Below are 71,315 nucleotides of genomic sequence, written 5' to 3' on the forward strand. Positions count from 1 at the left end.
ATGATATTTGTAGCTATTTTTCACTGAAATTTTAGTGGCAGGATCTTCACTGGGAAATGGATAGAGGAAACTCATATAGTTCATTAAGGGACAGCAGACCCATAGTCACAGTCTGGCCCAAGGCTGGGCCGCTCAGGCTGCTGGGGAAGATCAGAAGCACCATACACTGCTGGCCTAGAAGACATCCAACTCTTTCCGGAAGTCCACACAATGGACTTGCAGTATGCAGAGGTTTCTATTCTCATTTTTAAGCCATTTTCTTAGGATTGTGTGGGTTTTTTTAAGTCCAGAGCCTTTGCACCTATCCTGGGACACTGAGCAGTGCTCTTTGGGTATGACAGGTGTATGAATGGGGGTCATAGGGAGAAACTTCACTAACATGGTTTTAAAGCACTGTAGTCACAGGTCCCTTGTTCACTAAAATAAGGGTAGCTGAAGTGGCCCTGAGGCATTTTTGCTTGGAGTTTGGAGGACAAACTCAATTTTGATCTGTTCAACCTAGCCATTGATTCCTAAGCTGTGCCCCCCCAGACTCTTGGGCATCCTACTACATAACAGCTATATATAGTGGATCCCACCAGGTACCAGGCATCATTTCAGCTCTTTGCTTTAAATTTTATTTTTGTACACCAAGATTTCCTTCTTTGTTTTTTCCCATATTTTTTAATGGTGCATTATAATTATACATCATTGTGGGATGCATTGCTACATATTCATACATGCTTTAGCTCTTCTTTAACTGAATCATCTTGAACAACTCAGTGACATGGTATGATTGTATGTTTTCCAAAAATGGCACAATGATACTTTTGGACTCATATTCCTCTGACATCTCACTACTGCCCACAAGAGCTGGGGCCTATTCCTCCTCCTCTTCAAATTGGTGGGACTTTGTAACTTTTTATGAGTGTATTATAGTTATACATTATAGTGGGTTTCATTTTGGACATAATCATACATACATGGAATATAATCTGCTCCATTTGAGTCCCCAGTACTTCCTCTTACCCTTCCCTTCTCACTTTCCCTGTTCCCTCCTTCTACTGATCTTCCATTTATTTATTCATTTATTTTTAAATTGGTGCTTTATATATAAACATAAAGGTGAATATCATCCCCATTATGAGGGGAGTTAATGGAGGCATGGTGAGGTTGGCGCTATCACTATCAAGGTAGTACTGTTCAACAAGACTGAAATCCAGGACCCCATGAGTCCTGCATACGACCTTGATTCTAGATGCTAGTATTTATCCCAGGTGAGCCTGAAGGAACCAACTCACTGAATCCTCCTCTGCCGTCCTTGAACTTCAAGGAGTCCTTAAAGGTAGAAATGAGGAGGTCCTCAGGAGAGGTAGGGTTAGGAATCAACCATTTGAAGTGAGTGAAAGGAGTGTTCACTTTGTAGCTTCCTGACCCAAGTTCTAGAAAACACAGTGCTCAGGATAAGGGCAACAGGCTAGGAGGGAGTCAGAGACCTGGTCCCATACCAATTAGGCAATCTTAAGCAAATTGTGAGCCTTGGTTTCTCTAGCTGTAAAGTGGACAATGTGTGACATTTGTTAGTAAGGGGGACAAGAAGGGACATGTTCAGTAGGGGGAACCAGTTGAACTAGGCATGGAAATGGAATTCACAGGAGTGTGGAGCACACATTCTTGAGGAGCCAAACCTGGGGAAGGAAGGGGGCCTTGTGGAGAGTAGGCGGGGGTGTGGAAAGGATTAGGAAGGGACCACTAAGGACTGGGTGTCTCAATTTGTGCCATAGGTAAGGTACTTCAGTCAGTGGAGGCTTACTCAGCATACTGAGGCTGTGAAATGAATCCAGACGTGTGTCTGCCTGCCTTGAGGTCCTGATGTTCTAGAATCCTGGGGTCCCTCTCCGGCAGCGGTACCCATCCTGATGATCAAAATCTCTGTTGGTAAACACTCGAGACTAAGCAAGCTGAGAACTTTGAGGGACACTTAGGGGATGCCCCTCACCACCACTTCTCCAGCATCCAGGGAACAGCGCTTCCCACAAGTCAGGCAGAACAAGAAGTGGAGGCTGGAGACGCCCAGGATGGTTGGAGAAGAGGATCTTTGCAAAAGAGATCCTCTTATCGCTTGTGAAAATAGCCCGTAATTTACCATGAAACATCAGAAAATGCAGCGAGTACAAACATTTAAATCACCCGTTTCCTACCACCTACAGATGATTGCTATTGACTTGTGATATCCTTTTCAGACCACTCTCTGAGTGTGGGCATTTATAAAAACAGCATCATTCTATGTATCCTGTTCTATAGCTTTTCTCTTCTTTTTCTCCTCCTCATAATCTCACTGGCAGGTACGCAGAGACTTTCCTATGTCAGCACAGCTCCATCCTGTTGTTTTTACCTTCTAGATGACTTTTAGCTTGATGTACATAATAAACACTCATGACCTGCCAACACTTTCCCGCTGTTATTAACCATGCTGGATGAGTAGACATCTGTATGCATGTCTCTGCATTTTTGTCCAGTTATTTTCTCACATTACTTCAGTGTGGGATGGGGGATGAATTGCTGTGTCAAAAAATATGAACGTGTTTAAGGCTTTTGATACATATGGTCAAATTTCTCCTTTTGAAAGAAAACTGTTTCAAAATTCATTCCTATCAGCAACATTTGAGAGCACTGGATCCCCCCAAGGCAGTTTCCTTTTTCATTTTCACCAGTCTGGTAGGTGAAAAATGACATTTCAGTTGTTTACAACTGACTTTCTCTGAGAAGAGGGCCTTACCCTTTCTTGTACACTCCCTCTCATTCTTTCTGCTAGTATTTATTGAGAATGCATCTGGGATGTGGTGGGCATTGGGAATGCTTCATTGGATAGTCCATTTGGTGCTCACTCCTTAGCTGGGTGTGTTTTGCTGCTCAACTTTACAGAATTAAAGAAAGTCAGAGCTGTAACAGAACTGAGAGGTTATCTGATACCCTCATTTTAAGAAAGGGAAACTGAGCCCCAGGGAGGCATGGGGACATTTGGTCACATAGGGCAACACATCTATGGTGGAATCATGACTCTGAAAGGCAGGGATTCTGGGGTTTCTACTTAATTTCATTTTTCCACTCATCTTAAGAGCACTGGTTGGTCAAGTTCAATTCCAAACTTATACACAACCTCTATGTGCTGTGACTCAGGGGTAACCCCAGTGGACACACAGTTGGTACTTGAGAACATATTTATGGAATGAATGTTGGTGTATGACAGACGAGAAAAAAAAAAAATAGTACATTCGGTAAAAATGTGCTCAGTATCCCAGGAAGAGTGGCAGACTTCCGTGGGGTGCCCTTCTGGGAAGAAATGCTTTTTTTTTTTTTTTTTTTCTGTTGAAAAAGAAAAATGAGTGGGCCCTTGGAATTGGTGGAGGTGGAGAGATGGAGCTGCCTGGGGCTTGTGACATGTTTGTTTGGAGCTGTCCAGTCCCTGGAATTTCCCTTAGGTTGCTTGGTCCTCCGGGAGATACATTGATAGAATCGGGCAGGGGCTGGTGTGAGAGGGGAGCTTTGTTTTCTCTGAGTGTTCCTGGATGAACCCAGCCCGACCTCTCCAGTAATTCCAGGGGACTGTTTCAAGTCACTGCTGTTATTCTCATTGTTGGGCTCACTCCCCTGCCTCGCTATTTCACCGAAGAGTTTGCAGCTTTTACCTCCAGAATGGTGTGAGTGCTGCTCAGGCCTCTCCTGACTCAGAAGGTGGTGCTGTCAATGCATTTTGGGTCTGGTTTCACTTCTGGTCGTTGTGGGACCTGGGACAGGTCACCATCCTTGGCATTTCAACCAGGGCACCACCCTCTTCAGGCTAACACCATTGTTACCTAGATACCTACAACAGTCTTCTAACTGACTTAACTGTTGCCACTTGTCACCTCCCCATCAGGGCCCCATGTTAACATGAACACGTTATCACAGTTCATGTCCCTCCTCCACTTCAAACTTCTCAAAACTTCTCCACAACTCTTAGGTGTTTTAGTCAGCCTTTTTTTTTTTTTTTTCCTTTCTGCAACCAAAGGACCGGACAAGAACAATTAAGGGATGAAAAGCTTATTTGTGGGCTCATGGTTTTGGAGATCTTAGTCCATAGATGGCTGACTCCATAGCTCTGGACCCCAGGTGAGGCAGAACATCTTGGCAGAAGTGAGTGATGGAGGAAAGTGGCTCAGGACATCACACCAGAAAGCAGAAGGAGAGAAGGAACTCTTATCTAACAATGACTAAAACCCCCAAAACATGCTCCCAATGACCTGCCGCCTCCAGCCTCACCCTACCTACCTATAGTTATGACCCAATTAATCCCTATCAGGTGATTAATGCACTGATTAGGTTAATGTTCTCATAAACCAATTATTTCACCTCTAAACTTTCTTGTACTGTCTCTCACACATGCTTTTGGGGAACACCTCATTTCTAAACCATAACAATGAGGGAACAAAGTTCCTTACTACTTCTGCCAGGTCTGTGTGGTCAGGTTCCTGTCCACTTCTCGAGGCTTGTCTTTTGCTTTCATCTAGCTACACTGATCTTCTTTAACCAGTTCTGTGCCCTTGGGCAAGTGTCTTCCCCTCTCTGAACCTCAGTTTCCTCATCTGTAAAATAGTCATTATAATCCCAGTCATTCTGCTGGTTATAAGGATAGCATCCATTTTAACTCACTCTCAACTCTTTCAGACCCTCCTTCTCTGAAAGGAATCACAAATTCCAAAGATCCTGATTCTCAATAAGCCTTTTCTTCAACAAGGATTAGCTGTTTTTATTCCAAATTCTGTTATTCCGAAGGAAGCTTTTCCTCTTGTATCATGTTAATGCCTTAACTTCAGCCGACAGCATCTCTATGCAGAGAATGCATTTATTTCAGCCAGTTCGCCAATAGGGGCTATATCATCACATCCATTGTCAATTGACAACATGTTTGTGGAATCTGAAGCCTCATGCTTTATCTCTATCATCTCTTTCTCTTAGGAAGAATGGCACAGTACCCGAGTAACATACTTTCTCACGAAGAGCCTTCCTTCAGCTCCATTGTCACAAAAATATTCCAGGAAGAAGCAGGGGTCTGACCCCAGCAGTTGATCTACTAAAGCATGTTTTTGGGTCATCCATCAGTCATTTTTCTCAACATATTTTTATTGATGGGCATATCTGATAGGAAAAGAGGTAAATATATAAAGAACTGACATGGGAATAAATCTATGCACTTATAACTGAACTGGGGAAACTGAGTATATTTATGTTATAAGTGGCATCCATGGCCACCTGCAGAGGATCAGAAATTGGCATGTTCTCATTGGGTCTGAATGGTCAGGAGGGACTTCACCCAGGACATGAAGATTCAATGTCCCCAGGGTGGCACCAATTAGATTTAAAAGAGTATCTTTTTTTTTTTTTTTTGGTCTGGAACAGTCACATTTCCCTCCTGTTCCCTGCCACCACCCACCACCCCACACACAATTTTGTCTAGCTGAATGGGAAAGACACATGAGCTTGAGCCAGGAGATTGAATGATCTGGAGGTTGATTGCATTTTCATGGGATCTTTCTGGGGTGAGATCATCATGAGAAAAAAAGATTCAATTGCTCAGTATTTTGCTGTTTGCGCAGTGCTCCCTGTGTGCATTAAGTCTTGTTTATTCATACAGCTGTGTTGAGGTCAGCACCACAGGGAAACTGAGTCTCAGAGACATTTAGTCACTCTGCTGCACAGGCAGAAGATAATAAAACCCGGATTCTGTGCTGCAAAAGTTCAGAGCTGTTTCCAATATGAAAGCACATTTTCCTCTCTTTCTCTACCCTCCAAGGAGCACAAGAATGAAGACACAGCCTAAGCAGGAGTTCAGAATGCTGCAGGCTCCAGGAAGAAGGTGAGAGTTAAGTGTAAGCAGCCTTCCTGACACAACACCACGTGCACGTCCCAGTTCAACCCACGTGACCATCATGATGTTCCTGCCTCTGGGTGGCAACAGCAAATGTAAGTAGGCTGGGGGACAAATTTTTCAGCAGCAAGATCATTGCTGCAATCATTCTCAGTCTTTAGCCAGAGATGTTATTGACCCCAAGCTGGGGGCCCAAGCAGAGACTGGGCATTTAGGGGAGGGTTAGGGTGGCATTCTGGACTTAGGAGAGTGGAGGTGTTTACGATTCATTTTCTACCCTGATTGCACAGTTAGGTCACCTGGGCTTGGATCTGTGTCTAAATAACTCTACCAAAACTGGAAAATTCCCGTGATGCTAAAACTCAGAACCCAGTTCCCAGAGGTAGGAGTGGGAATTGGACAGATAATTTCTGGGGCCTGATACCTTCCCCTTTGGGTCCCAGTTCTGCTCAGAACCACAATGGGGAATATTTATTTCTCCTTCTTTTTCTTCCTGCCTTCCATCCTTTGACATTTAATAAATACCTGTAAGATGCCTAGTCTACAGTGACCTAGACCTTTGAAAGTACAGGTATATAGAATACTGACTCTGCCTTCCGGATGTTTGCTACTCAGACAGATGGGACAGTGTGTAAAACTATTAATTGCCGAGACTCCCTCTGTGATGGCTCATGTGTCAACTTGACTAGGTTACGTTTTGTGGCCAAACATGATTCTGAATGTGTCTGTGAGTGCATTTTTGGATGAGATTAACATGTAAATCAGTGGACTTTGAGTAAAGCAAATTGTCAGCCATAATGAGGGTGGTCCCCATCCAATGAGTTAAAGACCTGAACAGAACAAGAGCTACCCTCTTTGGGCAAGAAGGAATACTGCCCTGGATGGCCTTCTGACTTGAATTGCAACATTGGCTCCCAGAGAGGAGCTGTCAGTCCACCTTGCATATTATTGGCATTCTAGCCTGCATAACACACTAGCAGAATTGATATTTAAACCTCTTTTTTTTTACACATCCTAGTGATTCTTTTTCTTTGGAGGACTCTAAGTCCTCCAATGTCACCACCCAGGTCCATGACTACAGCATCTCTTGTCTGGACCTCCAAGGGTCTTTGTGCCAGTATCTTCTTCCCCAGGTTCCTAATGGCTACCAGGATCTGCAAATGTTCTGCTTACAGTCCTTCCATGCACCCACCTTCCCTACCACTGTCTTCCAAACCTCCACTGTCCCTGCTCCATCATCTTCATGATGGTTCTCAGAACTTCTTCCTGATGAAACCAAAAGGAATGAAATAGACTGAGAAAGAACTAATGTTTTTCACCTTATCGTGTCACTCAATACTAAATTTGCATCTTGGATATCATCTGGGAATGTATTCTTTCTCACATTTGGGAGAACTGAATAAAATTCATTCTTCTTTGACATGGCCTTTGAGGCCCTTGTGCATCAATTAAGCATTTATTAAATGCTGGTGATAGGCACTGAACAGTTCATCCCAGCCACATGGGATTGCTAGTCCCCACCTCCTAAATGACACCTGGACCTCTCTCAGTTATGGTTTAGATAACTTTTAGTTATGGTTTGGGTTTTGTCTCCCAAAGACTCATGTGTTGTAAACTTGATCCCCAGAGCAGCAATGTTCAGAGGTGGGGCTTTTGGAAAGTGATTGGATCACAAAAGCTCTTACCTGATTGTGGATTTATATTCTATTTATAGCTGAATGGACTTCTGGGAGGTGGTGGTGATAAGACCGAAGGAGTGGGTCCTTGAGGTGTGCTTTTGGGGATTTTATCTTGTCCTTGGCCCCATTCCCCTCTTTCTCTGCTTCCTTTTCTCATGAGCTGAGCAGCTTTCCTTCACCACATCCTTCTGTCATGATGTTCTTCTGCCTCACTTCAAGCCCAAAGTAATGGAGCCAGTCAACCATGGACTGAAACCACTGAAACCATAAACCAAAATAAATCCTTCCTTCTCTAAATTGTTTACATCAGATATCTTGGTTATAGTGAGGAAAAACTGACTAATATACAGTCTCTGTCTCTTTTTTTTCTTTGCTTCCTGGAGGACTTGTTCTGACACCCTAAAATCCAGCTGCCTTCTTTGTGAAACTGTCCCCCAAGTGCTCTCCAGCACTTCATCTTCTCTCTATATTGGTATTTATCATTGCCCAAAATTGGTAAGTGCTTTTCTCCATGGCTAGAGCTCAAGGGGGTGGGGACATGTTTTATTTATTGTTAGGGGGTCTCAAAGGAGTTCCTCAGTATATAACTGCCTTTCTTTGCTACCTGGATTTTACTCACATTGAGAAATAAGAGGAACTGAGGATTTCGCTATCACTTTTTTTTAAAACAGATGAAGTCTAAATTAGAGAACTTGGCTTTTGCACAAGGCCATATGGTCCTTCTGAGTGAATTCAAATTAGATGATCTCACCAGCCACGCAAAGACCACTCAAGATCAGCTACAGGGGGTAGAAGAGCTGAGAAGTGGCTCAGTTAATTTGCTCCCTGAAGGCAGTTCTCTTTCAGGAGAAATAAGAGCAGGCTGGGTTCTGCAAGCCTGTTTTTTTCTTACTACACTACCAATCAGTGTTTCTTAGGGAGAATCCCTCTTATCCACCCACAGAATGAGTCAAAGGTGTTTCACCTGATAAAATTAATCTCTCAGATGGCATAAATCATAAAATTTTAGAAAATCAGAAAGATGGGACCTCAGACATTAGTTATCATGATCAACTCTCTTGTTTCACATATTGGGAAACTGAGGCCCAGGGAGAAGAAGGTACTTACTTAAGTTACTTAATTATCACCTGAACAATCTGTAACTTAAACCTGTGGTTGCATGACAGATACTATTGATAATTCTATGACACAATTCCCAAGGGCAAAAAAAGATAACTGTTGCTGCCCACTATTTGGCAATGTCACCAGAATTCCCAATCCCATTCTGGAATTAGGGCCCTGTAAGGCTCCGCTGTTAGGATAGCTTAGCACAGGACTTTAATTGTGGATTCAGGAAACCCAGTCCTTGGCTAACCCAATTCTTTCCACATAATTAAAAGCAGGAGAAGTGAAATGTCAAGAGGAAATATGCATTTAATCCACTTCAAAGAGCCCTGTTTATTTTTGAATTCTGCCCCCCCACCCCGGCCCTGCACCTTAATTCTCAGTCACTGTAAATTACTTCACAAAATGATTTTAGAATAGAAAAAGGCACAAGGAGGCAGAGAAGCAGTCTTTAATATTTCATCTTCCTTTGCCATCATTTAGGATATTCATTCATGGTAAGGAGAAGGAAATGGCTTTTGGTCCACAGATGAGCAGAATCACTTTTAATGAAGATAAGATTTTTTTTTTTTTTTTTTTTTTTTTTTTTTTTTTTTTATATTTCCACCTAAAACTATCTAAAGAATGAAGATCTCTCCTGGTGATGCTTGGAATAGAAGGCATTTCTAATTCCTTTTTAATGAGAATGCGAACAAAAGTATTCCAAAGCAAGGGTATGAGTTCCCTGGGAAAAAGAAGAAAGCGCTGAAATTAACCTCAGTTAGAGATATGTCAGTTAAATACTTTCGTAACTTCATCATTGTCTATTCGGGAAAACATTACTCTTCAATGAAAGGTTCAGGAGCTTCTAAACCAAGAAAGGAAGAAACCAGGGGGTTATTTACGAGTCCCGAGCCTCTAGAGGTTTTAAACTACTGCGAAATAAGCCGGTTCGTTACCACTCTTGGGACAAACAGCCCGCGAGCTAACCGAGCAAGCTAACCCGATCTTCTGGCGTCCTCGCGGCCGGCCTCCCACGCCCCCTTGCGGATTCATGTGGCAGCGCACCCCGGACCCTAGCTGCAGAAAAGTCGGCCACCCGCATTCAGCGCCGCATCCCGACGCTGTCCTCGCGCACAGCCTTGGCAGCACTCATCGATTGCCTTCTATTCTCATCCAATCACCAGCAAAGCTGCGGGCGAGGAGGGTATTCCAATCAGGGCTCCTGAGTCCCAGACCTCAGCTGGTGACAAACTGGGTGCCTTCAGCTGCCCTCCCAACCTGGTCCTGGAGCGCACTCGTCTTTGAGTCCACCAGCAGCGGTGCAACTTCCCCAGGGAGTCAACTTTAAGTCAACCTGAGGACTTGGTGCAGGTAGCTGGGTCCTGCTCACGAGCGGACGGGATGGCTAGGGCTAGTGGGGACATCTGGGTTGGAGAGGAGGTGGTGGGGTGCTTCACGCTTCTGGTTCCTGCAGGCGCACAGGTGTTCCACGAGGTATAAAGTGACAGCTTGGGACTAAGATGTGGAGCCCTTGTCTGTCGGGGGGCGGGGGGCAAGACGCTAGTCGGACTCTTGAACCTTCGAGGCTGCTGGGCTGGGGAGGATCTCCGGGGGAAGTGCCTCGGTCAGAGGTCTGGCTGACGGCGATTGGGCATCCTGGGAGATAGATTTTGAGGCAGGAGCTTCCCTGGGAGGGACTGCTGGACCAGAGTTCTACGCAAGCTGCCCTTATAGAAGTTCGGGCAGCGATGGCTGAGCGTCTTACCAACAGGAGATTGGAGGGGGATAGACCTGAGCAGGGGTATTCCAGGCCAGTGGCTGGTCGCTATCTCGGGGGGGGGGGGGGGGGGAAGTACCTGGAGTTAGGTTTAACAGGAGAGGGGCTGACTTGGGGGTCTCGCGGGAGGTGGCTGTGCTGAGGGTCCCCGGTGCGTAGTGGAACTGGGGAGATCGCTGGGGGAGGAGGCTGGATTGGATATCCCAGTCCCGGAGAGAGTGAGGAGAGTGGTTGATTAGGATCCTCCTCTCTCCACTAGTGGAAAAGGCTGACCCTTTTCAAGAAACGTGCACTGGGCTAGAGGATTCCCGCTCATTTGCAGTGGCTCCAAGGAGGTAACGTCAAACGGGGATTTCTGGGGTGGCGGCTGGGCAACCCTGCGGCTGGCAGTTGTGCCCCGAGTCCCAGGAAGCGAACGAATACTCCTTATTGCGCGTTGTAAAAGAAACGCGACAGTTCTCTCACCGCCCTGCTGGTTTGTTGCAGGGTCGGATCCAGCAGCTCAGGAGTGGAACCCTAGGCGCTTCTCCCAGTGCACTTGGACTGCGCTTCGGACCCCGCCCGGTAGCGCTACGCCTTAAAGGGCTCAAGGCCGGGCGCACCTTGGGGCCACGGTCATGGAGGGCGCTTTCTCAGCCAACTGGAGCGCCGAGGCGGTCAATGCGAGCGCCGCGCCTCCTGGGACCGAGGGCAACTGCACCTCCGGACCGCCGCGGCGTAACGAGGCCCTGGCACGCGTAGAAGTGGCGGTGCTGTGCCTCATTCTCTTCCTGGCGCTGAGCGGCAACGCGTGTGTGCTGCTGGCCCTGCGCACCACGCGCCACAAGCACTCACGCCTCTTTTTCTTCATGAAACACCTGAGTATCGCCGACCTGGTGGTAGCTGTGTTCCAGGTGCTGCCGCAGCTACTGTGGGATATCACCTTCCGCTTCTACGGGCCAGACCTGTTGTGCCGCCTGGTCAAGTACCTGCAGGTGGTGGGTATGTTCGCCTCCACTTACCTGCTGCTGCTCATGTCGCTTGACCGCTGCCTGGCCATCTGCCAGCCACTGCGCTCACTGCGCCGGCGTACGGACCGCCTGGCGGTGCTAGCCACGTGGCTCGGCTGCCTGGTGGCCAGCGCGCCGCAGGTGCACATTTTCTCGCTGCGAGAGGTAGCTGAAGGCGTCTTTGACTGCTGGGCGGTCTTCATCCAGCCCTGGGGCCCCAAGGCCTACGTCACATGGATCACACTCGCTGTCTACATCGTGCCAGTCATCGTACTCGCTGCCTGCTATGGCCTCATCAGCTTCAAGATCTGGCAGAACTTGCGACTCAAGACGGCGGCGGCAGCAGCTGCGGCCCAGGCCCAGGGACCCGAGGGTTCGGCGGCGGGTGGTGAGGGTCGCGCGGCCCTGGCGCGGGTCAGCAGTGTCAAGCTCATCTCCAAAGCCAAGATCCGCACGGTCAAGATGACCTTCATCATCGTGCTGGCCTTCATTGTATGCTGGACACCATTCTTCTTCGTGCAGATGTGGAGCGTCTGGGACACTAATGCACCCAAGGAAGGTAGTGCGGGGAGGAAACTTGGAGGAGGGAGCATGGCAGGGGCCAAGCCGTAGTGGTGCTACCTCCGCACTTCCAGGGTTTTGGGGCCTTCTGGGGGATAAGCCCGTTTGAGTCTCCAGCATCTCATGGCCAGTTGATTTTGACCAAGTAACATCCCTGAGCCTCTCCTTCACCTTCTGTGAAACTGAAATAATGATAGAAGTACCAATGCTGACAAGGCAAAAGGGTAGTGAAATGAGAAAAAGCACATAAAGTGCCAGAGCACAGGCCTGGGGTAGCCATGGCTGGTGGTTACTGAAGAGGAAACTAGGTTCAGGTGGCTGTCTTCCCCAGCCAGTGATGGAGATAGATTTCCAACCCGGGCCCAAGCTCATGCTCAAGCATCTTCTACTTTAAGTCCCAGATGGCCTTGAATCCATGAGGTTTGTGAGGACAGCCCCTGGAGGTGAGCAGTTGGTCCGGCCAAACTCCAGGAAGGTTGGGGTCCCCTGGGGAGGTGAGGACAACTTCTAGAACCCCTTGCCTAGTGGAAGTGATGCTTTGCCTGGTGAGGGAGAGAGGTGACTCCCTCAGGAGCACTGGGCAGGTGCAGGACTGGGGTCCCCAGAATGGATACTTACACTTAGGGGATAGGGAGGAGGATGCTCAGGTTGGACTGGGAGGCTGCATGACTTCTATATTGAAGGGTGGGCCAGCCTTGCACTTTGGAGGACTAGCAAGGTTACATGACTTGGCCTTTGCTTGTCGGAAGACCAAAAGGAAGTGGTTGAATGAGGCTTCTGGGGAAGAGAGCTTTGGGGAACAGAGAGCACCCTGGAGGCTCTGTGGCTAGTGCTGGGCAGCTGTCCCCAAAGCACAGCGCTCCAGAGAGCTTTACCCTCGCTGCCACAAGTTCAGTAGCTTTTTTGGAAAGAGCAGGAACCCTGGTCATTGGTGGCCAATGACATACACCTTCTTGTTTGACAGTAAGCCTGTAACTGGGATGATAATGCTTATAAGGGAAGACTTTCCACCCTGTCTATCCTCTAGCAGCACAATGTCCTGTTTCTGTATAAAATAATTGCTCCTCTTCATAGTCTCGTATATATCCAGCCTGTGAAGCTGAAAGCTCAGTGCCAGCTGCCTTCGTTCAGACTGATAACTTTGCTTTGTTCCCTTGCAGAAACCATAGACACCTGGCTCCTTAGGCAGCCCTCCCGGATAGTGGCCAGGACTCTGGTTATTCCAAATGTATTGGGTGCCTCTGGCATGGCATCTGGGCTGAAGATAGCTGTGAGGACACAGCAAAACTATGCCTGCATCCCTGATGCATCCCCTGGGGATGCCTTGAAGAGGCATCAGAAAGGGGGAGGCACTTGGCCCCTGTCACACAGCAAGTCGGAGGCAGAGCAGCAACTGGAGGTGGGGTTTCCTCACCAGGCTTCTTATGAAGGGCACCTGACTAGAGAGTTGGGATGCACAAAACCCAGTGGTGGGTATTTTTAAGTAAGTCGTCAGCACACCTGTTTCCTTGGCAGGATTCAAAGAGACCAGACCCAGGTCTTAAGGAACTCCAACTACTTCTCCCAACTACTGAGGGAGAAGGCTAGCACCCCTCAGAGCACATTCTGGGAGACCTGGGCTCTCGTTCTTCCTCCTGCCCTTACTAGCTTTGGGATGTTGGGTGAGGAATCCTTTTATTCCTCTGGTCTCTTACTGTCTTGCTTTTGGGATGAGAACATTTCAACATTCTGTTCATTGATTCTGCAGGTGCCCTGACTCTTGGGGTCAGGATTTGTGAATTTTCTCCCTCTTTATCCTCCTACCACCCTCCTCAAGTAGCTTTGTATTGTATGACTCCTTCTCATCTACTCATCTTTTTCTCTTTCTTTCCTCTGCAAAGAACTGGAGTATGTGGTCAACACACAGGTTGTAATCATGGAGTGAAGTTTCAATCTGTAAATGTACATCAGACTACTTATTGCTCTGTCTTAAAATGAGAGATAGCAGTAGAGAGAATGCAAAAGAATCTAAGTGTAGGCCAGAGACCTTTGGGCCACATGTAGTCTTAGGGTTTCCCTGTGGATGAGGCCCTCAGTAGAGAGCCACTAATCAAACTCAAGGGGCAGGGGAGAAGTGGACTTTTAGAATGTCCAATCCCATGTCCCTTTGCTCCTTTGCTTCTATCCTTATTCACAGGAAAAGGGCTTCTCTTGGCCCCCCTTGGCATTCTGTACTGGATGCCAAGAAGAGAAACAATGTGGAACAACCCTGGGGTGGGGGACTCATGATGTGCTGTAGTCAGAACACACCTGACCCCAGCATGTGGCCAGGGGCAGTCCAGATGTGAGAGATTCCTGGAGCATAGAGGTGAGGACTTGGGTTCTGGCCACCAGCCTCAACCTCAGGGCTGCAAGTGTCTGAGTGGATGTGGGCTCAGCCAGGAAGAAGTTGGTCTTGATTTAAATAATTGCAATATTGGGTGGACCATCATAAGTGATGGTGTTTGCAGCCACATGGACATGGCTCAAACAAGGCTATCAGCAAGCATTAAGGAAGGATTGAAAGAGAAGCTTGCTCAGGCTACTCAAGGGATTTTGACTGGGAAGTGGAATTAATACATAGGCTCCCTTTCCTCTCCAAGAGGAACAGAATTGACAAGAGATGCAAAAATAACCTGACTAGAGTCCCTTGCTTGGCTCTCCCCAGGGGATTTAGAATTAGAAGTTCAGGGATCCCACTGCTACAGTGGGACCTCATGCATGAAGACCTGGGGGAGAAGCATGGGGTCTGTGAGCAGGATGCTGTTGCTCTGCTCACCAGTATGTGCCCAGTGCCTGGAACAGAGCTGGACACCCATTGATGGTACAACCAAAGCTTGCTTGTCAAATGAGTGGGATGTGTGAGGAGTGGGTGTAGGAGATGGAACAGGAGTGGGTGTGAAGAGCTGGACTTGGGAGGGAGAGGAGCTTTCTAAGTAGTTATCTGGAACTCTCTTCCAGATGTAGAATTGCAACCCTGGGTGGAAGTGAGTGCTCTATCACAGCAGTCAACCAAACATCAAGCACACAGGACCAGAAGGAAGGTGGGAATGCATAGGAGGCCTGTTTTTAAGTGTTTCCCCATCCCTGTTTCTGTAGACCTGTGGTCCATCCAGCAGGCCTTTCTGCCTTTCCTTCCCATAGACACTGTGTCCATAGTATGGGGGGCAGGTGCCTTCGAGGAACATGCTCTTTGGATAATCCAGGCATGTGGAGAGCAGGTGGGTAGAATGGGCAGCAAGAGTTGGACAGCTTCATACCTGGCCATAAGGAGCTCTCCAGTGAGCCCTTTGAGTATAAATTACCATGAGATGGACCATTAACAGCCAAACTCTTGTCTGATTAAGCCAATTCTTGACTAAGGCTAATGTTTTCCCTTTAGAGTGTTCCTAGGTGACTTCCCTTTTTTCCCTCCAAAGGTTTGATTAATAACAGAAAAAAAAAAAAAAAAGAAACATTGGGTGAAGCTTTGCTACATATTTTTTCCCCATTTGATGGATGCATAAATATAGGCTAATACGGCCAAGATTAATCACAAAGTTCTCAGTACACCCATGGACCTCTGGGAGGGACCCCCCATTTTCTGCCAGGTTGGTGTCACTGTCACTCTGTCTTCCAAGGTGTATCTAGGTGGTGCAATGGCACTGGCCCTGGGTGGGGCTGGCCCTGCCCACAGCTCAGTTTTCTGAGGTTAAGTATCCAGCTTAGGTTGGGGGAGGGTGGATTGTGCTGTGGCATAGTACCTTGCACATAGTGGGTGCTCTGTAAGATGTCTGCTTTTTGAAAATGATAAATACATTTTAATAAGTATCAGGGTCTTGAGGGAAGCTGGTGCCATTGAGGGTGGGAGTTGTTTGAGCACGCAGTAGCATCTTAGCAAAGGCTCTACAGTGCGGTTGGGGGTGGTGGCCAGTCCTGTGACTCAGGAACACAAGGGTTAAAAGGTAAAGAGAAGGGAAAGGAATGTCTTGTCTGAGGGGGGTTTCCAGCTCTGAGTTTGTAAGTGCTCCTGGTTGGGCCCTTGGAGGAGGGGTGGGGGGCTGTGCAACCTGGTGATCTTCAGGGTCCTAGTACCTGTGCTCCTGGTCTCTGCTTGCACTTCCTTTTGTGCTAGGAGAGAGGGGGGTGCTGCTGTGTCCTGTCCTCTTGCTAGACACGTCTGTGTGCCATGGACCTCTGCCCTCCCTGGCCCGTGGCTCACACCTGAATGGCCACACTTACTCATTCCGTTTCTCTCCTCTTGACCTTGGTATCTGAATGTGAACTTAATTTTCCTAGAGGGAATTACATTTGAATCCAGTCACCCTGTAGCAGGCTGTGCCCTGTTGTCAAGCAGAAAAATTGTCCTTTTGCCTTTCCAACGTGCTAGTGGTTGCGGCTGCTTTATCAGGACTTCCTGTCTGCTAATTTCATGCTTCAATTCAATTCAGTCCTTTATTGAACTCTTCCTGTTTTCCAATCTCTACTAGCAGCCAGGGGCAGAGCCACAAATGGGACATAGTCCCCATCCAAGGAGTATAAACAAAAATAATGGCAATGTGATAGGATAATGCTGTACTTAATTTATCAAGTGGTGTGAATATTAGTTAATTCTCTCTCCCAGTGGAAGAAAAAAACCGGGAAGGTTTCAGGGAGGAAGTAACATTTGAAAAGGGTTTTGAAGGATAAGTAGAAGCTTGTTAGGCAAAGAAGCAGGTACATTCTCTTTTGAGACCCTTGGATGGTTACTATCTTATCTTCTCCTTATTCCATACTCCATACAATTTCAGTCAGTTGGAAAGATGTTTCTTTAGTTGCACACAAATCACTTGAGGAACTTGTTAAAATACTGATCTGATTCAGTAGGTCTGTAGTGGAGCCCTAAGAATGCATTTTTGGCAAGTATACAGGTGGTGCCTATGTGATGCCACGTAGCTGGCCCACTGAACTCACTTTGTGTAGCAGAGCTTTAATGTAATATCTCTTTGGCCAAAATCCATGGTTTGCCTATGCGTGACCTGTAGTGGATGTTCTTCAAAGGACTAGAATGGCCTTGTCATTTGCAAGAGACATCTGCCCTTTATTCTTCCAAAATGTGATTATTCTCCAGGCCCAGCCCAGTGAGTCCAACATGTCTACTAGATTTAACCTATGCCATAAAAGAAGCCCATTTGAAACTCTATAGCCCCCAAATTTGGCTCTTCACCCCAACCCTGCAGTTCCTGGGTTGGTAACACATCTGGAATTTTTAGAAAAAAATCACAGTTATAAAATTGTGTTTTTTCCAAAGAAGGTATCCTGTAATATATATTGGAACTTGATCTTTACACAAGCATACATTTCAAAGCCAGTTTTTAAAGGCTTTCTGTAGCCTGACTGCCAAAGGCTTACACAGTCCCTATAGGAATAAGGGACTGGACACCCAAACTCCCGATAGTCCAAGGGGAGGTCTTGCACCAAGTGATTCGTTTCCCTCGTGTCGGTCTCTTTTAAAGTTGACGAAGTTGACAGCTCAGCTGTCTGCCTTTGAACTGCATATGGAGCGTGTTAGTTGCCTCTGGAATGACATAGCCCAGAGAGATGGTGGCCAGCTGCCCGGCAGCTGCTCTGGGCTAATTTGGTCCTTCAGTGCTGGGGTGGAGGGAGTGCCGGGAAGTCCGAACAGGGGAGTTCTTGGGACATGAGTAAAGTCAGGCTGGTGAGGATGGAATGCCTGGTGCTTACCATCCTCCAGCAGCCCTCTGCCTCCCACCCTGCATGAATCACGGTGCTGAGCAGAAATCCAGAGTGGATTTCTCCTCTTCAGGGGACAAAACTGCCCAGCCAGTGACATTTGCTTTCGGTGCTTGGCCTTTTCTGCTCATTGGCAAGTAGGAGCCCCAGCTGAAGACCACTCTTACTTCCAGTCCTGCACCTGTATTCCCCTCTCCCAAAGGCTGCAACCCCCATTTGATATGGTTCTGGACATATACTCCCCTCTTGCCTACAGTCAGTCTGTGAATCCTTTGAGGCAGGGACTTGATGGAGCTGCAAAGGCCCTAAAGCCAGCTCAGTGCCTGGCATTAGAGGAACTGGAATGAAAGGTGGACAAATGTTTGATTTCTTCCTTTCCCCGACATTCCCTGAGCATGGGGCCAGCATCTCCAGGATAGACTGGGGGGATTGGTGCCTCCCATTCACCTTCTTTTCCCCACAAGGATCAGGGACCGCAGGTTAGCAGCTTGGGCATGTTGGTCACAGGGGAAGGTGTGAGTTTTATGGCAGAATGGGACAGACATGACTTTAGAACTGACTCTTACAGGGAAGACTCTGAAATTCTGCTTTTGCCCACAGTTGTAGCAATCCTGCCTTTGGGGTTTCTTAGGTCATTGGTAGCATGAGTTTTTCCAAAATGGATTATCTAGAGGTTTTTTTTTTTTTTGTTTTGTTTTGTTTTGTTTCGTTTTGGTCACATCATCCAGTCTCAGGGCTCTGAGTTTTTCTTTGTTGCTTTTAATTTCTTTTTTTGAGAAGTGCTAGAGAAAAAGGGGCTAAGGATAGTTTCTTTAATTGACCTGAGCAGAAGTCCCTGACCTTGGACTTTATAAATTACTGCAGTTGATGAAGTTGATTCTCTCTCTTAACCAGTAATTATCATCATCATCATCATCATCACTAGAATAAATGTCTTGCCATTCAGAAAGCCCTTTTACATGATCTTTTTAAAAAAATTTCCTTTTCAGTGTTCTTGTGTGACCTCCATTCTACTGATAAGGAAACTAATGCTGAAACAGTTGATGTGGCTCAGAGTGTAAAGAGGGGAAAGGGGGACTTAGGCACCAAGGGTTTGCATGGGATTCTGTGTTCAGGCTTCTCCTACCCACCTGCTCCTGTGAATGCCTCCTGTCCTCTCCCCAGGTAATCTATGGAAATCCATTTGATTGAGCAGTCATTGCATGGGGCAACTTCTGGCCAAAGTTAAGGCCTGGAGCAGGAGCAGAACACTGTTTACCTTGCCAACTAGCTCTCTGGCAGGTGGAGGGAGTGGGTGACTGGGGTCCTAAAGGGGTAGGGACACCACAGCATTTACTCCTGACCTGCTAGACACAACTCCCAGGTAGTGTCTAATTCACCTTTTCAATCAGTTCCCTGTGAGCACTACCCAGCAGGTGGGTGCATTTTGAAAGAAGACAATAAACTGCTAAAGATCTCAGCAGGGAAGAACACCAGGAGGGTGGCCTAGCCCTGGAACTTCAAGCTGGAAGGCAGTGAGCAGAAAGCAAAAAGAACTATTAAGACAGCAGCTTCTCTCAGCTGGAAAGTCCAGGCCCACCAGTGAGTTAAAGCTGATCTCAGCACTTCTCCCTCCAGTGACGCAGGACCTGTAAGCTGCAGGGCAAGATGGGATACTTTCAGTACCCCAATAAAGACAGCACGAGACACGGGCATTGTTATCTAATGCTAGTTCATTATTTGTTTCAGGAAACTGTCAACTTAATGGAGCCCAGACATTGTCCCTGTGCTCCCTGCAAATGGCCCATCTTTCATCCTGTCTAAACCTATCAGAAAATTCAGGTTAACTGAAAAGGGCAGATCCACCCTGAAGGTTTAGTTGGTGGTGGGGCCTTTTGAGCCAGCAAGTGAATCTTCATATAGACGGACCTTCTTAGTCAGGCAGTCTGGCTCAAGAGCCACAATGAACAGATACCCCCCTGTGGCAGTGATGTTTCCAGATGCACAGCCGGGGGGGTCCTGAGTTTTATGTGCCACCCAGGGCTGCTTCATAGCCTAAAACACACTCCAGCTGAGGGAGTAGAGTCTTCCCTTTGTGTCCTAGCTTGTTATTGATTGGAAAATTAGCCTATTTATTGAGTACTTACACATCGTTCTAATAGCAATGACTGTACCTTGACTCTGTTGTTTGTGGTTAAAAAGTGCCGGGAATCCTGAACCACACTTGATTTCTATTAGCTTTTCATTGCTGTGACCAAAACACCTGACAAACAATTTAGAGGAGGAAAAGTTTATTTTGAGTTATGGTTCCAGAGGTTCAGTCCATGGTTAACTGAGTCCATTGCTCTGGCCCAACATGATGCAGAAGGGTCTGATGGAGTGCAGCCAGGAAGAAGAGAGAGCATAGAGGGAGGGGTCCCCAGGGAGGATATACTCTTAGGGCTTACCTCCAGGGACCCACCTCCTCCAACCCTGCCCTACCTGCCTACAGTGACCACCCTGTCAGTCCATGCAGATGGACTGATTAGATTACAGCTCTCATAGTCATTTCACTTCTGAATATTCCTGCATTAACAGGAGCTTTGGGGGGGGGGGCACCTTTCGTCCAAACCATAACAGTATCCCATCTAAGTCAGTCTTGAAATAATTCTGTGAAGAAGCTTTTCATTATCCCCATTTCTCAGGTGGAGAAACTCAAGTCAAGAGAGGTTAAGATGACTTGCCCAAGATCACACAGCTACCAAGTGGTAAAACCAGGACTGATGGTTGCTCACTGGATTCAACATCTCCCTCAGCTAATTCTAAACCATCTTTCTAGTTTCTTCTTCCCCACCTCTTGTTCCCCTGAAAGTCCCAGAATGCTGCTAGACTGCCTCTTTCCTCCATCAAAGCAGCCTCTGTGGTCCCTCTTGTCTGTTCCCACATAGCTTTCTTGCTGGCCAGTGGTAGTGACTTCATATCCTACCCCCTTTGCATTCATGTCTTTGGATGATTAAGATCTTGCCAGTTTTAAAAATCCTAATGTGCCCTTAGCGTTGGTAACTTGATGTAAGTAGGTACACCTTAGAGGAGGCTGTTCATCCCCTTAGGAGCCTGTCCAGGCCAGGCCAGTCATTCATGTCTGTGGCCGCCAGGTGGGAGCAGAGATTCTGGCCTTGGACCAAACATCTCCCATCCAGGCTTTGCTGTTTGGAGATAGAAAGACTTGTGTAACTAGCTAGCAATTAATTATTTACTTTTTTTGTACTCTTGCTTTTCTTTTTAAAAATAGGATAGCCGGGTGTGGTGGCACATGCCTGCAATCCCAGTGACTTAGGAGACTAGGACAGGAGGATTGCCAGTTCAAGTTGCCTTGGCAACTTAGACCCTGTCTCAAAAATAAAAAAGGGCTCGGGATGTAGCTCAGTAGTAAAGGGTCCCTGGATTTAATATCTGGTACCAAAACATTTTAAAAGGATAAAAAATTAGAAGTTCCGAAAGTAAAGAGTGAGGCAAATAGCTTAAATAAGTGGACAAGGTTATAGGCTGAGGATCCCCTATCTGAAATGCTTAGGACCAGAAGTATTTCAGATTTTGTATATGTATTTGTATTTGCATGGGATGGGCTTTGGGATATATTTTAGTCAGCTTTTTTTGCCATTGTGAGACCAAAAGACCTGACAAGAACAGTTAGAGCAGGAAAAGTTCACTTGGCTCACTGAGGTCTTAGACCACACACAGCAGCTGACACTACAGCTCTGGGACCAGGATAAAGCAGAACATCATGGTGGAATGGCAGAGGAAAGCAGCTCAGGACATGGCAACAGGAAGCAGAGAGACACTCCAGACGAGGGACAAAATATAAATCCCAAAGGCATGCCCCCAGTGATCCACCTCTTCCATCCACACCCTTCCTCCTACAGTTGCCCCCCAGTTAATCCCTATCAGTGGATTAATACACTGAGTGGATTAAGGTTCTCCTAACCCAATCATTTCACCTCTAAACCTTTCATTATTTCAGACATCAGCTTTTAGGGGAAACCTCATGTCTAAACCATAATAGGGAAGAAACCCAAGTCTAAACATGAAGTTGATTTGTTTGATTTATACCTTAAATAGACAGAAGGCCATCTCATAGGAGAGTTTTAGTGCAGCTACATTTTGACTGTGATCTATTGCAAGAGGGCAGATGTGGAATCTTCTACTTGTGGCCTGTGTCAGGGCTCAGAAAGTTTCTGATTTTGGAGCATTTGGGATTTTTCTTTTCCTACTAGGTATGTGCAACCTGTATCATGTAATTGTATACAAAGTAAAATTTGGAGGCTTTCCTTCCACGTGTGAACTTCATTCCTATATTTCCTTCTGTCCCACTTCATACCTTTATTCTTCCTTCTGTGGCTGATGGTTTACTTTTTGATGCCTTTTAAAAACTTTGACTTTTACATGTTGATTTTGCTTCGTTTATTATTTTGAACACATTCTATTTCAAGCCTTGTGGGTGATTTTTTAAATTTAATTTTAAAACATTTTAGCAGACATTCTAAAGTTAATTTCATCTTCTAAATCATCCAAAACAAGAAGGTTTTTAAAAATTCTTTTATTAAAAGCAAAAATTCAATGACAGTGGGTTTTTTCCCTTTGGCCTTTCCTCTTTTCTGTTCTTTTTGTTCTGAAGATTAGATTCCCATCCTTTGCTTTCTAAAAATCCTCTTTTGCAACATGTTTGGTTTTAGTCCATTGTAGTATGCATTTAGGTGCACCAACTAATTAGTCCTTAAACTCAGGTGTATATCAGAACCACTCAGAGGGCTTGTTAAAACAAATTTTTCCAGAGGGTGAGCTGCTGCTGCATCGGAAGACCAACTTTGAGAACTACCCTCTTAGAATTGTCTTAGAAGGGACCCCTGCCCTTCTCCTTTTGGTGCTTGGAGACTTTGCAGACGAACAACTCTGTTTTCTTCGTCATTGGCTATGTCAACTCCAGCATCTCCAGTGAAGAATTCTTTCCTTGATATAGCCATTGAATTCTGGAATTACTTTCTGGAAGATTTTTGAGAAAAGACAGAAGACTGGTGGATTCCCCAGCCTTCTTGTGGTTGTCTTTACTCATAAGGATATGACTGTGAAAGGAATTCTTGCTTATGTTGTTATCTTGTTTTTTTTTTTTATTTTTTAGATGTTGATAGACCTTTATTTTATTCATTTTTTAAAAAAAATATGTGGTGCCGAGAATCGAACCCATTGCCTCACTTGTGCTAGGCAAGTGCTCTGCCACTGAGCCACAACCCCAGCCTGTTATCTTGTTTTTATCATGGGTTTCTGGCCTCATCTGTTGGCTGATGGCTACTGTTTATCAGATTTGAGACCATTGAAAGAAACTTATATGTTCTCGTCAGTTTTTTGTCACCATGATCAAAATATTGGACAAGAACAACTTAGAAGAGGAAATGTTTACTTAGGGTTCACAGTTTTAAAGGTTCAGTCCATGGTGGGCCAACTCCATTGCTCTGAGCCTGAGGTAAGGCAGGATATCATGGTGGAAGAGCATGGCAGAGGAGAGCTGCTCAGCTCATAACAGAGCTGGGGGAGAGAGAGAGACAGAGACAGACACCCAGACACACACCAGGGTCAAAATATAACCCCCAAAGGCAGTTTCACCCCCAAAACCAACTTCTTCCAGCTGCCTCCAGTTACTGCCCAGTTAATTCATTCATATAATTAACCCATCTAATGAATTAATCCACTGATAAGGTTACAGCTCTCATAATCTAATCATTTTATTTCTGAATGTTAACACAAGAGCTCTTGGGAGATACTTCATATCTAAATAATAATACCTAGATTTTTTTTCTCCTCTGTTTGAAAGCACCTAGGATTAAATGTTTTCCTTTCCCATTTCATTTATCTTTGTGTCCTCAGTGCTGAGCCCGGTGCCTGGCACACTGTCCTGATAGCAACCACCATTTATTGGGCACACTCTAATCCTGGCCACCTTCCAGGAGGCTTGGGTACTCTCATTATCCCCATTTAAAGATTAGGAAATCTTTAAAGCTTCTTGGGAGAACTAAAGTAATTAGTCACTTCTGGGATTAGAATGCAAACTAGGGTTGGCAGCTTCTAGACCCTGCTCTTTGACCTTCTAAGTAGTAGGGATTCAACACTTGCTGGGTGAGTGATAAAGGATCAGGTGGCTGCTATGTGTATAGCTCTTGCTGAGGGATGCATGCAGCAGGTAAACTTTGGATAAGAGAAAGGGGGAGACTCTTTGAGGGCTGGAATGAGCCTGGGGAGATTGGGAGACATTCCCAGAGCAAGGTTACAGAAGGAAGGCATTCATCACCTCCTCAGTCCCTGTCTTGTGATGTAGGTGGTGGTACCTGGAAAAGGCTGTTACTAGGAAACAGTGGTAAATCAGATGGTGTGGGAAGGCTCCCTTGGTGATGTCCTGTTTGCCTCTTCCCACCCCCACAGCCTCAGCCTTCATCATCGCCATGCTCCTGGCCAGCCTCAACAGCTGCTGCAACCCCTGGATCTACATGCTCTTCACGGGCCACCTCTTCCATGAACTGGTGCAGCGCTTCCTCTGTTGCTCCTCTAATCACCTGAAGGGTAGCCGCCCAGGAGAGACAAGTGTCAGCAAAAAGAGCAACTCGTCCACCTTCGTCTTGAGCCGACGCAGCTCCAGCCAGAGGAGCTGCTCCCAGCCGTCCACAGCGTGACCCACTGGTCTAGGCCAAAGCCACCTCCTGAGGCTGGGTTGTGCTGACGGTAGACGGGGGTAGACAGTCTACCCACTGGTGGCCCATGTACATGTATGTATAAGGTATCGATCAGCTTGTGTCCCTCCACACCTTGAGGTAGCTTGAGTGTGACTGACTTGGGGTGGGGAAGTGGTTTCTGTGGTGGAAGATGTTAGGGTGACTCATCCATCAGACAGTTCCCTCTGGGCTCCCACATGTTCTTCTGCTATCCTGATCCCAAAGCTATTCACTGCAGTGGGTGGTTGTTTTCTCCCCTGGACCTCTTCAGTATCTTTTTACTCCTTTATTATAGGATCTTGGGAAAGGAAGTAAGTATGGGATTGGAGACCAGCTGGATCAGGATACCCAGTGTTCTGGGCTTGGGATAAGAAGTGGAAATGGGACCTCAGCTGGGGAGGGTGGTGCTAACTTCCTCCTGACCTCAGAGAGAGTGCTTTTGCCTCTGAGTGACAAATCTTAACATCCTTGGGACCAGCTGTCAGAAGATAACCCTTGGAGGAGGAGGTCCTATCTAAGACCATCTGGCACAGGTAACAAATGAGCACTTGATGTGAAAATGTTTAAGAAGCTAATATTTAACAAGCATTTTGGAAAGAGAAATAAAAGGAATCCAGATTGGAAGGAAGAACTAGAGCTATTTGTGCATAACAGATTTTGAATATATAGAAAGTCCTAAGGAATTCACACACACACACACACACACACACACACACACACACACCCCTATGAGACTAATAAATGAGTTCACCAAAGTTGCAGGATAGAAGATCAATATATAAAGGTAAATTGCATTTCTTTATACTACCAATGAACAATACAAAAATTAAGAAATAATCCCTTTTATAATAGCATCATAAAGAATAAAATAGGAATAAATTTAACCCAAGAAATGCAAAACTTGTGCCTTGAAAACTATGAAATATCATTGAAAGAAATTAAAGTCTTCATTAATGAAGACACCTGCGTTCATGGATCAGAGACTTACTATTGTTAATACCTCAATACTATCCAAATTGTTGCACAGAGTTAATGCAATTTTTATCAAAATATTAACTGAATTCTTTGCAAAAATTGATGAGCTGCTCCTAAAATTCATAAGGCAATTCATGGAACCAAGAATAACCAAAAAAAAAAAAAAAAAAAAAAACCTCGAAAAAGAAAAGCAAAGTTGGTGGCTTCACACTTTTTGATTTCAGAAGTTACTCTAAAGCTATGGTAATCAAAATAGTGTGGAACTGAGTTATGGATAGACATTTAGAGCAATGGAATAGAATAAAAAGTACAGCTATGATCCCTTGTGTTTATGGTCAATTTACTTTTACCAAGAGTACTAAGATGATTCTGTAGGGAAATGATCATTTTTCAAACAAATGGTGCTGAATATGCACACATGGAAGAATGAAGTTGAACCCTTACTCATTCATACCATACCAAAAACCAACTCAAGATTTATCCAAGACCTAAATGGAAAGACTAAAACTATAAAACTCTTAGAAGAAAACAGGTATAAATCTTTGTGATCTTGGATTAGACAATTGTTGCTTTGATGTGACACCAAAGATACAAGCAAAGGACAAATAGATTAATTGGATTTCATCAAAATACAAAACTGTTTTGTAATTATCCAGAGAGTAAAAAGAGAACTATAGAATAGGAGAAAATATTTGCAAATCATATCTGATAAGGGATATGTATACAAAATACATAATGCTTAAAAATCAATAAACAGAAAAATCAGCCAATTTAAAAATAGGCAAAGATTTGGATAGCTATTTCTCCAAAGAAGGTATACAAGACACCAATAAGCAGATGAAATGATGCTCAACATTATTATTTATTAGGAGAATGCAAGTAAAAACCCCATTGAGATTCCACTTCTTTTTAGGATGGCTACATTCTAAAGACTGGACAATAACAAGGGTTGACAAGGATGTAGAGAAAGTGAAACCTTCATTAATTGCTAGTGGGAATGCAAGTGATGCAACCATGGTGGAGACCAGTTTGGCAGTTTCTTAAAAAGGTAAGCATAGAATGACTATCAGATTTAGAACTGCCACCTTTGGTTTAAACCTAAGAGAAATGAAAAGATATATATACACACCGAAACTTGTATACCAGAGTTGACCACAACATAATTTATTAATGTCCCAAAGAAGAACTACCCAATTGTCTACCAACTGATGAATGGATTAAAAAATGCATATCTATACATTGGAAAAGTATTCAGCTATGAAAAGAAAGTACCAATTCATACTACAGCATAGATGAACCTTAAAAAATGCTGAGTAAAAGAAACCAGATGCAAAAAGCCACACATTGTTTGATCCTATTTGTCTGAAATGTCCATATAAACTACAGAAATCTATAGAAATTGAATGTAGAATAATGATTTTCAGGGACTAGAAGCCACAAGAAATTGAGAGCATGTTGGGTTTATTTTTTGGGTGGTGAAAATAGTATGGAATTGGTAGTGATGGTGCGCAATTTTGAGGACATATTAAAAACCAACTTTTCGGGGATTTTTTTGTGTATCTGAACTGTACATGTAAAAGATACAAAATAAAAAATGTTCTGCAGTTGAATTCAGGGAAAGCCAGCATGATGGATGAATTGCTTGGAATTTCTTACCTCCTGGAGCTCTCGTTTCTTATGTGACTCACTATTTCCGAGTTTCTGCAAGAGAGGGTGTTGCCATTTTGGCCAACAGTAGCAGTGGCAATAACACTGTCACCTGGCTCTAATAAGGGCACAGGGGACACCTTGTAGCTGCAGATTGTCATGTTTTATTCAGAATAGCAATTCTCCATGGGCCTCAAAGGTTTTGCTTTTCTGATAAACATGTTCTCAAAAGTACACTCAGCCAGTGGATAGCACCTGACTATGTCTAAGAAATACCTTTAGTCATTAAATACAGGACACTATTGATCAGAGATTTTCTGTCTGGGATTGGTTAGCTTAGTGCACTCTGGGGCACCTTTGACTAACTAGACACATTTTTGAATTGACTCAGATACAGCAAGAGTACTTTCCCAAAGCCACAGTTCCATCTCTCTCTCTCTCTCTCTCTCTCTCTCTCTCACACACACACACACACACACACACACACACACACACACACACACACACACACACACAAATGAGCCAACATGGTCTTGATGTTCTGGGAGAGAAGAGGCACATGTTGAAATGCCAGTTTCAACATCTTATAATTTAGTACAAGATTTTCAGTATCAACTGGAGATGGAAGGCAATACCATCTGTGGATTCAGAACTTGCACCTTGGTGCTGTGACATGTGCCAACACCAGCCCATCCTTCCTCTTTGGGAAGCTACCAGGATGCTGGTTTGGGGTCTCTGTGCTGATGTCTTAGACCGTTGTGGTGCAAATGCAGTGGTAGTGGGGTCTGTGCCTCGCAGATACTCTGGTCTTACTGTTCCCTGAAAAGCTGCCATCCTTGGAGCCAACTGAGGTTACTGGGGACCAGGGTGGTAGTCACCTTCCTGGTACCCTGGAGTTGTGAGGGTATTGGGCATCAAACCCAGCTGGGATACTGTCATCATTTTGTTCGTGCAAAAGCCCTGCCTGGTACTCGGGTCTTGTAATGATACCAGAGTCTGTGTTTTATGGCACACAAGTGACATTTGATTTCAACAACAGCCCTGGATTTATACTCTCTCCTCCCAATCTCATCCCTGAGAATATTTTATTTGTCTCTTGGTCTTTCTCCAAGCAAAGTCTAGAAGAATGAGTGCAGAGGTCCAAAATGCTCCCTGGACTTTGGTTATCTGTGTCCTTTCCCAGACCCCCTGCCTGAAGTCTGCCCAGCGTCTGCCTCTTCCTATAGTTCCAAACCTGTTCACCATCTCATGCATGACTGGAGGTGCCAGTCAACTGGAGCTTGCTGGAGTGTTCCATAGTTCTGATCATCAAAAGTGAATGTGTGGGCCCTGAGCATTATTTCTTCAGTCCCTAAAAAAAAAATCTGCATAACATGATCTCCTTTTGGAAATGAGTCTATGTGTCACCATTTCAGAAAATGCAAGAGGACATAAATGCCTCTGATGGAGATCCTGGTTTCAGAATTCTTTACTTTTTCTTTCTTTTTTTTCTTTTTGTATTCAGTTGCAGTGAAATACCACTAAACACACAGTGTTAGTTTTGTCCCACTGTGGTGACCCATGTGTACTGTGCCAACTGATGAGTGATGTGGCCAATCATGATATGTCTGCTTTGTACAGGTGCACTTAATAAACATCTTTTTTTCATACATTGCTTTGCCTTTTTACTTTCTCAAAGAAGAGGACCATATCTATTGGTTTATAGATTCCATTTCTCCTTTAGGGCTTCACAGTTAGCTGTCTGATGATGGCAGGTGCATGGGATGCAGCCAGGGGCAGAAGGGAGTCCTGGTCCCATTCTCCAAAGTCCCAGAATTTTCTGTTGGAAAATGCTCTAAGACCCAGGGAAAAAACCCTCTTGTATGATATACCCAAACCCACCATACACCACAGTCTGACTCTGGAGGTAATTGGATTCTGTTTTGTTACCTAGAAGGGACCTTTTTAAAGGGGGATTTACAGGTCACCTGTAAATCATGGATGGATTTGCATTAAAATGCAGATTCTGGGGTCCTATTACTGAATCATTCTCTGAAGCTGGGGCCCTAGAACATGCAGTTTAGACACAAGATGCTGTTTAGTGCATATGGACCATAAAAGAGGGACTTCTCTGTCCTCCCACCTGGAGCCTTTTCTCATCATACCCGCAATGTTCTCTGCTGCAGCTTCTCAACAGGATTCCTGGAGGGGACGGAACTCCTCAGATGTACGTACACCTAACATGTGCATCCTTTCCCAGTTCTGTGAACCTCATGGATTGGAAAGCACCTGTCATTGTAGGCCTTAAAGAAAGAGTGGGCTGGAAAAATTGGAGCCATAGCCACAATGCAGTTATAGCAAATACCATTCTGTATTTAGAACCTCTGTCTAACCCAAGATTTCAGATCTGAAACTGGTGGCATAATGATTTTGAAAGGGAAGGTCCTTCAAGAAGGATATAACACCAGCCTTAATCCTTTTCAGCAAGAGGAGCTGGGGCTTGCAGAGTCCACTAGAGAATGTGGGTCAGTCCCAGGGTAGAGCACAGAGTAGTGGTCTTGGAACACAGTATTTACCCTGGCTGTGCACCTTTTAGGGAGTCTGCTGACCTCTCTGAGTTGCCATTTTCTCATCTTCAAAAGCAAGAATTGGATGGTAAAATGTTTGGGGGTAAAAGAGACATATATTGCAACTTATTTAAAAATGCATCAAGATGAGACTACAGATGGACAGAAGGTTGGATGGACAGATAAAGATGTGATAAAGCAAGGAAGTAGAAATTTCATTGTAGTGCCATGACAGCGGGTATACACGTGTCCACTGGAAACCCTTTCAACTGTTTCTGTGTTTTAAAATCACATTAGATGTTAGATTAAAAACACAAACAGGGTCAGAATTTTAGAGCTGAAATGAACAATAGAGATCATTTTTATGGATGATAACATTGAGGCCAGAGAAGGGGAACTAGGAACAGAGGCAGTACCAGAACCAAGTCCTCCTGTGTCCTGGCTCACTCTACCACACTGTTTCCCAAGGGTCCTTGGGCTTGTGGCCAGGCACCAATGAGGTAATGCCTCTGCCAAATCTTAAAGTGCTTTGGAACTTTAAGTTTATGAGAAATTATGTTGCATGAAAAAAAAGGGGGGGAGCTCAAATAGGATCTGGGGATAATGTGGCCTAAATGGATTTCTTTATTGCAAAACTTGTCAGAACCTTGAATGTGCTATTTAATGTCTACTGCAAGTCTCCAAGAGAAATATATGGCGTTTCTAAACAAATTTGGCTACAGAAACTAACCTCCCCTAACCTTTTGTCATTTTAATTTTTACATTTTTTTTTTTTTTGAGGACTAATTTCTGGATAGCATGCTTGGGAAAAGCAGTCCTCAGAATGGTAAGATTGTTGTCTGTCTGTGTGTGTGTGTGTGTGTGTGTGTGTGTACGCGCGCGCGGGCACGCGTGCGTGCATTTACTATTGTTGTTAGGGAGTGGGGAGAAGTGGGACATTTCAGTTCTGTTGCTTTTATCCCCACAGTGAGTCCACACAGACACACAGTGGACCTTATGCCATCTTCATATCTCTTAGAGATGAAGAGGTGTACATGCCATGTGGGAAGGCCAGGTATGCCAGGGCTTAGTCTCTGGTGAGCCAAAGGGGAAGTTCAGAGAGATTTTAGGCCTGACCCTGACCTGAGATGTAGCTACCCTGCCAGCCCAAGGGCCACTTTCCTCTATTGGCACCATTATCTGACTCAGGGACAATTGAAGTCATTCGTAAGTAATCTCCCAATGAACATGGCAGAGCAGTTGTCCAGCAAACAAGTAAAATCCAAAGAAAAACTACTTGACTCTGGTCCTTGAGAGGACCCACCAATGTTCCACCTTTGTGCTTCTCAGGGCAGTGACGTGTATTTCCAGGGCTGGTCAGGACACATCCCAACCTTCTGGACACAAAGCACAGCATTCCCCCAGTGCCGCTGAAACTCTTTATTGGAGCCATCCTCCCCACACCAACAGTCACTGCTTGCTTTCTCAGGCATGCTCAGACAGGTTGACCCTGGGTGGGAACTGATGCTGGTGTATGCTGTTACAGTACAAGTGAATGCAAAGACTTGCAGTAGCTGCCTCTTAGCAAACCATCCTCCCCAGGCCCAGTCATGGGAGCATCTTGGCGGGACTGGGGCAGGGTGAAGAGCCACTGGGCTTCTGCAGCTGGGCTCTCTTTTCTTTCTGGTTTCCCTACACTGTGTCCTCCCATCTTGGGAGGAAATTGAGCAGTCCCTAAAGAGAAAGAGTTCTCCAGCAGCTCCCATAGAGCAGCACCTGGGGGACCAGTCTGGCCTGACTCCCCCTGCCCCGCCAGCTCTGTTGCTCCACCTGGCTTTAGATTTCCTTCCGCAGCACCACCTTGATGTTGCTGCAGATCTGACCCAGGGCAGCGAAGAGTGGGTTGCAGAAGGTGCGGATACAGAGAGAGTAGATGTGGCTGATGCACTGGATTTCAATCAGGTAGCTCTTAATGCATGGCACCACCGCCCAGATGTGGCAGAAGGAGATACAGGCGAACAGGAAGCCCCAGAGCAGGGCCAGCGGGACGCCGAGCAGCGTGGACAGCAGGCGGTAACACCAGTACTTAGAGACAGTGAAGGTGGTGTAGCTCACCTTCCACACGCCATCGAAGCTATAGGTGCCCACAGGTTCTGCAATCACATCTTCAAAATCCACCTGCAGGGACAGGATGGGAGATCCTCAATGCACAGCATCCACCTACTTCTCAAGCTTTCACATGAGTGCCTCAGAATCCCCTGGGAGGGCTTGTCAAACCCAGAGGGCTGAACCCCATCCCCAGAAGATTCTGGCTGGGCCCCAGGCTCTGCATTTCTAACAAGCTCGCTGATGTCAGTGCTGCTGGTTCCCACCATGCTGACTCACCCTCTACTGCAACAGTGAGGTACAATGAAGAGCTTGTCCAACCTTCTCCTTTTATGAATGGATAAGCAGGCCCAGAGAAGTCCAGTGAGTGGCTCAAAGCCAACAGTAAGTTTGAGGCAGTGCTAGAGCTGTAGCACTCGTGCTGTAGTTTGGGTCTGGAATGTCCCCAAAGGCCTATGAGTTTAAGGTTTGGTCCCCAGAATGATGCGACTGGGAGATGTTGGAACCTTTAAGAGGTGGAGCCTAGTGAGAAGTCTTCAGGTCACTGGGGGCGTGCCCTTGAAGGGGACTGTGGGACCCTAGCCTCCTCCTCTCTCCTTTTATTCCTGGCTCTGAGGTGAGCACTTTTGCTCTACTGTGTGCTCCCGCCATGGTGTGCTGCCTTGCCACAGCACCAAAAGCAATGGGGCCAATCAATCATGGACTGTAACCTCCAAAACTATGGGCCAAAATAAACCTTTTTTCTTTATAAGTTGATTATCTCAGGTGTTTGTTACAGTGATTTAAAGCTCACTGCATAGCTCACAGATTCTATTATTTTAAGATCCCAAGGGAGTTGAACAGTCATATTCATCCTACAAGGATGTAGTGAGCACCTGTAGATAGAACGGTGAGCAAGCATAGGTTCCTACCCTCATGGAGCTTATGGTAGGCAGTTATAAGCACCAGAATAAGGGGAGAATAGGGATATGTACCTCCAAAGGAGCAATTAACTTAGACCAGGGGTTGAAAAAATTTAAAGAGGAAGAGACATCTAGCTGAAGCTGATATCTGAAGATGATCAGGTACAGAGGGGGTTATGTCCTAGAAAAGAGTATTTGGGTCTGATGGAGCAGAAACATCTAGGGCTAATGGGATAGACAGTGTTGGCTCTTGGGAGATGCAGGTGCTTCTGGAAGGCCAAGTGCAAGACCAGAAAGGAGGTTGGAGAGGGAAGGTTGGGTGCCTTTGGTGCTGTGACCCTTTGACGGCTATAGCCTGGGGTGGCTTGGTAGGATCTGGGTTTCAAGCAGTCCATTCTGGCTGCTGCTTTGGGGGCTTTGGTAAGGCTGGGAGTGAGGATGGTGCAGGGCCAGTTAGGACATGGTGGTCCCTGGTTTAAGGTAGTGGTAGTGAGTTAGAGGTACCTAGGTCTGGGAGCTACTATGGCCTGAGGTCCATTTCTGGGGCAAGATGTAATGGCTATAAAGGTGTCTGAAACAGAGTGTGGCTAACCTGGTCTGAAGAGCCTTATAGAGGAGGCTGAGTTCATTTTTCCTGTCCTAGTTCTGCAGTAACTGAAGGCCTTCCTCCCTGTCCCCCAGAAATGTGGGTACTTAGCAACTTCAGTTCATATATCCCACAGAGCAGGTGACTGAGGCCCCATGTGGGAAATGAAAAAAAAATCAGTGGCTATAAAAGAATGGTTACTTTCAGCCAAGCCATTCAGCTAGCCTTTCTGGGTCCCCGCTATGCATTAAGCATCATCGTAGCTGCTCACTCTCATGTGATATCATTTAGCATCACTGCATCCTCTCTGTCTTCTCTGTAAAGTGGAGATACATTTCAGTGTATCTCCAGGATGAAAGGATGGGAGGCTGTTAAATTCAGGAGACAATTGAAAAGCATTGAATGAACACCAAGGCTTGATGACTGGTGGACCCAGTGGTCTGACCAGTATGTCTTGCTAACTGGGAAACTGAAGAGCTGTTTGCTGTTGTGAGAAAATGTAGAAATATCTTTGCTATAACTTGGATCCTAAGTGTCCCCCAAAGACACACAGGGTGAAGACTTGGTCTCCAGGTTGGAACTCCTAGGAGATGGTAGAAACTTCAGGAGGTGGGGCCCAGTGGGAGGAAGTTAGGTCATTGGTGGTTGTATCCTGGAAGGGGATATTGGAATGCTAGCCACTCCTCTTCCTCTGTCTCTTTGCTTCTGGGTCACCATGAGGTGAACAGGCCTCCTTTGCCATGTGCTCCTGCCATGATGTACTATGTTTCCAAAGACCCAAATCTATAGGGCCAAAAGACTACGGACCGAAACCTCTGAAACCATGAGTCAAAATGAACCTTTCCCCCTTTTAAGTTGATTAGTTCAGGTTTTTATCACAGTGACAAAAAGCTGAGTAACACAGTCTCAGACCTGTCTGAGATATTTCCTGTCTAATAAAAGTGGGTTGAATAAAATCACAGACTAATTAAACTAATGGGAGGGGCCTGCATGGGCAGCTGAGACCAGAGCTCAAATTTCAGTCTTCCAGGGCTTTCCTTTCCCACTCTGGCTGTGGGGAGATGATCTTTCCTCGATGTGCAGTTATTATTACAATTAACTTTTCATTATAAAAAAGCCACATCACATAAAATGAAGGGAATAGGAAAAAATGAACAAAAAGAAGAGTCTCTGATTTATATTTCTCTAATACTAAAAATACTGCTTTGCTGCATTTCTTTCTAAAATAATACTTTTTGGGAAAGGGAGTGAATACAACTGTGATGCTCAGGGAATCGTGGATCCTGTTTCTCATATGACTTTTAGTTCTGAGCTCTTGCCGCACATCTCGGATCCATGGATCCCTTATACATCCTGACTGGGGACTGCTGAGGATGAGGTCCTACTCAGGGGAGTATATTAATGGGGCAGCAAAATTTGCATGGTGAGATTCTAGGCTGCAGGTTGAAGAATCAGCAGGACCACAGGATTCCCTCCCTGTATAATCTTAGCCCCTGGTTGTTTTGATGGAGATGACTTAACCTCTTAGATGACCCCATGGATGGGAGAAGAGAAGAATAGGGCCTAATCTTCTTGGAACTATGAAACGTGTTCCTGAAGGGCTTTGAGGTTGTGATGGATGGGTGAGAACATGGGAGAACTGTGGGTTTGGGAGCAGAGAGCGAAAAGACAAGTGCTAGATATTTGAATAAGAGGTCCCAGGTTGGTTGGGAACATCTCATGGCTTTGGAGACTGGATGGAAAGATATGGCATCATATTTTGTTTGTTTTACAGTGCTGGGGATAGAACCCAGAGCCTTGCACACATTAGTGAAGTGCTTTATTACAGAATTATAACCCCAGTCCAGGGCTGGAATCTTCTACATCTGGTTTACGTGGGACAAAAAATATAGACTTGCTATTTCTTTAAAAAAAAATTGTTATAGATGGACACAACACCCTTATTTTATTTATTTATTTTTATGTGGGACTGAGGATTGAACCCAGTGCCTCACATGTGCCAGGCAAGTGCTCTACCACTGATCCCCATCCCCAGCCCTGAGACTTGCTATTTCTTGAGGGAGCTTCCAAATTGGAGAGACTGGGGAGGGTAACCCTGGAAGTCCCTTTCAAACTTGTCCTGGGTATACATCTGCCTGCTTATTGAGGATTCAGTCTAACCCCAAGGCTGACCGAGAGGCTCTGATCTCTGCAACCTACCCCATCCCCATATTGGCTGATGCCTCTTGGACTGGCTTCTTGGACTGGCTTCTAGAGATGCTATGTTGCCTCAGAAACTTTATAGCAAAGATAGGCATTTGGACAGAAGCTTGCCTCTGCCTTCATCTCCTTGGTTACCCCTCCTTCCTGTCTTCCCCTGCTCAGCACCTGGTGGCCTATCCAGCTTTCTAGTGATTGTCTTTAAAACAGAACCTCCCTGCTCTCAGATTAACCAGTCCTGCCTCCTTGACTTCAGGTGGGCAGTCAGGCCCAGGTCCTGGCCTGCACTCACACGACCAGACAGAATCTAGGCATCCTGACTCTAATTCACTGTCTCAGCAAAGACTGACCCCAAAGTAGATTCTGTCTGTGCTGTGGTTATCAGGGAGTGTGACTGTCCCTTCTGAAGTCTGGCCCTTAGCATGCAGACAGACTGGATTTGACCTTGAGCAAGTCACTGAGCTATTCTATGCTTTGTTTTCCTAGCTTTGTCTTATGGAAGTTGTCAGAGGATTAAATGAATTAAGGCAACACTTAATTAAATTAAATAAGTTAAGGTACTCAGAACAACACTGGCACAGAATACCTGATTAAGAACTCTTAGCTGTTGTTACAGTTTTTGAATCTTAAATGTGCCCAAAGGCCCAGGTGTTAAAGATATATTCCCCAGGGTGGCATTATTGTGAGGTGGTGGAGCCTTTAAGAGGTGTGACCTGGTAGGAGGTCTTTAGGTCATTGGGGGTGTGTCCTTGAAAAGAATAGTGGAGCCCTTCCCTTCCTCCTTCTCTCCTTCACTCCCCTGCCATGAAGTAAATGGTTTGCTCCAGTGTGCACTTCCCCTATGATATGCTACCTTGTCACAGGCCCAAAGCAACAGGGCCAACCAAACATTGCCTGGAACCTGCGTAACTGAGCCAAAATGAAACTTTGCTCTTTGTAAGTTAATGGTCTCAGGTATTTATTCTAGTAACAAAGCTGATGAACATAACTGTTGGTGGTTGTTCTAGAGTACTTTCCTCTATAGGAAACTGGAGTCCAAATTGGGTTTGCATCCAGTGCAGATGCCAATCAGATGAGTGACTTTGGAGTTTCACTTAATCTCTTGGAGCTTCATTTTCTCATCTATAAAATGGAGTTGCCATTTCTTACTATGAAGAATAGAGAAAATTTTTCTTTCATCTATTCATCCTTCCATCTATACTATATATTCATTTATCCATCCATTACTTTTATCTATTTGTCCATCATCCATCCATCTGCCTACCCATCTTTCCATCCATCCATCCATCCATCCATCCATCCATCCATCCATCCATCCATCCATCCATCCATCCATCCTTCTACCTACCTATTAATTTATCCGTTTATCTACTTGTCCTTCAGTCTTTCTTTCCTCTCAACCAATCAACCAACCAACCAACCAACCAACCAACCAACCAACCAACCAACCAACCATCCATTCATACATTTATTCATGGAATATACAATTTGTTTCACCATACCACCTCTTGGGCAGTGCTTAGCATAGTACCTGGCATATAGTAAGTACTCACTGATGGTGTTTGTTCAAATTCTCTGAAGTTTCTATGAAAATGTATCTCAAAAATTCTGTTGACATCCCAGGTCACAAATGATATCATTTTCAGCAGTTTACCTAGTCTTAAATGTTTCTGTGTGGGTCTCACTCTGAGATGATATGATGGATGGAATCCTCCTTGCTCTCATTTTCTCTTTGTAATAATAATCCCACCCTCAAGGACCTCTCTGTTGGGTCTTTTAATTGTCATCTCTTTGTAGAAGTCATTGGTGCTGACATTTGAATTATTTCTAGGGATTGCCTTTGAGTGCTATGCACCAGACAACTGCCATTTTCTCTGAATCAGAAAATGTGCTATTGGAGGGCTGTCCTTTGCTGGGAGCAGGCTACTGTTCCCCCTAACTCAGATTTGAACATTGAAAGAGCTTTACCACAATGTACTAGTTTGGGGAAATAGATGATTTTAAGACTCTGCTCAAGAAGTTCTAGGCAGCGGTGCCAGTGTATCAGCAGCACACAGTGACTTTATTTCTTAATTCCTTTACAGAAGTGGAGAGGAGATGCCTTTTTCCTTGAAGGGTGGGAAATGGGGGACTCAATTTATTGGCTGAGCCTTGGAGCTATGTGTACAGCTGGCGAGGGGCTGGAGGGTAAAAAGGGGAGACCAGTGTTTGCTCATTCAGTTAGTGTCCCCTTCTCTGGCGTATTTATTTTTGGAACAGCAAGAAAGCTAGTTGATTAATAGGAACCAGCCTGCAAAGCCCCCACAGACTTCGAGAGGGTGGAGGAGTGCAGGCCATGAGTTGCCTGAGAATTCCAGAGAGGCCGGCAGCCACTCCTGTCAAAAATACCTCCCCAGAGTCCTGCATGACTCAGGCCTTGGGCATCCAGGGCCCTGGACAGTTCAGATAAAATATCTCAAAGGGAGGCAAATAGCTCTATGGTTCCATGCTCCACTTGATCATGAGTAACTGTGTGATTTGGGGCATGGTGTTTTCCCTCTCTGATCCTTAAAGTGTTTTTTTTTTTTTTCCTTTGGTTTGGTTTTGTTTGTTTGTTGGTTTGTTCAACTTTACACAGAGAAGACAGACAAGATCCACAGTGGATGGGGCTAACTCTGCAGCCAGAAGACTCAAGCAAGTGGTCTCATTTTCTGGATTCCAGTTTTCTCACTTGCTACTTTGCAACTTAAAGGAAGTTAGTGTCTCCTCCATCCCTACCTCAGGAAGGTAAGTACAGAAATTGAGAATAAGCACTTAAAAATATTCAGAAAATTTGGATGCAGTAATTTTATGTCTATTAAATCTAATAAGAAGAATTGGAGCATGTATTTGTATGCCTGTTTTTCATTTCCTTAGTAATTAATTTTTATAGCATTTTACAAAAGTATTGGTGTACAACAGATCAGAATAATCATAATAAAATCAGTCCTTTACCCAAGTAGTTTGAGAAGCACTGGCTTATAAAATTAGGAGCTAAACTGAGTTAATAGCTGTAAAAACAGCTTCAAAATGGTAAAGCTTTGCTTCTTTTGTTAGATATGGTGATAATAGAATTCTGTAAAATCTGGGGTGGCCATAGGGACACCCACAATGCATTTGACCCTCACAGATGTCAGTTCTGGCCATGTCTCTTGTATCTGTTATTTCACGTGGCATATAAGGACCAAGCAGAGGGATGCCCATATCAGCCTGACAGCAATGAATGGGCCTGAGTCTCCTTTGCTGTGTCCTAGCTCAGGAGCATCACAGGAGCCAGGAACTCCAGGAGGAAGAGACACAGAACACAGCACAGCAGGTAACTAGGCATTATCTGGAGCTTGTGATCAAGAGCATCCTAGTGGGGTACTTGGAGCACCTGGGTTGTAGCATAAAGGGACCAGGGTTCATGGGATCATGTAAAGGAACTACAACAAGAGGGCTACAAGAAGAGAGACAGGAACCTGCCAGAAGGACCCAATCAGTATCCCACGGAGCCCTGGTACTTGTCTTCCTGCTGGGCTCTTCCCTTTCTCTCTCCTGCCTTCTCAGCCTGTGCCTTTGGTGAAAGCTGGAATAGGGAACAAAAGAAAGTCCCTGGATGAGTTCTAGGATCTCTAGGATCTGTGTATCATTTAGTGTGTGACTAGCTAGTCTCTAAAGATGACTCCCAATGAGTCATACCTCTCAATGTTTATGCCCATGGGTAGTCTCATCCCATCTTGAGGCTGGACTTGTTGTGTGATTCACTTTAACCACCAGAATGTGGCAGAAGGAATGCCATACCAGTTCTAGAACTGAGCTTTAAGAAGACCTGGCAGTTTCTGCTTGTGGGAACCCATAGCCACCATGTTTTATACCCTGCTGTAGAGACTGGTGGTGTTAGAAGTCTATATACCCTGCTGTAGAAGACCACTGCCATACCCTCCTCTAGAGACTGGTGGACAGAGACTGCTGGAGACTGCAGGGAGAGGTCCCAAACTACCAGAAATAGAGGCTCAGCCATTCCAGCATCCTGACTGAACCCCACTTTAGAACTCTTTTTGCCAATGCCCTGGAATATGAGTGAACCATATTGGGTATCCCCGTTCAGTGGAGCCCCTAGGTGATTTTAGCCTCAGTACTATGTAACTGAAGCTGCAGGAGAGGGCCCCTCTAATCCAGTAGAACCGCCCAGCTGAGCCCCATCAACACAGAATTGTGAGTGACTGTAAAATGGTTGGGGTAATTTGTTACACAGTAATCAATAGCTGACTCAGTTCAACAGTTCTTTATTCTGCAGTCAGAGTAGTAGAGATTTCATCTGTTTTGCTATAACTCTGGCTAGCTGACGAGGCCTGGCTTCCTATTGTGATTCATTAATAATGTCTGCCATGTACACAGGAAGGAGCAGTGATAATACCTGTCCCTCACATTCTCCAAATCTGAACCATACATTCTTTCCAGTGTTGTGAAAATCCTCCACACCATTACTCATTCTCTTTCCTGTTCTTGAAAGCTTATTCCCCCTCCTACATTTTACGTGTCTCTCATATTTAAAAAAATGTACCTGGCACATTATATCCCCATGAAACTGGCTCCTCATTTTTCCATATGCAAGTAATCTCTTTCTCCCCTAACTACCCTCCCCCATTTCATCTGGCATTAACTTATAGTATTTAGCACCTTCCCCTGTATAGTCTCATTTTTCTAGTCTTTGCTTTCTTATTGGTTTGAATTCTTTTCAAGGGGAGGTATCAGATCGATTTCATCTTAGAGTGACAGGTGTCCTGGATCCACCCAAACTGGGAGCAGGAGTGTGCAGAACTGGTGGACTGCCGCTTCCTCTGGTTGTGTCCTGGCTTGAGCTGATAGGCAGAAGGGTGTTGTTTGAAGGGGGAATGTGTTGTGTGCTAAACGGGGATTGGATATGGGATGGGAGCTGGTATCATGGGAAGGGCTGGGATTAGGCCTGTCTCCTGTCCCTTCTGAGGGGCTGGTTTGGAGCATCTGGGGAAAGAGGAGTGGAAGCTGCAGAAGTTGCATGGCACTTAGGGGGCACATCTGGCTTCTTTAGGGTCCTGGTGCTGAAGTGTGAGTTACGGAGAGGGGGGCTGCAGAGCCAACCACAAGCCCTCTCAGAAATAACTCAGGAGGATCAGGATGGAGTGGGGTCCTAAGGCATGCATTCATGTCCCCCAGAGCCCTGCATGGGGTTTGCATGCAGCTCACACTATCTGCTCTGAGATAGCACAGCGCCTGGCATGTAGCAGGCACGCTAATGAATCCAGGAGTCAATGTTGGCAAGATGGTGGGCAGGAAAGGGAAGAGGGGTGTGCTGTCCCCAGTTCCTCAGCTCTGGCCTCTCATGACCTTCAGCTCTGCCCTGGGTCCCACCCTGAGCCTTGGAGATCATACTGTAATTCTGTTGGGTGGTCAGGGCTCTCTGGTGCTCATTTTCCAGTTTGGATTCAAGGGCATCACTCAAAGGGAGAATCTCCTCTCTGTAGGGACTCAAATTCCTGAATACAGTGGGTATATCTTCTGCTCTTCTTTCTTGGGTGTGTGTGTGTGTGTGTGTGTGTGTGTGTGTGTGTGTGTGTGTGTGTTAAATCCCAGCATCTGGTGGTGGAGGGGACAATGCATCTTTTTCTTCTCTATCCAGCTGCTATCTGCACCAGGGACTCAGGCCCAGAGACAGAAAGGGATTTTCTCAGAGTCACACAGTGAGTAAAGGTCAGGTCAGGAAGAAGAACCAGTCTCTGTAGCTGGGTCCTATTCAGGATTTTTTCTATGCCACTCATTCTAGCCCATGAGAACCCTGCTGCCACATGAGTCCGCACTGACAGAGGCTCCCTGGGTATTTCCAGGGCCTTCTGAGTTTTCTTCTTGTGTCTCTGTCTTCCCCTCTCCCTCACTTACCCTTTCTTCCATCCCTCTGTCTTTCCCCATGAGATGCAGGCACCCAAGCACTCAGGAGGTCACTGTTCAGACAGGCTGCCCTGCATGCCTCCAGGCCACAACCTCCACTTTCCTTCCTTCCTCTTTCTTTCTTCTTTAAGAGACCGTAACACAAACCTGAAGTCTCCTTGAACCTGTCTGTTGTATTTACCTGACTCTATTTTATGATTCTTTTTTTCCTGTTTTTTATTATTATTATTATTTTTTTAGTTGTAGATGGACATAATACCTTTATTTTATTTATTTATGTGGTGCTGAGGATCAAACCCAGTGCCTCACACATGCTGGGTGAGCACTCTACCATGGAGCCACAATCCCTGCCCTTTTTTCTGTATTTTTAAATGTTTCATTTCTTCCTTATTAAAAACAAGGGAAAGAAAGTCAGATGACCTTATAAACCATAGAATGTCCAAATGATACCAAAACACAATCTCCTCTCAACATAATTAATTTGCAGGGCTTTTTGTTTAGTCTTTGGGAACTGTTTTTCTGGGGCGTGGGACCATCAGAAGAGGTTGCCTCTTAGCCCCAGAGGGGCCACTTAAAGCTAGACATCTGTGCTGCCATCCCACGTCTCCCTTTGGATCATAATCTGGGCCCAGGACCTGGAGCACGTTCACGCCTTCTACACTTGCTATTCACTGTGGTCCCCCTGAGAAACCACATTCTCCTGTGGAGTCCTTATCTCCACCCCTCAGGGCCCCACTGGGGACCCCAGAGGTGGCCCATGGCTCAGTTCTCTTGCCCTCAGGACCTGCAAGTTCCTCAAGGTCCCTATTCAGCTCACATTTGTCACTCCCTTGCTGTGTGCTCGGGACTGTCTTAGACACTTCCAAACCCCTTGTCTCTTTTAACCCTTATGTGATATTTCTGTGGCACAGCACCATTCTGAGATTCATTCACCTGGGGGAGGAAAATGACACGATCACCATTTAGCAGGGGGATACAAAGGCTGGGAACACCTAGATGACATGTCTATTGCCATTGTTTTAGGTAGAAGATTTGAACTCAGGTCTACTGAAGTCAAGTCTGAGACCATTCCTGCTAGACCACACTGTGTAAACCACAACTAACAACACTAACACTGTAAAGCACTTCTATAGTACTTTAGAGCTTGAGTGATTTGCTTTCTCTTTTTCCCCATCGTGGCTTTTCACACCGCGCTGTGATACATTATCGTATCCCCACCACTGGTGATTTACGTGAGTACAATGTGAACAGTCATGGAGGAGTGCCCCAAGAGAAGAGGGGACACCAAGGAGGGAGCATCTGATTGCTTGAAGGAGTAGAGGGAGTCTTCCCAGAGGAAATGACCTTTGAGTTTTTCCTTGAAGACTGAGAGGTGCATTCACTACTCAGAGGAGAGCAGGTGGGCACTTCCGTCTGAGTCCAAGGGGTGTGTTCTGGTGGGTGGACTGGCAGGTGGGAGCGGAAGAAACAGGTTGGCCGATCGTGTTAGGTTTGAGAGAACACATGGAGAAGGTTAGAACCTGATCCAGTGAGGGAGGTGACCCAGTGAAGGATGACCACCCAGGGCTGTGCCTCAGAACCAGCTCTTAGCCAAAGTGTCAAATCCAGCAGCTCCATCTTTGAACACTTGGATTGTGGCTAAAATTCTAAATTCTGTTTAATTTTAGTTGAGGATCTGGGCCTCCATTCCATTATAGGAAACATTTTAAGAATGTATGGAATAATTTGAAACAGTTTTCAACTGCAAGTGTTTGAACTCCAAATTCAGAATACCTATTTCTGGTGAAAATTTAGCATCCACTTTGAGATATACCATCAACAAGATACACACTGGATTTTGAAGGTAAAGAAATACCATACAAAAGTTCCTTAATAATTGTTTTTTAGGTTGAAATCGTACTATTTTGGATAGATAGGGCTACAGAAAATATATCCTTCAAATTAATTTCACCCGTTTGGCTTTTCTTTTGTAAATGCGACTGCTAGAAAATTTAAAATTCCAGGGCAGGCGGGCGGGGGGGAGGGGATGTGGGAAATCTCTGTACCTCTCATTCAATTTTTCTGTCAACTTACAACTACTCTAAAAAACAATCCAACTTCATAAAACAAAATATGTAAAAGTAAGTCATCGTGTGATTATCGCATAAAACAGATGCAGCACATGCAATTATGTACAATGTATAATATTTGATAATAATAAATGATGATGTTACAGTTTATGTAAAAAGAAGCCCCTAGGATTATTGTACCATGGGTCACATTACGTCTCTGTTTTGATGGGACAGTGCTGGTCTGAGATCCTAATGTATTCAGTAGGCCCAGAGAGGCTCTAGGCATCTTCCCCTTTAAGAGTTCCTCCCGTAACTGTTAGTGACAGGGGACCCTGCTCTGAAAAAGTGTCTTTTAAAAAGTTCCCTCTGGTTTTCAGGTGAAGGCTGGGTTAAGGCCATGGGCTCAGAGGCGGCCAAGCTACTCCTGTCACCTGGTGAGGAAGGAGGCCCAACGTCAGGCTGCAGTGACTGGGGACACTTCCTGAAGGCTGGACAACTCCAAGTGTCCCCCTTCAGGGACCTGGGCTCCTTCTGAGAGGACTCTGTCCTGCTGTGGCCACCAAACGTGAGGTGAGGTGGGAGCCGGGGCAAAAGCCGGGCATGGCTGGCAGACCATGAGGGACAGACCCTGGGCAGGGCTCTAGGGCAGCGAGTGTCACTTCAAGGGGCTGCCAGCCCCACTGGAAGCTGCTCTCTGGAGATTAACCCCGAGCCCACTGTGGAGACCGCAGAAATGCCTCCTGGCATGGAAAAGAGCCCAACTTGGCCACCTATTCCTATTGCTCCTGGGACAAGGGCCAGGAGTGAATGGCGAGAGTCTCGGAGTAGTAAGGAGGTAATTTCTTTGTGATCCGCCACCCGCGGCCTGATTAGTATTTGGGTCACACATACACAGCTCATTTTTTGTTATGGTTTAAGCTACAGGTTCATTGCGGGGGGCTTACAAGCCTGTGTTTGTTTGTTTGTTTGGGGGGGAGATCTGGAGAAGATAGGATAATGAGGGTCTTTGGGAGAAGATGGCTGTGCCTGCAGCAGAGACCCTCCCTGCCACCCCATGGCCCAGCCTACCTTGACTATGTCCTCGTTAATGTTCTTGGGGTCTCGGTTCACAAGGTCGATCTCCTTGCAGTGGATGTCCTTGATGATCTGGGCCTCCAGGTCCGTGTGCTCTTCGGTCATCATGGTGAAACTGGGGGACCCTCGGGAGGAGATCGGAGCTATGTGGCCGGTGGGGTTGAGAACACTTGGAGCAGAGAGACCAGTTCAGGGTCCCCGGGCCTGTGCCCCTGTGGGCTAAATAGGCCCCACCCAGCATGCCGGCTGACAGCTGTCCCACATAACTTCAGCCTGCCTGTTGGTAAAGCCTCCCATGGCAGGCCTCCAAGCTAAAATTAAGACTGGAGCTCTTCTGGAAGGGAGAGCGCTCCTTAAAGGGGGCTGCCACCAGGCCCTGGGCCTCCTGCGAGGGAGCTGATGGCCTGGCATTCCCTGCCAGCTGCCAGGGTCTGGCATTCCCTGAGCTGGGGTGGGCTCAGTTCTCCAGGGGCCCCTGGAATTTGCTACTGCCATCAGCACTTGGGCTCCCCTGGGAAATAGCTGCCCAGGAAGGGAGATGGGCTTGATCCCAGCTCTGCCTGTGACCTGCTGTGTGTCCTTGGGCATGCTTCACCTCTCTGGGCAGCCATGTTCCCACCTGTACATGGGGATAGGATGACAATCATCAGGGCTCTTCCCACCCTTGAGGAATGGAGGAGATGGGCTTGTGTAAGGAAGAGGCTTTGATACGCGGGAACACTCTCTCGTAGGGATTCTCAGAGGATCGTTAGCACCTGGCCCTGCTGCTTGGTGCCCTGCAGCAGGTCTGAGGCTTTCCAATTTCTGGGGTCTTCCTTGGAGCGGGAGCTGATGGACTGTGGTTAGGTAGGGCTTGGGATGAGACGAGAACAGGGGACCACTGCCCGCTTCCTCTGCCTCCTCCATGCGCCGGCCTGTGCGAGGAGGGGGCCTGAGTCCATTTTAATGCTGCTCTGTGTCCCAGTCCTAGGGGCAGTTCTAGGACATCCACAGGCCCTAGCCACTCCACTGCAGCAGTGGGGCACCCCTCTTGTAGACACCTCCCCAGCTTTCCTGTGCCTGCTTCTAACTCGGCCATCTTTTGAACTCTGGGAGTTGAAGGGGTGGGATCCTGAATCTCCAGGGGCAAGGCCCAGAGCATCCATTTATTGTCCACCTACTCCTCCAATCAGGATTGGTTAAGAGCTGCCGATAAAAAGGTGAATTAGGCTCCGTGCCTGCCCCAAGCAGCTGCCAATCAAGGGGGACAGACAGATTTGAAGTGATGATATTTCATTGGGCAAGTGCTACACATCATAACTATTTCATAAAGAGCTTGCCTTTAAAGTCCACTGGAGACAGTGGCTCACCCTGGAAGCATCAGAGGAGGCCTCCTGTGGGAGGGGACCTTAGAGGTCAGTGTTGAAGGCAAGCCGAAGTTCACCACCCAGTATGCTTTGGGTAGCAGAAATGTAAAGTGGTATGAACTGTATGGGGAGGGTGTGGGGTGGCTTTACTAGTGGAGGTGAGGCAGGAGGCACAACTGGACTTTGACCAGGGGGTGAGGTATCCCAAACATCATGCTAAAGGGTATGGATTTTGCCGAGTGGGTTACACCTATAATCCCAGTGACTTGGGAGGCTGAGGCAGGAGGATCACAAGTTCAAGGCCAGTCTCAGCAATTTAACAGGACCCTGTCTCAAAATACAAAATAAAAAGTACTGGGGGTGTAGCTTGATGGTAGTGTGCTCCTGGGCTCGATCCCTACCACCACACACACACACACACACACACACACACACACACACACACACACACACACACACAGAGTACGGATTTTATCTGGAAAGGCTTCAAGGTGGCAGAGGGTCACTATCAGACTTGCATATGATGAAGCTCACTGGTGGCCAGATGGAGGGTGGATGGGACCTGGGTGAAGTTTGAGGCAGGAGGGCTAATTGGAAAGCTGGAGGTTGCTGGGCTTGGTCAGTACTTGTGGTTGGCTACTACTAATGTAGATGCAAAGATAATAGTGACTTGAACAAGACAGGGACATTTTTTTCTCTCTCTCTCACTTAATATACATAGGTAGTTCAAAACTGTGTTGGCAACTCCAGGATGTCATCGAGCATCCATATCCCCATCTTTCTGTCTCAGAGCTTCCTCATAGGCACAAGAGGGCTGCCATTCCTTCCTCTTGAATGTGGGCAAATGTTTGGACTCTGATTCATAGAGAACAGCAGATCTGATGCTTTGTGACAATCCTGTTTCCAGAGATGCTGCTTGTGGAGAGACCGTTTAAATCAGGAATCATTAAGACTTCCTGACTCATGGCTCACCTGTTCTAGGTCCTGGACCAGAATTGCTCCCTCTCTAGTCAAGCACGGGTGGCAAAACCTGCCCCTCACACACACTGGGAAAACCTCGAAGGGCACCAGCAGGCCTTGTGTGCCCTTAGAGAAAATGTGAAGGACACACCGAGGGGTGAAACCTCCAGATCAACCCTGGGGTGAGGCCTCTGACACGGGAACATGAAGAAGGAGGGAGACAGGATTTTCCGAAAGTTGTTTTGTTTCTGGGGTTTTATGGAACGATATGCATTCTTATTTTAAAGGCATGTTTTTGCTGTTACTGTTCCTGCACTTTGCCAGGCAAGAGAGAGAGAAGAAGATTTTTTGAAGATGGGATGTGCAGGAAGACATAAATTTGTGGTGGGTGATAAGGGGAAGTAGTAGGAAGGGGAAAGATGACCTGAGCCATTTGTCAGGAGAGTCCCAGCCCTGCAGCCCCAAGCCCCGTGAGCTGCCGAACCAGGGCTTCCATTAGCCATAGGAGTATCACTCATGCAGAGGTTTCCTAGGCTAGTGAGGGAGGAATGATTAGCGAAAAAACAAACTTGTTTTTCAAAGAGTTTTAGATCTAGGAGAAGGACTCGTATTTACTTCACAAATTGGTTTATGGGGTCTGCATTTTCCAGGCCAGGTCTGGGAAAGACCCAGCTTTTCCATTTCAGAGATAAAGAAATTGAGGGCCCCAAAAATCTTGGTTGGTGGAAGAGAGAGCTTGGGATTTGGAGACCAATAATACTGCCCTGTGTCAGTGAGCAGGCCATGCCCCTCTGAACCTAAGTTTAACTTCTATACATAATGAGTTTATGAATACCATCTCCTCCTAGTAGCAAAGATTTTTAAAAAAATATTTTATGTGGTGCTGAGAATTGAACCCAGTGGCTCACTCATGTGAGACAAGCAGTCTACCCCTGAGCTACAACCCCAACCCCATAGCAGAGATTTTGAAAGTGTTTGGAATGGTTTTCAAACACAACAGTATAGGGCTGGGATTGTGGCTCAGGGGTAGAGCACTTGCCCTGCATGTATGAGGCACTAGGTTTGATCCTCAGCACAACATAAAAATAAATAAATAAATAAATAATAAAATAAAGGTATTGTGTTCATCTACGACTAAAACCCAAAACCAAAAAACAATAGCACACTCTCAGGATACACCAACAGAGTTGGTCACTGTGACACTCCACTCTATTCTGGTCAGACTATGCTTGGCTCCTCATTTGGGCTCCATGATTTAAGAGGTATGTTGGGAAACGAGATCCTATCTAAGGAGGGTAAGATGATGCAGGGGTTAGTAATGTGTCTTATGAGAGAACAGTTTTGGGCTGGAGAAGAGCTGACAGAAAGGGAGAGAGAGAGAGAACTATTTTCAAGTTTCTGAAGGCTGAAAGAGATTTGTTCTGGGTGGTCCTGAGGGTTGGTGAATACATGGTGGGCTTTGGCTTGAGTCAACCCAGTGCCTTGCTCCTAGTAGGCCCCCTTGACAGTGACAGCTGGTAGGATTACATTAAGGATACCAGAAAGAACCAACTCTCAGTTTTCTAGAGATGTAACACGCTCTTCAGAGAGCAGAGTCTTCCTGGAGCCAGATGCATTACTGCAGGGGAGTGGAAGGGAGCCAAAGATTGGAAAAGCAGAGGGCCAAGCCAACTGTAGGGCCAGACAGTTAAGAGTTTAGGAGGGCTGGTGCAGAGGTCAGGACAAAACAAAAATACAGGACCCTTGTTAAAGAACAAGAATTTTGAGATGGCAAAACCAAACCAGGGGCATCTCCTAAGTGTGGCACTCTATGAGTTGCATGCCCATGAAACTAGCCCTGGCTTTAGGCTCTGTGAGCCACACGATGTCTGTTGTGATCCCTCTGCTCTGCCCTTGCGGCACAGAAGCAGCCACTGATGGTATGTAAATGCAGTGGCATGGTTGTATTTCAGTGAGACTTACTAAAATAAGGGGGAGCCAGGTCACAAAATTAAGCTTCCGGGCCCAGAGGCTGTAGTTTACAGACATGTATAGCATCCTGAGATGGGTCACCTGGGCTACGGTATTGCCCCAGAGTCAAGTCTGGCCAATTTTGGTTTCATGGTTGGGTCACTGCCGGTTTTCAGGGGACAATCTGTTCCCTCTGGAATTTAATCCTCACTGGGGGTTATTAAGCGTCTAGAAACTTAATCCAACTGTGGTGTTTGGAGGTGGGGCCTTTGGGATGCGACTAGGATTAGATAAGGTCAGCAAGGTGGAGCCCCGTTACAGTTTGGCTATGAGGTGTTCCTGAAAGCCTCCTGAGTTCATGCAGGAATGTTCAGAGGTGAAATGATTGAGTTCTGAGAGCCGTAACCTAATCAGTCCATCAGTGGCAACTGTAGGCAGGTAGAACAGGGCTGAAGGAGGTGGGTTACCAGAGGCCTGCACTGGAAGTGTGTCCTGTGGCCTCGTCCACTTTCTCTCTGCTTCCTGGCTGTCATGACCTGAATAGATTCTCTCTGTTGTGCCCTTTTGCCATGATGTCCTGCTTCATCTCTGGCCCAAAGCAGTAGAGTTGGTGGACCATCGACGAAACCTCTGAAACTGAGACACAATAAGCTTTTCCTCCTCTAAGTTGTTCTGGTTGTGTATTTTGGTCACCATGACAAAAATTCGATGAAGAAAAGTCCCCATGATTGAAGGCTGATGGCTTTATAAGAAGAGGAAGAGAGGCCAGGATACACATACACATGCATGTGCCCTATTTCTTTCCATGTCATGCCCAGAGACACTTAGGGACTCTGCCAGCAAGAAGGCCATCACCAGGTGAAGCCTCTCAACCTTGGGCCTCCAGAACCATGAGCCCAAATACGTTTCTTTTCTTTATAATTCATCCAGTTTGTGGTACTGTGCTATTAACAGAAAATGGATTAATATACTCTCCAACCTTCTCCCCCATCTGGGGGAAGGATCTCTCTTCCTTGGGTCCTGTGTCTTCTTGGGATCCCTTGAATCCTTCCCCAGCCTTTCCATCAGACAATGACCCCCAATTCACCCTACCCCTCCTGGGACAGTGGCCATAACAGGGCTGCCTAAGTGAGAGGAAAGAGATGGAAACTTATCCAGTCTCAGGGACCAACAGGGAAGACATCCAGTCCAGAAACTGCCCTGCTGGAGTTGGCTCAGAAAGGGACCATGTACATTGTGGATGACAACTGTATTCTGTTTTCTCTCAGCTGGGACCAGCCTTGGTCTCAGAATACCTGGCAGAGATTGGTGTTCAGCTCATCCTTATTAATTCACAGAGAACTGACACTAGCAAGGGATCCTGCTGGCTGGGATTTCTACAGCTCTCTCTGAGCTGTAGCCCATGGCAGCTTGTCCAGAACGTGATGATGCTCCAGAGATGGAGAAAACTGAGGGTAAGCCTCTGTTCTCATCAGAAACCTCATGTTGCTGCCACCAGGGAAGAGGACGAAAGAAAGAAGCCATCAGTCCTCCTTGTTTCTGTCTCCTTAGTCTCTAGAAGGATCTCAGTCTCAGCTCCATAAAGAACCAGCCCTGATTTCATTCAGCCTGGGTTGCAGATGCAAAGTGCACTAAGAGCCCCAGCTATCCAGAGCATGCCTCTCTCCCCATACCATTCCTCGTATTCAGACAAGTTGAGCTCCATTCTTCTCTGTTGAGAGCTTTCCTGGGGCCATCTTTTCATTCTGCATACATCGATTTTGCACTGGTGTTTTCCCCAGGAAACCAAAATGAGCAGTGCATCATTTCAATATACCCTGGATGTGTGGCTTGGAGCAGGTGCTGGGGATAAAATGTGAAGAAGACTTGGGCCTTAACTTGGCAGATTGCCTGGTTCTGCTGGGGAAACAGACAATAAAAACACAACAATGATAAACACAGAGTCTGGCATGCTGCCCACACAGAGACGTGGGCTTGAAAGATGCAGAAGTCCTTAGTCTCAATCTCTGTGAGTGTGATCGTATTTAGAAGTAAGGTCCTTGCAGAGATGATCAACTTCAGAAATCAGCGGGGGTGGGTCCTAATTCAAAATGACTGGTATTCTTATTAAAAGAGGAAATCTGGGCACAGAGACAGACATGTACAAGGGAATGTTATGTGAAGATCAGAGCTGTCATGAACTGAGGGGCCACCAGAGGTGAGGAGAGAGTTCTGGAACTCACCCTTTCCTGGCATCTCAGAGGGAGCTTGGCCCTGTTCATGCCTTGATCTTGGACTTCCAGTCTCCAGACCCGTGAGCCAATAAATGTCTATTGTATAACTCTCCTGGTCTGTGGCACTTTGTTTGACTTCCAAAGCTGATTGGGACATGCTGGAAGGACCCAGAATTCTGACTGGATTGGTTTCTTATAACTGCTATAATCAGTAACAACAAACTTCTTTAAAAGTAATACACATTCATTCTCTTACAGTTATGGGAGTTGCAAGCCCTAAAATCAAGGTATCAGCAAGCCAGCATTGCTTTGGGGGGCCCTAGGGAAGAATCCATTTCCTCACCTCTTCCAGTTTCTAGATATCATCTGTATTCTGTGGTGGCTCCTTCTTCCATCTTTTAAGTGCATCCCTTTAACCTCAGCTTCAAATCAGGGGCTGTAAGCCAGGGCCTCACCTCCCATCTGTCCTCCCTATCCTCCCTCCAACCTCATGCTTCCGGTTCTCAGCAGGGCCCATTCTTTGTGCCTGTTGGCTTGTGAGCATCTAGGTTTCATTCTAACCCACAGCAGCTGGTTCTAGGAGGATTCCTGGGTTTTTCTCCAGACCTTTGCAGACAGTCAGGACAGTGCTGGCTCCACCTAGTCAGCCAGAGTCCATCTGGTCCCTAGATTCTATCCCTGCCTCTCTTTCTACTTTGATGTTATGCATGCACATGAAAAACTGCTTTGGGCTTCATGTAAGGAAGAACTTCTCAATGGCCAGTGTGCTCTGGGAGTAGAGTGGGGTGGGGTATGTGAGTAGCTCACTGGAAGAAGGCAGAATCCTGCAGATCTTATGAGCTGAGTCTTCCGAGTTGAGTTGACCTGGGAATCTGCCAGTCACTAGTCGTATGAGTGAGGTGAGAGCATCAGGATAGCGTTAATGGCTCAGCCTGAGAGAGGAGGGACGCAGCAGGCGCAGACCTTATAAGACCAGTTATGACCATGTCAGACCAGTTATGGCAGGATCCCTGGGTCAGAACCTGAGCATTGGAATTTCTTAAAGCCCCTCAACATGATTGCTATTTTTAGGGTCAGCTGTCTGGGAGTATGGAGGAGGAGGTCAGGGCTGTAGGGCCCCCAGTTGACTGGGTTCAGGGAGAGAAAAAGTTGGTGGTGGGGATTTGGAGGTGGAGTGCTACCCATGTGGTGATACCCCTTTCATGACCCCCCTCACTGTCTCCTTAAGATTCCACTCATGATAACATGCCTGTTATTGGCTTTGGGGGCAAAGGGCTGTTTAGCATCAAAATGACACTTAATGATGAACATATACACTGAGAAATGTATTGTTAGGTGATTTTTGTCCTTGTGGGAACATCAGAGAGTACTCTTAAATAAACTTGATTGGTACAAGCCTACACGCTGAGGCTATTGGTCAATACTGTCCCGTATACTGTCTGTCATTGACAGAAATGTTATCTGGTGCCTGACTGTATTTACACAGGTAACAATCCTGACAGATTGGAAATGAGGGAGACTGAGCTTTAGGGAATTACAGAGTAAGCAGGTGTTAGGACTAGATGTGAGGGTCAGCTGCCAAGGATCCAAAATGAAATAAAATGTCTGGACTACCAGGGACTTGGTATGTGTTAGCTTAAGACTTCACCCTGTCTCAAAGGAGACGAGGATAACAGGACACATAGGAAATGACTGTCAGAAGTTTGATAAAATGTTTAAAAGAAAGGAACCTTGATCACCTTAAGAAAAAAACAAACAAACCTTGAGACCTCCAAAAGGATTGTTAAACAGGCAGTGAAGACTGATTCATTAGGTTGTATTTATCTGGTGAACTTGTCACCTTTCCGGGTAAATACAAACCATTCATACTGAAAAAGGACTTCTGTGGCTTGTTGAGGGTCTTTATTCTGCTCAGTTATGTGCAGCTAACACTGTTATATTTCATGTCAGCATGTTGTGGAACTGGCACAGGCTTTTAAAGAGAAGTTTAATTTTTTTCTGTCAACAGGTATTTATCTCCTCTGTTTATTAATGTGTGCAAGGGCATAAAGCATTCATTTCACTAGAGGAAAGGGGATGTTGTTTTGGCAGACCTTAATTTTATCCCCATTTAGTTGGATGGGCAGAACAACTCAGTTGGTTGGTTCCCTGGAGGTTGGGGAGGGAGGTGACCAGGAGGTGGGTCAGGGGCAGGTGTTAGGCATCTGTCCCAGGAGATGTGCATAGGACAGAGTGGTTTTCAGGTTGGGGCAGGGAGACCATGCATATAGAGGAAAGAAAGCTTGCAAACTGAGGGAGAAATATGGAGCAGGAGCAGGGAAAGAGCCTAGGGGAGGGGAACAGGGCTTCCTAAGCTGTGTCAGAGCTTGCCTGAAGGAACGGATACATTTATCTGACCAGGTTGGAACAGAACAATCTTTGCTTTAGTAGAGTTGGGCTAACCGGGGAATAATTGATCCTACAAGATCTTCAAGGTTTCTAGTCATATGTGTGGAAGAATTAACTGTACCTGCATTTTCTGAGGCTGAAAGAAACTTCTGGAAGAAACTGACTCATGGGACACAAATGAGAACTGGGTATAATTTGTTGCTTTGAATTGAGGTTCTTGGACAATAGTGGCTAGCCCTCAGCAAATACTCATAGATGCTTGTGGAGTGAAAAAATGGATCCGTCACATGCATTCCTTTCTGAGAAGGGAATTAGGACAGGCATAACCAGAGAACCCTGTGCATGAAAGATATTGGGGAAAAACTGTGCCTTATTATATATGTTCCTGTGAACCATTCAGGGTGGGGGCACTGGCATCACTAGGCTTCTTTCCCGTGGAGAGGAGGTGAACATTGTCCTGTGGGTCCAACTCTAGTCAAGTCGAACATCTGCTCTAGGAGGAAGGTGGCAGCTGGCAGCAGGCCAGGGCCTGGCGTTTGCCAGCTCAGGGCCCTCAGGAGCTGCCGGGGTGGCTGTTCCCAGGCACATACAATGACTCACATCAGAGCTGAGCCAAGAAATTGGAGCAGCTTCCAGCTGGATTCTGAGTGCTTTTGAATTGATGTTCAAGGCATTATATTTATAGTAAACACAGAAAACCTGGAGGTTTGTGTTTTTGAAAAGATGAGCTATAAACTTGGTTGTATAAATTCAGATTCATCATAGCTCTCCTCTATCCCCAGTATGACTTCGGGCACATTACTTCATCTCACTGTGTCTTTCTTCTTTCTTTTCAAAACGGGGCTAATTTTGTTTTCTAATTCACAGGATTCAGTGGGTGAACTTATGAGTTTATTTAAAGCACTTAGAATACCTGACTCATGGCCAGAACTGGATATATTAATTATTTGTTATTGTTAATCAATGGAAGTAGTTGTTTTAAAAGCTGGAGAGGTGACATTTGTTAGTTGATGTTTGTTGAATGACCTGAGAATTAGACAGCGGGTATTGTTCAAGGCACATAAGGATCACTACCATAACTCTCAGGAGAAGGTAGGTGCTACTAAGATTCAGAGAAATGCAGTAACATGCCTGATGTCACACAACAGTAAATTGTGGTACTGAGATGGGCCTTACTGATATCAAAGTTTTCCCTTGGGCCACAGGGACCAGGATAACCTATGGCTTACCAGTGAAGGTGGCCTTTTTGGTGGAGGTAGACACCCACCTGTGCAGAAATGCTACCCATGGATTCTGATGCTGCTTTTATAGGAGGGTTGCGGGGTCCTCCCTTGGAGTGTGAGGTAGGAGATCATGGGTTTAATCATATGTGCATGGATCTAGGCTTTGACCTTGATAAGTCAGTCCCTATGGGAGTGCAGTGGGGTTTGGAGTTATAGTCAGAAGGTGCTAGGGAGAGGTCCTGGTGGGCAAAGCTGAACCAACAGGGTCAGCAGCTTGGGAGGCTGGAAGCTATGTCTCAGCAGCCTGTGTACCAAAACCCCCGAGCATCAAATCTCTGCTCCAGTGGATGAGACTAGTTCTAGAAAAAGGATAGAGTGGTGGGGGCCACAGAAGTGACTGGCAGATATCTGGAGTAGAATTGCATTTTTTTTTTTTTTTTCACAGTGTCAGGAATTGAACCAAGGCATCTCACATGCTAGGCAAGTACTCTACTACTGAGCTACAGCCCCAGCCCTCCAGAGTCAAATTTTAAGCAATTATATAAACCAAAAAAAAAAAAAAAAAACCACCTTGTGGAGTGCAGGTGTTGGCTGAAGGTGATACATGTTTGAGTCCAAGCGAGATTCCCTTTAGGGAGTCCTAGAAATCTGGGATGGAGGGGTCAGGTCGAGGCTGGGGGAGGGTTGGGGAGGAGGCAGAACTGGCATTCATCCAAACCAAGTCATGTCAAACAAACATGGTGGCTGTTAATGTCTGCACTTCACAGATCCAGAAAAGGCCCTGAGATGAGAGTGACCTGCCCAAAGTCAATCCGAGAGAAAGGGGAAGACCCTGCTTCACTGAATTCAAGCCCTGTTCTTTCCAATCCTACAAAGTCAGGACTGCAAACTCTGATAAATATGTGAATCCAAGGAGGGTGGAGGGGTGGCATCTATGCTGATGGAGCATTAAAGGTGACCATCTTGAATAAGGTGTGGGAATAAGGCAGGGAACTGGAAGCTGGGACCCAGAGGGTTGTGGGTCTGAATCTTCCCCCTCCCTCCCCAAAGACGGGTGAAGACAGGAAGGAATGTGGTTCTTCTCTCAGAGAGGCGTGGCTTCTGTCTCGGTTCATTTTCTGTACTGTAACGGAAGACCGCAGACTGAGTAAATTATAAAAAATAGAAGTTTACTCTGCTCTCAGTTCTGAGGGCCGGGAAGTCCAAGATCATGGACTGTGTCTGGCAGGCTGGGAGTGGGGCTTCTTGCTGCATCACAGAGAGGTGGTCTCAAACTCCAGCTGCCTTTAAGAAAAAAAAAAATAATAACAACAACAATAACGTAGGATTGGGTGGTGGATTTTACTGGCTCGTGGAATCGAAGAGTGTCAGGAGGCTTCTAACTTCAGGTAGACTTGGAGCCAAGAGTTCAGATGATGTCATTAGCACTCTCTCGAACAGGCTCTTTCTCCATCTCTCCATGTGGCAGGAAGAACATTATCTGCTGCTTACCAATCTCAACGGAAGGAGGACAACCCCCAGCTTGCTCCTGCCTCCCAGCAAGGCACAAAGGTCTCAAGGAGCGCTCTGATTGGCATGGCCCCCATCTTGGGCCTACCCATCTTTATGGCATGGAGAAGAAGGATCAGAATTCAGTCTCCTTAGAATCCATACAATGGGTTCCCTATAGGAGATAGGTGTTTGGTTTAGTTATTACAAGAAGAGAGAGAGAAGGCCAAGATTGACAGAAAGCCCTATAGATTCATCCCCGGCTAGTGGTGTCCTGGGAATCGGAGCTGCTGGCTGGAGTCTCTGGGTGATGAACAAAGTCAGAATCAAGTAGTTTTCATTCCCAGGTGTCCATCCTGCTTGGAAGAAGAAGCCCAGTCAGGATGGTGGCTGGGGAGGCAGGGTCAGGCCTAGTACTGATGGAACAGGATCATGGGGGAAGGTCTGTGACTGACAGAAACCTGTTAGGCTGTAATGAATATAAAGGGAGGTTCATAACACCTCCTAGGAAGGCCCACTACAGACCTGGTGAGCCATGCGGTTTGATGAATTAACTTAGCAGGCACTTTCCAAGCACAGATCAGAAATGATTCTTACTGAAATTGTTCCAACTGACTCTGAGAAGCAAAGATTAACACCCAGTTTTACAACGTGGCCCCTGGAGAAGCATCTGCAATTTTTCAAGCTGCTCAGCTGAAACCAGGCATGGAAACTCATCTGAACTAAGTCCATTCGTTGTAGAGGGCATCACATTTTATCCTCACAGAGTTCCGTGGGACGTGGACCACAACCTGCCCCATTTCATGGATGAGGAAACTGAGATTCTGTGAACTTAAGGGTCTTATCCAAGGTCACAGGGCTAACAGGTGGGTGGAGCTGGACTCTTGGTCTTTGCAAATCGCCTTCTGAAATGCCACGCCTGCATCTTGCCTGCCTCCCTGCCCATCTCCAGTCAACCAGACAGCCCTCCTTTGTGCCACATTACACACAGAACTTTATTTTAAGAGTGTGCTTGAAGACAGAGTTCTAACTTCAGATAATTTAAAGACCAAGGTAGTAAAGAACACTGTTCCTGGGTGGTGAGACTTGGAGATGCACAAGGTTCCAGTAGTTGAGTCCAGTAGGCATAATGAGTTGACATATTTGACTATAGCAGACACTGAAGGTGTGCTGCCATGTCGGGGCACACAGATAGCCTGACACCACACTGATGTCACTCCTGTTTCCCTGCGGGGGGGCTTTCCTTAGTCTCCAGAGCATGCTTTGGAGAACTATGGGAGCAGCCAGCAACCGCGGCTGGTGGGAGTTGGTATATAAATACCCAGCTTCTTCACTCTTAGGGGTGTGTTCGATGCTGCCACCTAGAGGTCACCACCAGGAATACACTTTAGTCACCCACCATGGCAACTAGTGGGAACAACTTTCGGGTACCTTCTTTTTCCTGTACCCATCCCCTACCCTTTGCTAGTCTTTCCTGCATCTCTCACATAAGCTACTTGTTCGAAAGTACTTGTCTTAGAATCTCTTTCTGGAAAACTCGAACCAGGATCTCTTCTGCCTCAGGTTCTCTCCACTGGTTTCCTTTTAAATGCTCTTTTTAAATGCTCTATTGGCACTTTTGTCCCTTCTCTACGACAGTAGATACGTTGAAACCTCTCCTCACTGTGACTGGGAGACCGGAATGATTTATTTCTGGGCAACCCTGCCACTAGGACATCCCATTTAACTCTGGCAGACCAGCATATGGGACATTAACTATGCATTTAGAACTCAACCAGGAACACCAGAGGACTTCTAGCAATGTCTGGAGACGGGTTAAATTGTCACAGGTATGCTGTTAGCATCTGGGTGATAGAGACTGGAATGTTGTTGAGAGCCCCACATCAGTCTCAAAGTCAGCAGAGCCTTTGAGAAAACCTGATTTAAACAATAGAAGTCAATTATCTTGGCATGATTCATTGGCAGGAGGGAGTCCCTTGCCCCAGGACAGACTGCCCAGAGCAGAAGCAGCCCTGGAAACTCACCCAATGGCACACTGCAAAGTAGCTGGCAATGGAGGAGACCCGTTTCTTTTTTGATATATGTTTTTATTATTTTTATGTGGTGCTGAGGATCTAACCCAGTGCCTCACACATGCTAGGTAAGTGCACTACCACTGAGCTACAACCCCAGCCCGAGACCCATTTCTTCTTGAGAACATACTGGCATCTTCCAGGTGATCTTCAGCTGGAAAGACCCTCAAAGGGTTAGCATTAGAACCAGAGAAGTCTTGGCTGCCTAATTGTGCTGGGCACGGATGACAAACTCAAGAAATTACAAGGCACACAAAGGAAACACTGTGTTCTAATCTGGGATGGAAAAAGCAAAGCAGCTGTTGGAACAGTCATAACTGTAACAATTCCCTCCAACCCAGACTCCACCACCCTGGGGCCCTCTGCCATTTGCATTTTTATGAGTTTGGAGTTCATGTGGCCAGGAACCACAGTGAAGAAACAGGAAACTGAATTATCAGTCTGGTGAACTGGGATTTTGATGTTAGTTGTTATTATTAATGGAGGCTCTGGTCACAGAGGACAATAGAGTCCAGAGGTGTCTGTGGGCTTCAAGACCCTAGGAAGCTGGAGTCCTTGTGCCAGTGGTCAAGTCTAAGGATACAGGTGTGAGTACTGGCAGTATGAGTTTGTGGGGCGGTGCATAAGGAAGGGGAAGTAAGTGACCTGGGGACCCTATGCTTCTGAAAATGCTCACTCTGACAAGAGCCCCAGAGAAGCATGCAGAGGAAAAAAAAAATCCCTGCTCCTCCTTGTCACAGGACCTCAAGAGGGTGGTGGAGCACTGGGGGCCAGTTCCTCTGAAAGTCTACCCAAGGAATTCCTTTCCCAGCATCCTCAAAGCCTCCATCCTAAAGGAAGCACAGCTGCTGTCCGATTGAGGTAGTTCTAGACTCTGTATCTGATTTTGATGGAAAGTTTTCAAATTCTAAATTATGAGAGGCATGCTCACCTATCCAAGTCCAAAGAATGGACTAAGAGACACAAAGTTCAGCAGCAGAAATGAGGCTTTAATGATGGTCTTGCAAGATCAGGTGCCTGGTGGGTATGGACATATAGATCAGGTGCAACCAGTGTTTTATCCCCTAGAGCACAAGATCCCTCCCCCAGTTCCTCATTGGTTGGGTGCTGCAGGGTGCAATCTTTCCACATGTCACCTAGGTTTTACTGTCTTCTATTGGGTTATGTAAAGAAATACTCCTTTAGTTGTCCCCACCTCTCTTTATTCTCTTAGGACAGAGAAACTCCTCTTGGGTTGAATGCCTTTTGGCACATGCTCAGTTTTTCTCTGTTGGTCAGGTGGGGGCAGGGGATTCCTTCTCACCTCCTCTTTGTCAAGAGACTGAATTTTTACACTCTGGTGTCAACTGCTTGTAACTGTTCATTCTGCTTTCCTCTCCAGCTGCCTTTCTTACATCCCAAGCCATTTTACATTTACAGATAAATATTGTATTCTGAAAATGGACCACCCGACTTCCCATTTCTCACAAAATAGCGGGAAAAGTGAGTGAGAAATAGCTCTTTCACATATAGCCCAAGCCATAACCCTTAGGGAAGAACACTAGACTTGAGGTCACAAGTTGCAGTTAGAATCTGCACCCTGTCACTTAGGGACCATGCATGCTGTGTGAAGTCAGTAAGACCCATTTTCCTCACTTGTAATACCTACATCCAAACTTCATCCAGAGAGAACAGTAGTTTGAGGACTTGACTCCTGGTATTCAAACCCTACCTCTGCCCTGTACAAGCTGTGTGATTTTTAGTGAGTTGCCTAATCTCTCTGAACCTTGGTTTCCTTATCTGTAAAACAAGACTAATAATCATAGTTATCTTTCAAGAGTCTGGTGAAATAAGACAGTATATATGTAAAGCACCTAAAATAACTTCTGGCATTTAGCAAGGGCTATATAAAAATTTATTTATTTAAAAGACAGTCAAATAGAATATATAACTTTCAAACCCATCACATGTTCCTATCTGTCTAAGGGAAGTTTAGAACTTTTTGGAGAAAGTTAGCTCTCTGTTGCTGTGACTAAATACCTGAGACAAACAACTTAAAAGGAGGAAAGATTTATTTGGGCTCATGGTTTTAGAGGTTTCAATCTGTGGTTGCTTGGTTGACCCCATCACTTTGGGACTAAGACAGAGCAGTACACAAGAGTGGGAGCCCATGGCGAAAGAGAGCGAGGAGGAGTCAGGGTCTCCATATCTGCTTTAAGGGCATGCCCCCAATGATCTCACTTTGTTTCTTTAGGTTCTACCTCCTAAAGATTCCACTGCCTCTCAACAGCACCATGAACTGGGGACCAAGCCTTCAACACATGAGCTTTTGGGGGACCTTTAAAAGTCAAAACATAACAGAGAACATTGGATATAGAAGTAGGTATATGGCATTTCCTTACGGATGAGGGAAAAGGAGGTCATTTCTCTGTCTGCCTAAGCCAAGTAAGAGAAGCCCAGGAGAAGGACGGGATAGGTTGGACGGGTGGTGTTTCCAGGATAAGGACCTAGGTTTCCCCTCCTGGGCTGAATTTCATCTGAGCTGCAGAATCTCAACCGACAATGGAGGAAACAGAGTCCTTGGTAGTTCCTAACATGAGGCCCCAGGAGCTTGAGGGGTGTGCAAGGTCGGCCTGGAACTGACCCTGGGGTAGAGAAGCCTTGTGTGACAGAGCAGCCCACGAGGGCAGAGCAAGGACAGCGGTCTGCTTGTGTGGTGGGCCCCATCTGTGGGCTGAATTGTGCCCTCACCCTCCCTTCATAGGCTGAAGCTCTAACTCTCAGTGTGACCATACTGGGACTAAAGAAGTAATCAGGGTTAAAGGAGACAATGAGAGTGGGGCCTGATCCAACAGGATCCATGCCACTATGAGAGAAGACATCTGAAACTGTCCATTCTGCCACTGCTTCGGATTCTTATAGACTTACAGGGGGTCAGAGACATGGAGGCCCTCATACACACAGGTCCAGTGGAATGCATGACATTCAGGCTTCCTTCTAGGCAGGGACTCCCGCGACCTGTCCCTTCCTCTGAATAAATCTGAGTGCTGCTATCCTGGACTTCCTGCAGGGGGCAGGGATGAAAGGCCTGCTGGGAAACTGGGTTTGAAGACAGAAGCATGCAGAGGAGTGAGAGCAGGGCTGGTGGGATAGTCCCCTCTCCACCTGTCCTCAGGCAAAGTGGTTTGCACCCTTGCCCTGGGCTCCTAAGAGTGGGTCCCTGCTTCCTAGAGCTGAAGGGAGTAGAGAACATGAACATGATTGAGCCTACCCCATAAGCATTTTCTATTATCTTGAGCTCCTTTCAGTCCTTTTTTTTTTGCGGTGCAGGGGATCGAACCCAGGGCCTTCTGCTTGCAAGGCAAGCACTCTACCAACTGAGCTATCTCCCCAGCCCCTCCTTTTATTCTTTTAAAAAATTTTTTTTTAAGTTGTCGATGGACTATTTACTTATTTATTTATTTTTATGTGGGGCTAAGAGTTGAACCCAGTGCTTCACACATACCAGGCAAGTGCCTTACCACTGAGCTACACCACCAGTCCTTCTTTTATTCTTATGTCACTGCAAATATAAATTTTTCATTATTGTAACTCTTGTCCTCTGCACTTTTCTTTTACAATAACTACATGAAAGACATTTTCTAAGGTGTCATATGATATTCACAATAGTTATTTTAAATGACTCCCAAATAGTCCATTAAGTGAATGTATTAAAATTTGTTGAACTGTTTCCATACGTTGACATTTAGATTGTTTGTAAACTTTTTTGAGGGCGCCATTCGATTATGCTGCGGTGCCCAAACCTTTGGACGTTTGGCTTTTAGATTCTTTTAGAAAAAATTCCATGGAGCATGGTCATTGCTGGATTGTAGGATATCAATCATTTTATGGCTCAAGAAACTTAGTTTCCAAAATACTCTGCCACTGTACTATTTAAACTTAGCAATTTCCCTACAACCTTGCTGGTGTTTGGCATTATTGATATTTATTTATTGTTGTTAATGTAATAGTATTCGTGTGGCACATCATTGTCTCTCCTTGTATTTCTTTTAAAAAAAATTGTTTTTTAGTTGTAGGTGGACACAATAACTTTATTTTGTTTATTCATTTTTATGTGGTGCTGAGAATCGAACCCAGTGCCTCACACATGCCAGGCAAGCACTCTACCGTTGAGCCACAACCCAGTCCCTCTCCTTGTATTTCTTTGTAATTAGTCATGTCAAAATATTTTTTCTGTATTATTTTACTATTCTTATTTTTTCCTAGAGAAATTGTCTTCCCCTGTCTTTTTGCACATTGTTTTAGCATTTTGATTATTTGTATAAGATATTTACATAGGTATAAACCCTTAGATAGGTTGGTTGGTTTGCTTATTCATGGTAACGTTTTCCCTGAGGCCAACCTAGTTTTTATACTGAGAATTGTAATCATATCACTCTGTGTACCTCTAAGTTAAGATGCTCGATAAATCCATGGCTGTTGCTAGTGACTAAGGACTTGGGTATTGGAAGTTTAATTTGCAATGAAATGAATTGGCTTCAGATTCAGTCTGCTACCTAGGCAGGAAGGGCTTTCTGAGAGCTTGATGTCTGAAATCTGGGGCCAGCTGTGCAGTCTGGCATGTTCCCCCCCTTTGCCTCAATTTCTCATTTTCCTTTCCATTCTTTTAATTCTTTAAGCTGAAGATAAACCTAAATGAGAATCCCTCAAGCAAACAGCAAGCTCTCCTGCTGCCACCAGTGACTGTAAAAGAAATGACTCTTGGGATTGGATTTCCTTTATAATCTGTTTGAGATTTCCCAAGGGGGCCTGGGTTACCTAAGCACCAGTCAGCTATGAGTGACTGGCTGCCTGTTTGACCAAGGAACCCATTGAGTCAGACAAACAACTACTCTTTGCAAGTGGCTTTCAAAACATTCACTCGCTAATTTTGTCTCTTATCTGTTCATCAGTTTCCTCTTCTACTCATGCCAAAAAAATTACCTGGGCATGCCTTCTTGTTGTGAGGTTAGAGATAGCATTGGACTTTGAGTGGATAGACCTGGGTGCGAGTTCTCCTGTCTTTTCCTGCTATGAAAGCTGAGAGGGTCCCTGGCTTCTCTGGACCTCAGCCACCTGAGGACTTTGGATTATACCTGAAAGTCACCAAATACTCAGTCTAGAAGGGCTTCCCACTGAGGTTATGCAGCAACTCTAGGATGCTCATTCCGTTAACTCTCCCCATCTTATAGTGAGAAGACCCAGTTTCAGCGAGGTTAGGAAAACCAGTCTGAATGCAGATATTCATACACACTGGCTCCACCTCACATTTGATACAATTATTTCTGGCCACCTTGTAAATGCCATGGCTTTAGTTGTGTGTTAGGCAAGGGCAGCATCAGAAGCAAGGGGACTTTCTGCATTACACGCCAGGAAGGGACAAGGAGTACCTTGCAAAAATCAAGGCGTTGGAGACTGGAGACAGAGGTTTGAGGTCAGCAGGATGCTCTCTCTGTCCCTCTTCTTTCTCAGGTCTCTGCCAATTTCCGAAGTGCTCCATTTCTTCCACCCACCTCCAGACCTTCTCCGTAGAGCAGAGAAGATAGCAGCCCAGGTCCTATCATCCTTTAATTCTTCTGGCTCCTCGGCAGAGCTCCTTCTGTCCCAGCTCCAGATTAAACAAATTCCTGGGAGGAGCTGATTGACCTGGTTCGGGTCAGAGTTGGGTCTGGGCAGTGGGGGTCTATGATTGGCCACATTGGAGTTACATGCTTATTACTTGCCATGGGAGCCATGCATGGGGTAGAGCAAGGAAATTAGGAAAATTTGTTGGTGAATTTTAATCCATCACTTCTGCTTATGTCAATATCTTCTTGAAGTTGTAATTGGAGTTTCTAGGAAGATTTTCAAGGTCAGGTTTACTTTTGGGGAGTGATTTTTTTTTCTCCTTAATCACTTCATTTATCCCAATGGAACCAAAAAATAGTGTTAAATTTTTGGTTCTTATTAAACTTATTTTATTTCCCCCATCACAGTGGTGGAGCTCATTTAGAAATGTTCTGTGAAATACTTGGAGTACTTGCAAAGATGAATAGATCATCAGAAAGAATCATAGCCTTATAGCATTACAAAATCCTGGCACTGCAGAATTCCAAAACTTGGCATCTGAGAGAAACTTCAAGAGCTCACTGAGCTCAGCTCTCTGGTTTCAGGTAGGTCTCCTTTTATTTCTGGAAAGCCCACAGGACTAGAACCTTTCTGGAGTCTTTTGGTGAACATTGGAAGGCATTTGCCATTCTTGACCACTCAGAATCTGAACTTCCTGTATCTGGAGCATCATTCCTTATCTCATGGACCAAAGTCTACCTGCCATTCATAGAAAGATCAGTTGTCCTACTAGGGATGAGATTGAGGACCTTTGTAGGATATGGGACTCAGTTTTGAAACTGAGACATCCAGGCAGAGCAGGATGAGTTGGTCACCCTATATAAAAAAAATGTTCCATTTATTTCTCAGGTTTCCTTCCAACTATGTCCCTTCTGGCACATGACCCAGAATCCTCCAATCAGGTGCAGACACATTTTTTATTCAGAGGATGGTGACTGAGGGAGAGGAGTGGGCAACAATGGTGGCCACTTTTCGTTTCCAGTGGCATTGATTCTCATGCAGTGTCCATGATCGGAGATTTGGAGTTCAGCAGAAGTACCTGTGTCCAGTGGAGTCTTCCTGGCCTAGTTTTGTGACATGATTTCCAACTCTCGTTCTGCCTGGGCAAATGTAATGTTATGACCCTTGTGGAGATTCTGTGACCTCCCAGATATCCTTCTGTTCATTCAGTTCCCTGCTTAAATCTGTGTTAGTTTCAGTGGTTTTCCCTCCCTTTTTTCAGTTCCGGTGGAGGACATTCTCAACTTTTCCAGTTGAAATCTATTCCCTTTGTTTACTTCTCTGGGTACCTGGAGAAAACAATTTGGTAGGAATCTTTTCTATTAAAAACAAACAAACAAAGGTACATTCATACATTGTCAGTGGGACTGCAAATTAGTACAATCACTCTGGAAAGCAGTATGAAAATTCCTTAAAAAACTATGCCTGGAACCACCATATGACTCAGTGACCCCACTCCTTAGTATTTATTAAAACAAAAAACCCCAAACTAAAATCAGCATACTATAGCGATACAGACATATCAATGTTTATAGCAGGGCAATTCTCAATAACCAAGTTATGGAATCAGCCCAGCTGCACATCAATAGATGAATGGGTTAAGAAAACATGGTATGCATACACAATGGAGTTTTACTCAGTCATAAAGAAGAATGAAATTATGATATTTGCCAGTAAATGGGTGAAACTGAGGAATATTGTGTTAAGTGAAATAAGCCAGACTCAGAAAACCAAGGGTCAAATATTTTCTCTCCTAGGCAGAAGCTAGACCAAAATAAGGGGATAAGGGGATGGAGGCTGGATATCATAAATGTGGAGGGAAGATCCGTGGAGTAGAAGAACGAGATTGAGAGAAAGGGAGGAGGGACAGGAAAAGGAAGGAAATGTGGAATGAATTTGACACTATGTGTGTGTGTAAATATGCCACAGGGAATTTCACCTTTGTGTATGTCAATAAAGCACTAATCAAAAATAAATACATAAATGAGTAAAAGGAAGATCAGTGGATCAGGGGAAGGAGTTTAGGGAAAGAGCGGAGGGAAGGGAAGTCAGGGAAACTAGGGACTGAAATGGAGTAAATTAAATTTCATGTGTGTATGATTTTGTCAGCCTGAACCCAACGACTCTATATAATTGCAGTACACTATTAAAAGAAAACAAACAAACTTAAAACATGTTTATGATGGAAGACATTCTTTATTCTTCCCGCCGTTCAGATCGTATTAATTTTTCTACACTGGGCTAAAACCTCTTTATTCTAATTTGCCACTTGTGCTTTGTGGATTTTATCGTAGCCCTTTCATCTCCACCAGGAGATGGGACTCACCAGTATTGTGAGGGCAGAGAATCGTATTTTGTGCTTCCAGTCACAGAGAGGTATCGCGTTGTGAAAAACAGGAGCAACCTGCCTTTCTATCTTTGGATTTTGAGTCTGTATGACGTGGCCCAGCTGAAGGTAGGTCACTCCGAGCTGTGTGATGTTTCAGAGTGGACAACTAACTTTTATCATTATTTTAAGATCTTCAGTGAGCTTGTGTCTGCGGGCCGTACCTCCTGAAGCACATCTGTTTCAGGAGACAAGATTCTGGCTTTGCCTCTTAGACTTAGTGATTCCCAGGCCTCATTTTCCCATCAGTCAAATAAGATAAAATGCCTTCCTCAATGAGATTTATGAGAAACGAAATGCAATGGGTGACAATCATAATTATTATTTTATTCTGATGGTGTAATTGTAACCCAGTATAATTATAACCATGACCTTGATATTATTACTGTAGCATGATGGCTAATAACTTGACTCTGCTCAGACTTTCGGATTTGGATCTTCATTCTGGCACCTACTAGCTGCTTGACTTGAGCAAATTCCTCAGTTTTCTCATCCGCAGAATGGAAATAATCATAGCACCAACTTCTTTGGCTTCAGGGAGGTTTAAGTGGGATAACCCAGGCGACACTTTCTAACAGGAAGCATCAGGTACACACAGGGAACTGCTTTTGTCATTACCAATTCCTCCACCACCTCCATGATTCCTTCTAAGCTCTCACTGTTCACCTGGAGCATATTGTTCCATGCCAGCTCTGTGTCCATCCTTGAAACCATGGGAGACGCTTAGCACAAAAGCCCAGTGTGTTCCTCAACTTTTCCATGCTAGCTGCCCAGCTGGTGGGGAGCAGGCTGGTCACACTTTTCGAGTCTGCCCTAAAATGCTGTCATTGTACATTCCAACTTCACTTTTTTAAACCTGCTTGGAAATTGGGCAGGGAGAGCAGATGTCATGGTTTCTGTTTAACAAGAAGAGGATACTGAGGACCAGAGTGACTTTCCCAAGGTCACTTGGCAAGGCGGAAGGGCAGTAAGAGCCCAGCTGTTGATATTGACCCAATGCCCTTCCGAGGTGCTTGCTGATCCCCCTACATCTCTGTCTTCTCTGTTTCCACAAGTCCTGCTTTCATCTCCTAAAGGGACCACCCTGTCACTCCTTAAGGACGTGGTAGATGTAGTTCATTTCTCATAGCTATCACTCTTAAATTTCTGCTTCTCTTGAATGTATAACATTTATTTGGGATTAGCTTTAAATTGTCTAGGGATTTGACTGACAGATTCTTTGCAGAAAGCTTTGTGCCCAGAGTCAGGTGTCCTTCTTTGTCCTTCCTTGTCCCTTGTCATGGAGGCAGTATTAATTTGGAGCCCATCTCCGGTTTAGATAGAAGTCTGAACTCCCCAAAGTTTGAGTTCCCAGGAGGAAGACCTTCTTCATGGTCACTTTTAATTTCAACTCTCTCTCTCTCTCTCTCTCTCTCTTTTTTTTTTTTTTTAACTCGCAGATCATAACTTCTTTCTCACTTTGCACTTAATGGGTCCAGGTGTGAGACTTTAATTCCTCTTCTGATCAAAACCCCCCACACACATGGCAATGTGGTAGACTTTCCCTTATGAAGATGTGGAAGGGATGAGAGGAAAGCTTGGATCCCCACAATGTGACTGTGAATTGGGCAGTGGACATGTCCTGCCTGAGCCCCAAGATGGACCAGGCCTCTTACATAGCATGATCTGTCATTTCAAGAGTCCCCTTTTCATGTAATCTCAGCTCCCCTCCCTCTCCCTCTTCCTTCCTTCCTCCCTGTATTCCTGGACAATTTCAGTGAATAACTGTTCACCTTGTCAACTGCCTCTTCTTTCTTCTACCCTGTGGCCTCACTTGATTCCTCTTCTCCTCCTCAAATAGCTCACCAGGTATTTTCCCAAAGACATTAAGTCCCTCATTAAGAGAGTGAGATTTTTCACCCCTTTCTTTATGGACAGTGTCAACTGAAATGCCCAAGTCTTCCACCCCTGGCCTCCCTGCCCTTCTTTCCTCCTTAGGGTCTGCTATGGTTTAGATAAGTGTTTCCCAAGGGTCCAGGTTTTAAGGCTTGGTCTCCAGTCAGTGATGCTATTGGGATGTGGTGGAACCTTTAGAAGGTGGGGCCTAGTGGAAGGAAATTAGGTCATTGGGGTCATGCCTTCAAGAGAATATTGGGATCCTAGCCACTCTCCACCCCCTTTCTCTCTCTCTTTCTGTTTCCTTGCCACCATAGGCCTCCTCCACCAAGAGGACATGATAGACTGTGCCACCACAGGTTTAAAGCAACAGGGCCAAGAAGCAAACATGGACTGAAACCTCCAAACCCATGAACAAAAATAAACCTTTTCTCCTAAGTTGGTTATCTTGGGTATTTTGTCATGGTAAGGGAAATCTGACTAACGGCAGGACCAACATCATCCTTATAAAGTCTTTGAAGGAAAGAGACCATTGGTCTAAATTTCATCTTTGCCACTCATTTAGCTGGGTGAGAAAGTCCTGTGCTCTTTTTGGGACTCAGTATTCTTATCTCGCTAGTTACAATTGACCATGGCAACAGAGTTGGGGCAGTATTCATGGGCGACCTCCATTAGGATCAAAGTAAAAGTCACCTGAGCAGGGCACGTTAGATTTAACCTAAGCTAAATAAAAATTACACCCAGTCTTTATAAAAGTGACAACTCTTAGAAAAAATATCCCAAGGGCTGAGGTTGTAGCTGAGGTTGTGGTGGAGCACTTGATTAGCACATGTGTAATCCTTAGCACCACACAAAAATAAGTAAATAAAATAAAGGTACTGTGTCCATATACAACTAAAAATATTTTAAAAAATATCCCTGAACATGGTTGTGGCTCAGTGGCAGAGCACTTGCGTAGCATGTGTGAGGTACTGGGTTCAATCCCTAGCACTGCATAAAAATAAATAAAATAAAGCTACTGTGTTCACCTACAGCTAAAAATATTTTTAAAATCCCCAAAAATAAAACTAATATATTACAAAAATTCCTTGACAAAAAAGTATATAATTCCAGGCTTCCTATTCTGGTGGACTAACCTGCTAGTGTCTATTTGTCACCAAGTTTGTTTTCTGTATTTTAGAACAGAGCTTCTTTGATATTGATTTATTATTGAGCAAACTTTCCAGATGAATCCACAAGTGGGCTGGATGATTAGGCACAGTATGGAGAATTATCTTGTTTTGTGAGCCAGCCAGTCTGGCCCTTTGCCCCCATTGAGGTCTCTACCCACACAGCAATCAGAGTTTCCAGAGTTGACTCACATTTAAAGCATCTAATCCCTGAGACTGCCCAGCAGGCAGGTGGGACAGGGACTGTAATCCTCCTTTGATGACTGAGTGGGCTGGGGTTTAGAGGGTGAAGAAACTCGTCCAAGTCAGGCTGAGGAGCAGGGGTCCTTCTGGATCAATTGCCTGGTCACGTTCTGCCCTTGCTCCCTGAGCCCCTGGCCACAGAGCTATTGGACTGGAATGTTGACTCCAGCTCCCCCATGCTACTCCCTTTGGGGCTGCCTAGGCTCATTTGCGCCTCTGAACTCAGGAAACTCAGAAGGTAGGGAAGTAACAAGGGTGCCACAGGCAGTGGCTGGGGACTTAGCAGCTGCGAGCCCGTAGCTCTTAGTCAGGTCCTCTAACTTGGAGACTTGGCCAGACAAGATCTAGGGCCTTGAGCTCAATGAAGTGATGCTGCAAGTCACTCATGGCCCCACTCCTTTGGGCATTTCGTTCTCCCCTGCTCCCTTCCAGAGGATGCCTCTGTTATCAGGGACCCTGATTCCTATGGTCTATGGTGTTTGAAACTTGCAAAGGTTTTATGTTGCTTTTCCCTCTCTTCCCTTGCTATTAACTGCCATTTCTTATTACTTTCATCTGCCTTCCAAATTTCTGTCCCCCTCTACATTCATTATTTTGAATCTGCTGTGATCTAGACTATCAGATAACTAACCTCATTAAAATTCTGTCTCAAATATGAGTCATGGCTGTGAGCAAAGACTTTGGTGCACACACTGGGTGATGATAATAGCTTTGACTTTGTCAAAGCCCTTTTAGCTTTTAATCTAGACTCTGAGTCATGCTTGGAAAGGTGAGATTCCCAGGCTAAGTCACACACTGGGTAAACGTGTGGCCCCACAGTGGAAGGAGTGGCAGATAAGATGGGTTTTTGCAGGTGCCCCCTGTGTTCAGGGGTAGCATGGTGTGCAGGAGATTGGCAGCCCCGAGGGCCCATCCTGCTTCCTTCCCGGCCGACCAGCCCAGGTAATTTCTCCTTCCATATCCTCAGATGGATAAATGCTTTGGCTCCATGGAGTGGCACATCAGGCCATGGACTCAGCTGGCAAAATGTTGTCTTACTAACAAGCAGCAGCTACACAGCCACAGGTCATGGTGGAATTAAAAGGGGGCCAGTGTGATTATTCCTAGACTGGGGACTTTAAAAGGATGCTCTTCAAATCATCTGAGACTCACACACCGTAAAAAAAGAAATTTCCAAATCTGAATAATTTAAAACAGATCATCACATTTAGCTACAATAGTAAAAAGTCATAAGTAAATTAAGGTACATCTTTATTTGTAATGGAATGTTATACAACAATTGTAATACTTAAAGTAAGTTTCTAATATTACATCAAACTGGTGATGAAATATACAAGTGAAAAATTGGTTAACAGAAGATGATTTCAAGTGTAAAAATAGTTTGCAAAGACAAAGAACACAATAGGGAGCGGTGGGGACTAAGGCAAATTGACTCTCTGGAAAGGGTGCTCATAGTCAATTATTGCGATATAGTACTGACTCTTCACATTTTTAAAGGGAAGTTATGTGAAATCCCTGAACTTTTAAATGTTGGCAACATAAAACACTCTATTGGAATTGGTGATATAGCTTAGTGAAAGAACACTTGCCTAGCATGTGCAAGGTCCTGGGTTCAGTCCTTAGTATCACAAAAATAAAAACAAACAAACAAATAATAACAGCAAAAACCCCACTGTACAGAGCAAATAAAAATTTGGGGGGGTTGGCTTTGGCCTTTGGTTCACCAATCTACCATCTTTGAAATGCAATGCAATGTTGATATCAGCTATCTCTGAGGAATGTGCTTACTGAAAATGTTTTATTTTATCATAGCTTTGATAATTTTCCACAACCAATATGTAGTATTTCTATAATTATAGTAAAAAAATAACTTCAGGGGATTGTAACCTGTTTGTGTGTCTAAGGTTGTTGGTGGTGGGGTGTGAGTGTGGAGAGAAAGACATTTAAGAATGCTAGAAGACT

The 71,315-nt window shown here is 45.5% G+C and overlaps 2 protein-coding genes across 5 annotated transcripts; one reads left to right on the forward strand and one right to left on the reverse strand.

Annotated features, from left to right (window-relative positions):
- The first annotated feature begins 9,244 nt into the window (after nucleotides 1-9,244).
- Nucleotides 9,245-27,470, forward strand: OXTR (oxytocin receptor). 4 transcript variants are annotated; one of them, XM_079122087.1, is made up of 4 exons: nucleotides 9,245-10,023; nucleotides 10,689-10,764; nucleotides 10,916-11,977; nucleotides 24,139-27,470. In XM_079122087.1, the coding sequence occupies exons 3-4, from the start codon at nucleotides 11,047-11,049 to the stop codon at nucleotides 24,384-24,386; spliced, it is 1,179 nt and encodes a 392-aa protein (XP_078978213.1). In that variant the 5' UTR covers nucleotides 9,245-10,023; nucleotides 10,689-10,764; nucleotides 10,916-11,046; the 3' UTR covers nucleotides 24,387-27,470. The 4 variants fall into 4 exon arrangements, with proteins under 4 accessions (XP_078978213.1, XP_078978214.1, XP_078978212.1 ...); XM_079122088.1 differs by lacking the exon at nucleotides 10,689-10,764; XM_079122086.1 differs by lacking the exon at nucleotides 9,245-10,023 and having other exon boundaries at nucleotides 10,051-10,764.
- A 1,041-nt stretch (nucleotides 27,471-28,511) lies between these two features.
- Nucleotides 28,512-44,726, reverse strand: CAV3 (caveolin 3). Its single transcript, XM_079122093.1, has 3 exons — nucleotides 44,410-44,726; nucleotides 30,469-31,750; nucleotides 28,512-30,436 (listed from the first exon to the last, which is right to left on the reverse strand). The coding sequence occupies exons 1-2, from the start codon at nucleotides 44,521-44,523 to the stop codon at nucleotides 31,409-31,411; spliced, it is 456 nt and encodes a 151-aa protein (XP_078978219.1). The 5' UTR covers nucleotides 44,524-44,726; the 3' UTR covers nucleotides 28,512-30,436; nucleotides 30,469-31,408.
- Between the last annotated feature and the right edge of the window lie 26,589 nt (nucleotides 44,727-71,315).

This window comes from Sciurus vulgaris (genome assembly GCF_902686455.1).
Source record: "Sciurus vulgaris genome assembly, chromosome: 19".
Classification (NCBI taxonomy): domain Eukaryota; kingdom Metazoa; phylum Chordata; class Mammalia; order Rodentia; family Sciuridae; genus Sciurus; species Sciurus vulgaris.

Bases quoted from the DNA above. Each gene is read 5' to 3' on its own strand.
- OXTR (XM_079122087.1), top strand. From the start codon at position 11,047: ATGGAGGGCGCTTTCTCAGCCAACTGGAGCGCCGAGGCGGTCAATGCG. The intron at 11,978-24,138 runs GTAGTGCGGGGA...CCACCCCCACAG, and splicing joins CACTAATGCACCCAAGGAAG to CCTCAGCCTTCATCATCGCC.
- CAV3 (XM_079122093.1), bottom strand. From the start codon at position 44,523: ATGATGACCGAAGAGCACACGGACCTGGAGGCCCAGATCATCAAGGAC. The intron at 31,751-44,409 runs GTAGGCTGGGCC...CTGTCCCTGCAG, and splicing joins TTAACGAGGACATAGTCAAG to GTGGATTTTGAAGATGTGAT.